Here is a 70,977-nt window from a genome sequence, read left to right as displayed (position 1 = left end):
GATTTGGAATAATTTAGATACTGTAGTTGCTGTTTATTGATGGCCTGTTCTATTTTTGCTATAGCCTTTTCTCCTTCTACAGCTAATTGTCGGGGAGACTTAGGGTTAGAATCTCCCTTTAAAATGTCAAATAGAGGTTTTAAGTCAAGAGTGGTTATTTTTAGATATGACCTGACCCAGTTGATATCACCTAATAGTTTCTGATAATCATTTAATGTGTTTAAATGATCTTTTCTTAATTGTAAAGGCTGATGGGTGATAGTAGAGGTATGTAATATTCTGCCTAAGTAGGAAAAAGAAGGTTCAGTCTGAATCTTTTCTGGGGCTATTTTTAGACCATGTTCTTCTAAAGCAAGGACGGTCTGAGTAAGAATTTCCTGTAAAGTAGCCCGATCTGTATGAGCTATCCATATAATGAAACATCAAAATATCATCCATATAATGAATAAGATATAGATCTGAAAATTTCTTTCTAATAACTTGCAATGCCTTATCTACAAACTTTTGACATAATGTAGGACTATATTTCATCCCTTGTGGGAGAACCTTCCATTGATATCTCTGATAAGGCTGTTTAAAGTTTTCTGATGGTATGCTGAATGCAAATCTTTGACAATCAGCCGGGTGAAGAGGTATAGTGAAAAAACAATCCTGTAAGTCAATAACAACAACACAATACTCATGTGGAATTGTCACAGGGGAGGGCAATCCAGGTTGTAAGGAGCCCATATCTTCCATGGTGTCATTTATGGCTCTTAGATCTTGCAAAAGTCTCCACTTGCCTGATTTCTTTCTTATTACAAATATGGGTGTGTTCCAGGGACTATTTGATGGCTCTATATGTCCCTCTGCTAATTGCTGATCAATTAATTGTCGGGCTGCTGATATTTTCTCAGATGTTAAGGGCCATTGCTCGACCCATACTGGTTGTGATGATTTCCAGACTATGGGATCAGCAGTCCTATGGGCAATGGCCCCAATTATAAATCCTGTCGAGGAGTGTGAGGTATTACTTTCTTTTCCTAATCCCTTTTCTGGATTAAATCCCATGTCTAGCATCTGTGATGTTACTCTATCACTGGGGCTATATAATAGAATTCCCATTTGAGACAAGATATCTCTTCCCCATAATGTAAAGGGGATAGTCGTAATTACATAGGGACAGAATTTTCCTGAATGTTGATCTTCATCAGCCCAAGTTAAAATCTGAGAACTCTTTTTTACATTAGATGCCTTGCCTAGTCCTACTAGGGAAGTGGAGGTGGTGTGCGTGGGCCATGAAGAGGGCCAATCCTTCCCTGCTATGCAGGAAACATCTGCTCCTGTATCCAATATACCTTCAATTGGTTTTCCCTGAATTTGTAAAATTTTTGTAGGTCTAGTAGCATGGATCTCTTGTATGCAAAATGCTGCATCACTAGATCCAAAGCCTCCGGCCCCTCTAGCTTCCTGGGTAACAGCTGTCCCTATTTTATGTATTGGTAACAGGAGTAATTGGGCAATTCTCTGGTTGGGCTGAATCTGTATAGTTGTGGTGGGTGGGGAAAGCAAAATCTGTATTTCTCCTGTGTAGTCTGCATCAACTCTTGGGATGACTAAGATCCCCTGTAACGAGGTGGAGCTCCGCCCTAATATTAATCCTACAGTTCCCTCAGGCAGCGGCCCAGACACTCCTGCAGGAATGGCTGCTACTGGCGAGTCTGGGGTTAGTATTGCGTGGGTGGTTGAATGGAGGTCCAATCCTGCACTGCCTGGGGTTGCTCTGAAGAGGTCACTGACGGATTGAAATTTGCAGCAGAGGGGTTGAGGGTCGATGCCTCTATTATTGCAGGGGCCTGGGGCCGGCCCCTTCTCAAGTTTCCCAATTGAGGTGATGGGATATAACCTCCTTGGGAGCGATTTGTAGAATTTAAAGGCCGACCATTTTTATGGTATTTCGATCTACATTCCTTTGCCCAATGGAATCCTTTCTGACACCGGGGACAAACGGTTTTTGGAGGATTAATATTATTCCCTGATGTATTTCAGGCTGTCGAGGAGCTTGCCATCTGGCTTGAGTATTATTATTTCTATTTGGGCATTCTCTGCTAAAGTGCCCAGATAAGCCACAAGAGTAGCAGTTCATATTTCTTTTATTACCTGTATTATTGCTGGCTTGTCCTATGCCCTGTACATATTGAGGGTATGTCTCCCCTTTGAGAGCTGCAGCTATAGCTACACCCTGTATAAATGCTGGACTTACATCAGCACACTGTTTTATAAAATCATTTATAGTTCCCGTTCTGCGAATCAGCCTTAATAAAGCCTGACAGGTATTATTAGCATTTTCAAAAGCCAGTTTGATTAGGATATCGGCAGCCTCTTCATTATTGATTACTCTCTTGACTGCCTATATGAGGCGAGAAAGAGAATCCTGATATGGTTCCTCGATCTTCTGTTTAATCTCTGTAAGGGAGGTTGTTTTTCCTGCTGTATAAGGTAGGGATTTCCAGGCATTTACTGCACAACTGGTTACTTTAATAAGTGCCTCTTTGGGCATATACATTTGCTCCTGAGCCGTGTTAAAATCACCTTCTCCTAATATCATGTCTAGGGTTACTCCTCCTCTGGAATTTTTGCTAGTGGCTACAGCTTTCTTAGCAAGATCATCATATTCAGTTTTCCATAATAAGTAATTGCCTCCTGAGAGACAGGATTTACAAACCTGTGACCAATCATAAGGAGTCATCCACTTATTGGCTAGGGTTTCTACCAAGGTTAGTGTGTAAGGAGATAGAGGTCCATATTCAGAGCAGGCCAATTTTAATTCTTTAAGTATTTTGTAAGGTATAGCCTCCCAGGTGGGGCTTTCATCCTCATCAAACTCATTCTCATATGCAACTGGGAAGCAGAGTGAGAACTCAAGATCTCCATTAGCTTCAGCTTCTCTTATCGCCCTTTGAAATTTAGACATGGAGCTCCTAGGAGCCGCAGGACCTGGTTTAGGCTTCCTTTCTAATTTAGGGAGCCTGTTTTGAATGGGAGGGCCTCTCTCCTCTCTACTGACTGGAAAGGAACAATGATCATGTTTATGATATTTATTCTCCTTCCGATCAGTAGGCATAGCTAAATTGCTCTTAGATTGAGCTGGAGACAATAATGATGTGTCTTCTCTAGGTGGATCCGAGGGACTATTTAAAGTTTGAGAACGTTCAATAGTTTCTGCCTCTGGTGCCAAGATGCCACGAATTAAATTCCAGGGGGAAAGGCATTTTCCGGGACCTCCTGGTCCTGCGGATGGAAGGTGTGATAATTCATAAATTGCTCTCCTATTTTAGTCCAAGTTGTTAAATTAACAGTTCCATCCTCAGGAACCCATTGACATGCATATTCTATAAAACTTTCTATCTGACTGGGAGTAATCTAACTCCTCTGCTAGCAAGCAGATGCATTAAAAGATTAACACAGAGTCTTTTTTCTTTAGACTCAGTATGACCCATCTTGTCAATCTAAGTTTTGTACTAACTACCCGCTTACCCTACTTATCCTCTATAGGAGGGGTCTGCAGCACCCTACAGTGCAGTCCTATCCATCCCAAGTACGTCCCAAGTACGGGGGGACTTACCTTCGTGCCCCACGTTGGGCGCCAGTTGCTGGGGTCCAATCCCAGCGGGTCCAGGGGTCCCCAAAGGTATGGACGGAGTCGGCGAAGAAGGAATGACACGAAGACAGCCTTCAGTTGATCAGCAGCCTAGTCAGGACCTATAGCCAGGATCTCCAGCCAAAATTCTGGTCGGAGTTCTGGTTAGGAACTGATGAGGATCTGATGTTTATTGTCTTGTTACATCCGTATTTATACCAGCCGATTTTAATCCTGTCAATTTCTATTACAAAGGTTAGGGCGTTTCTTATCTCCATTCCAGGGAGTAAAGATTATGTAGCTTAACTACCCGCCTGGCACTTAATTAAGGGGTTGTATCCCCTCCCTAACCTCAGGGAAAGATCCCCACCTGGGGAAACAACCTTTCTCGGAGAGGTGACCTTGGTTAAAACACATGGCGCTAAAGGGAGCAAACATATTAAGAACAGTATGCTATATATGCCAGGTCCATTGAAACATATGCTGTGCAGATGTTTCTTTCCTGCAGCGACTGTGTCAAGCAGCAAGGATGGACCGGCTTCCAGCAGTTGAGGACTTTCTGTAGTGCTATGTTTGAATTATTTTCTCTTATTTCTCTCGTGCCTCCCATAGACTTTCGTTGTGTGGTTACCTGGACTCTTGACTTAGGACAAATGAACAGCCTCTCCTTACATTGGAGGTTGAAAAACCAGGAGAAACACACACACACACACACACACACACACACCCCAAACCACCCCCAAGGTAAAGCCCTACCTCACACCACACTCCATCACTGCTAGATGTATTCAAGGACAGTTGACAACTTGGATAGCAGAGACAGTGAACAGGGATTCTACAGAGTTATATGTCAATTTTCAAATGAAGCATGTGGTTAAGGTCATTTTTAAGCTTTTTTTTTTTTAGTAAATTCACTAGGTTTAAGGGCATCCGTTTGCCACGGATGGAAAGGACAGACAGATATGTGACAGGCAACGATAAGCACTGAAATAGTCCTTAAAATCCAGAAATTCTACTGATTAAAAAAATACAAATGGGACCGATGTTTGTAACCATTCATTGCCCAGAAATAGAATCAATTGCAATGAATGAAGAGAAATGAGCAAAGAAATAATAAAATAAAATAAAATAAAATAAAATAAAATAACCTCCCCCCCTCAACACTCTTCACGGGTACTGGGTCCAAGGAGTCCGCACAAGAGGCGATGGTGAAGCACACCAGGCATCGCAGCCAGGTTCAGGAGAACCTTTCCTTGAGATGCTTTTGGTGAATGCCACCTGAAGGGCGGGCTGTGCAGGGGACCTAGCCTGGGTCATGAGCTTCCCCACCCTAAACTTGACCTCCAATGTGTGAGGGCGTTTCAGTCCTGGGGCCGGCTGATTGGTGGGTCTCTGGCTCCTCCCACCAAGCTCTTGGGCTATAAAATGCAGCAAGGTGAGCGGCCCAGGGCCTTCTGTTCGCAGAGACTACTTTTGGAGCACTTTAATAGAGTGATCTTTGGTATAATATGCTCTTTCATTATTTATTTTATTTTATTTTAGAAATTGTTGGGGCCTGAAACTCGAAAAGCAAAGGCGCAGTTCCCGGCATTCCTCGTGGGCTGTACTTCCCGTTGACCCCACGCTGAGATGAGGCACTTCCTGGCCTCTGTCACTAAGGCGGGGAAGATGGAGGTAGCGTCGGTGTTGGTCTCGGTCGAGTGGATAAATAACTGGGAGAAATCAGGGAGAGGCGACCTGTTGGACTTATGTTGGCTTCTCAGCGAAAACAAGAGCCACGGCAGTTCGACTTACAGAGATTTCCAGCGAGCTCTCTATGAGTTATCACACCATGTCATTCAAGGAAATCTGAAGCCCAAACAAGCAGCTGATGTTTTCAATGACATCAGCGAATTTCGTGAGGATGCGCCTTCCATTGTTGCTGATGTCTTTTGCATGTTAAATATGGAGACAACCGTTTTAGAAGGGCAAAAGAGACTGTTTTACGCAATTGGTATCAGTGTGTTTGTATTTCTTTTCAGACACGATTCTAAAGGAACGCCTGGATCCAGAAACATTGGAATCATTAGGACTCATCAAGCAATCATGGCAATTCCATCAAAGATCAGTGAAAATCAAGACAAAACTCTTTTATACGCAGCAAAAGTTCAACTTGTTAAGAGAAGAGAATGAAGGCTATGCTAAGCTGACTGTTGAATTGGGGCAAGATTTATCGGGAAATATGACTGGTGATTTAATCTTAGAAAATATCAAATCCTTAATAGGATGCTTTCATCTAGATCCCAATAGAGTTTTGGGTGTCATTTTAGAAGTGTTTGAATGCAGACCAGAATGTGATGACTTCTTTATATCCTTATTAGAATCTTGTGTGAATATGTGTGAGCCGCAAACACTTTGTCATATACTTGGGTTCAAATTCAAGTGTTACCAGGAGCCAAATGGAGAGACTCCTTCTTCTTTATACAGTGTTGCAGCAGTGCTCCTACAAGGTAATCTTATTGATTTAAATGAACTCTATGTACATCTTCTTCCAGCTGATAATTGCATGATGGATGAATATAAACAAGAAATGTTGGAAGCTAAGGCCATTCTTAAAAAACTAAACGGTGGCTGTATTGTCTTCTGAAAAAATGGATAAGCAAGAGAAGGCAAAGGAAGAGGAGGAATAGGAGAAAGTAGAAAAGCCACCTGACAACCAAAAATGTGGTTTGTTAGAAGCCTTATTAAAGATTTCGATTGGCAGCATGCACAGAACATGATGGATCGGATGGCTCCATACTATGTTGCTTCCCACAAGCTGATAGCTCTTGCTATTTGCAAGCTTATTCACATAACTATTGAGACTCTCTACCAAAGAGTTGGCATTCCTAAAGGCGCTGAAGGCTCACCTGTTCATGCTTTGCAAAATAAGAGAGTGCTAAAACAAGCAGAGAGCTTTGAGGATTTGAGGACAGATGCCTTCAATACGTTCTGTTACCTCGGTCCCCACCTTTCTTGGGATCCCATTTTATTTGCAAAAGTGGTGCGCATAGGCCAATCCTTTATGAAGGAGCTTCAGTCTGATGGAAGGAAACAAGAGGATCAAGAGAAAGTGGACGTTATTCTTAGCTGTTTACTTGGCATTACTGACCAGGCCCTACTTCCATCTCTTTATCTAATGGACTGCAATGCTTGTATGACTGAGGAACTATGGGGAATGTTATAAACATTTCCATATCAGCATAGATATCATTTGTATGGCCAGTGGAAGGACGAAACTTACAACAGGTCCCTACTTTTAGTAAAGGTTAAAACTCGAATGATAGACAAAGCTAGAGATATCATGAACCATCTCACCAAGGAAAATGTGAGGCCTTCTGGAAGACAAATTGGGAAATTGAGCCACAGCAATCCAACTATTTTGTTTGATTATATCTTGGCAAAAATACAGACGTGTGATGACTTGATGGCACCTGTAGTAGATTCACTGGAATGCCTCACCTCATTGAATTACGATGTCTTGGCCTATTGTATCATTGAGGCTTCAGCAAATCCAGAAAAGGAAAGGATGAAACACAACGATACAACCAGTTCAAGCTGGCTTCGGTCTCTTGTTAGTTTCTGTGCTGCAGTCTTTCCTAAATATCCAATGGATCTGGCTGGTCTTCTGCAATATGTGGCTAATCAGCTAAAGGCAGGCAGAAGTATTGGCCTGCTTATATTGCAAGAAGTGGTACATAAAATGGCAGGAATAGAAATCACGAGGGAAGAGACGATGACAACGGAGCAACTAGAGGCCATGACTGGTGGAGAGCAACTAAGAGCTGAGGGAGGTTCTTGTGGCCAGACCAGAAACACTAAAAAATCCTCCCAGAGACTAAAGGATGCCCTATTGGACTATGACCTTGCTCTTCCCCTTGTTTTGATGATAGCTCAGCAGTGGGATAGGGTGATCTTTCAGGAAGGTGGAGAGAAAGATGTGGAACTGGTGGGAAAGCTCTATGACCAGTGTCATGATACCCTGGTACAGTTTGGTGGATTTTTAGCACTGAATCTAAGCACAGAAGAGTACACAAAGAGAGTGCCTTTGATTGATGTGCTTTATCACGAATTTCATATACCCCATGATGCAGCATTTTTCTTGTCTAGGCCAACATATGCACGCCATATCTTATCCAAATATGATGAACTTAAAAAATCAGACAAGGGAAGTAAACAGCAACATAAAGTCCACAAGTACATAGCAGCCTGTGAAATGGTGATGGCATCTGTCCGTGAAGCGGTAGTCTCATTGCACTTTTCCAATGTCTGGGATGACATCAGCCCTTGATTCTATGCCACATTCTGGTCACTGACAACGTATGACCTTGCAGTTCCACACACCAGCTATGAACGGGAAGTCAGTAAACTTAAAGTCCAGATGAGAGCACTTGATGACAATCAAGAAATGCCTCCAGAGAAAAAGAAAAAAGAAAAGGAGCACTGTAGTGCTCTTCGGGACAAGTTGCTTGAAAAAGAAAAGAAACAGATGGAACATGTACAGCGAGTTCTACAGAGACTGAAACTGGAAAAGGACAACTGGCTTTTAGCCAAGTCTACACCAAAGGAGACCATCACAAAATTTTTACAGCTGTGTATATTTCCTCGATGTATTTTTTCAGCAGTCGATGCTGTTTACTGTGCTCGTTTTGTTGAATTGGTACATCAAGAGAAAACTCCAAATTTTTCCACACTTCTTTGCTACGATTGAGTTTTCTCTGACATCGTTTTCACAGTGGCAAGCTGTACTGAAAATGAAGCGCGTCAATATGGGAGCTTTCTTTGCTGTATGTTAGAGACTGTGACTAGGTGGCACGGTGATAGAGCCACATATGAAAAAGAATGTGGAAACCACCCAGGATTCCTTACTATACTTCGGGCAACTGGATTTGATCGGGGAAATCAAGCTGATCAACTAGACAATGAAAATTTCCGACATGTGGTACATAAATGGCACTACAAACTAACCAAGGCATCGGTACATTGCCTTGAAATAGGTGAATATATTCAATGAGGAATATCTTGATTGTGCTAACAAAAATACTTCCTTGCTACTCGAAAGTTTTAAATCTGGGTCAGGCTTTGGAAAAAAGAGTGCATAAAATCTGCAAAGAAGAAAAAGGGAAAAGGTGTAGTCTACATGCATTAGCTACCGGCTACTCTGGGCAGTTGAAATGTAGGAAGTCATACATGATACCTGAAAATGAGTTTCATCACAAAGACCCCACTCTGAAGAACGCAGTTCAAAATGGGCCTGTTGGTGGGTCTTCTTCATCTTCCAGAGGAAGTGCATCTAAATCTCATGAAAGCAGTGCTGATGAGAATGATAACTCAATGGAGACAACTTCTTCACCACTAATCAAGAGTAAGGAGAGAGAAACAGGCAGGAAAGGATTGGACACGTCAAGGGAAAGTAGATCCAGGGAAAGAGAGAAAAAAGATGAAAAGGACAGAAAAGGTCGGAAACGGCATCACTCAAACAATGACCTGGAGGTGCTACCAGACCTAAGGAAGAGGCGAAGAAAAGGAGAAAATGGAATGATGGCAGTTTAAAAACACAAAAGTGAAAATCCATGTGATAATCCTTCTCCAAATGAGAAAAACAAGGGGGTGTGGGGCGGGGGGGGGGGGGGGGGGGGAGTCAAAATTCTTCAGGTAATGAAAAAGGCAGCGATTCATTTAACTCTGAAAAGATGGATAAAAATCTCCCCCCAGTGGCAAAAAAGGGTATATACAGACCCCTAAGTTGAAGGTCCCCTGGAGGAGGATGCCAATTCTCCATGCATCACTCTCGGAACAGTATCTCCCATTCTTAAGAGCGTCGGGTGTTGCCCATTTCAGGGGAATCTGCTTGAAGTCAAAAGATGACTGCAACCCACCATCCTCTAGACAAGTCATTTCAAAGTCACCAGTTGTCAGGATATTCTTTTCACCTCTAGTCAGTTCCTTGCAGCATGGTTCCTGGGTATACAATTTTCATTTGAAATGCGACACCTGGAAGCAGCATCTGATGAAAATTTCATCCCCTTTTTTCTCAGAAAAGAGAGGAAACCGCCTCCGCGGACTAGTTCCTTCATGATGTGAATAGACTGCGGTGATGTGCAAACTCCTATACCTTTGGCGATATTGGGATGACTGATTGTATTACGTGAGGATTTTGGCTTCTTGTAAAATATTTAACTTTCCTCCCTACTGGGAGCCGATCCACCCTTGCTGTTTGACGTAGTCGCTGCATGGAAGAAACATCTGCACAGCTTACATTTTTCAAGGCACCTGGCGTGTAGGACATATTTCTGCTCCCCCTCTTAAGCTCTATGTGTTTTAACCAGGACCCTCTTCCCGAGAAATGGTCGTTTCCCCAGCTTAGGGGTTAACAGGACTATGGAAGAAAATCAATGAGTAACCCCCCCTAGTATTACAGAAATACCATGTACTACTTATGAAGAACTTGGACTAAGACCATTGGCAATAAATGTGGGACTTGCTTGACCCACATCCCCAGGGTTTTGCCCACCAGGGAGAGTACCAGAACCTATACCCCTGGAGACCCACTGACACAGGGAAGTCCCAGGGAAGGCAAGCAGCAAGGCTGGGAGGACATGACCTTGACTGGGTAGGATAAGCTCCTTCAGTCACTTCCTTGTAGCTTATCAGTAGAGCAGTAGAAGAGTGACCTTGGAATAGCCCTTATAATGGAACACAAGAGATTAACCTAGACAAGATCAAAATCAACAGCACTAGATAGAGACTAGAGACAGGATTATGGACATGAAACTAGGAACAGTAGAAGGTTTCCTGAAACATACCATGATGTAATGGAACAATAAAAAGAGAACCCAACCATGATGATCAACTGAACGCTGCCTCTGTGTCATTCATTCTTCGCCAACTCCGTCCACACCTCCATGGGAACCCCTGGACCTGTTGGGGCTGGACCCCAGCAACTTCCTGGGAAAGATCATTTGTACATGTGGTAACAGCCATAGCAGCTTGATCCTTTCATATGCCCTTAAATATGTCACCAGATTTTCCCTTGCTCAGTCATCCTCCTGTTGTCACATCTTCTTATTCCAGTTATGGAAATACTGACCATGATAAATCCTACCCATAACCCTCACCCTCACCCTCACCCTCAGCCCTCACTCCTCACCCCTCACCCCTCACCCCTCACCCTAACCATAAACCCTAACCCTAAACCCTAACCCTAACCCTAGCCCTAACCCTAACCTTAGTCCTAGCCCTAGCCCTAGCCCTAACCCCTAACCCCCAGCCCCTAACCCTAGCCCTAGCCCTAGCCCTAGCCCTAACCCTAGCCCAAAACCTTAAACCCTAAGCCTCACCCTAACCCTAACCCATACTTTTTTCCAGAAAGGCATGTCAATTTATACTGTAAACAGTTTATGTGAACATGGTTGTCCTATTGCACCCTCAGCAGCAAAGAGAATAATAATTTATTATCTTGCAAATATAATAGATCAAAAATAAAAAGATGCCCTAGCAGGTTTGGCTCAGTGGATAGAGCGTCGGCCTGCAGACTCAAGGGTCCCAGGTTCGATTCCGGTCAAGGGCATATGCCTAGGTTGCGGGCACATCCCCAGTGGGGAGTGTGCAGGAGGCAGCTGATCGATGTTTCTCTCTCATCGATGTTTCTGACTCTCTATCCCTCTCCCTTCCTCTCTGTAAAAAATCAATAAAATATATTTAAAAAATAAAAAGATACTGCATTTTGTATTCAAGTTGCATTTCTTTATTAGACTAGTTCTAGGCTGAACATAAAAATTACAGGACATTAATATTTTCCTCCGTAAGTGGTTTGTTCAAATCCTTTGCAAATTTCTCCTAATAGATACTGTTCTTCCAATAGCTCATGAAGATCTTTCTGTGTTAAAGGGGGGGGGTGTAAAGTTTCAAAGCCAAGAAGCAAGAATCCTTCCTTGCTTTTTCTCTTTCGCCTGGTCAGTCTCAACCTGTTATTGCCAGCACAGAAAGCACTTGGCAGGAGCATCACCTCTGTATCTCACAACGGGAGGGCCAAGCACTACAGGAATTGTCTCATTACTTCCACAAAGAGATACAATTCCCGGGAGATTCTGCTGACCAGTCAGGTCTTGGAACACTGCCATGAGGAAGAGCTAACTTCTGAAAAAAATAAATCTAAGATTTAGCAATGGGTCCCTTGGAGACTTAGAGTCCACTGCTACAACGTGCCCTTCTGAAGAAGCCTGTACTCAGCAGACAGGTCATAAAGAGATGGATGACAGCCAAGCACCCACAGGGTACTGGGCAGGCAGGCAGGTACTTTTCTTCCTAGATCAGTGGCAACGGAGAAACATGGCTCCATGTCACAGAACATACCACCATGACCTCGTCCTTTTCTTTCTGTCACTTCTTGAACACTGCGGTTCAGACTTATGATCCCAGGTGCCTCTCTCCTGTGGCATCATTTGTTTAGCTAACACTTCTTGCCAAGAAACATGTCCCTTAGGAGAAAACTCAGCAAACAGAACTGCAGAGGCAATTATCATTATTGTAATTAGCATACTTGCCTCGTAACCACCATGTAAATGCCTGGAATCCTTCATTCTCACTCAAGCTGGACTGGGAAGTCTAGGGAATAAGAAAAAACACTAGGTACAGAGACCAGAACCACAAGCAATGGGCCTGGACACAAGGGAAATGTTTGCTACCTTTTTCTCTCCCTTCTTTGTATCATTAGTAAGTACCTGGTGCCTGGGCCCCGTGGCAAGCAGTGAATATAAATGATTTGTGAACCGATTCTTACCACCTGCTTTGCTGACATGGAAGTGCAAATAAATATCCCCACAGAAACCAGGGCAATGGAAGTATATTTGAATATACTGTATCTGCAGAAATAAGAACAAGAACACATTAGGAAGGCACAGGTACCAATTTCCACAGGATGTTTTCAGTAGATGGTGCCTGAGAGTATAAATCACCAGCAGAGCCCATGTAAGTCTTCATGTGCAAGGATCAGGGTGCCCACTGGTTGCTACACACACCCTTCCTTGGTGTTGCTTAACAAAGTTTCTAAAAGTTTGTGGACCAACAGATTGTTTCATTGGGGAGGGGAGACCAGACGTGACATTCCATTGGTGACAGTCACATAGAACAGTTCTGACACTTTTCATTCTATCTTCTTGGCCACTTGGGCTTTATTTGGAATTTTCTTTGTACTAAGTGCACGATTAGTCCTTCGTTCACTCTGTTGCACTAATGAACACCTTCTCTGACAGCACTGCCCCACACAACTATGAGCCTGGAAATGCTCCATCCTGGGCTCTCGAATATGGTCACCAACAGCCACAAGTGGCTACTGGCAATTAAACCCTGACCAGTGAGACTTGGAAACTAGATATTTAATTTTAAGTAATTTAAATGTTAAATGTGAATAGTCACATGTGGCTACTGGTGACCACAAAGGAACTGAAATTCTCAATCGATTGGCTTCATAGGTTAGGATGGATGTAAGGACTCAGTGATGCTAAGAACTAATTCTACAGAGAGAACACTGCTGCACAGGTGGGACCCCCTACCTGGTCAGCTGCTCCAGGAATGCACATCATTGTCACAGAGAGAACTCAAACAAAGAAGGCCAGGAGCACGCCCCCTCTAGCAGGAGAAAAGTAATCCACATGCCTAGCCTATAGGTGGGGCCAAGAATGTGCTTCCTAAACATAAATTATAAAAGCGTATTGTTTACCTTTTCTTCAAAATGATAATCTCTAGAATCATGTTGGCAATTAGAGAACCCTGTAAAAGGAGACAAGAGGAAGTTTTAGTGCACTAGGGAAAGACAACATACTTCAAGATAAAAATGAACATCTCCAAGAGGGAAAAACATCTGGGCAGGAGAAGATTAGGATGAATAATTAGTAAGGTCCAGGTGTTCTTATGATGGCAAAAAGTATAAGCCATAAAAATCTATCTTGCAAAATAATTATGCCTTTTAAAGATGACAATGAAGATAACAATGATCAATTCTCAATAACTACTCATAGCTGAAGCTTATTACAGGCTTATTTTTGTCAACTTTTCCATCTAATTTATAAGAGCTTTTACTACGTTTCTCCTCCCCCCCTGCGTTTTGAGGAAAGAAGTTATGTGGAGATCTCTCTCTTATCTGGAAGGGTGTCTGTCCTTCATCAAGTGCTCATAGAAAGTCTACTATGTGCTCAATACTGTGAGGGTCATCTTAGTCATTATAATTAGCTCTGGGAAGTGCCTTTAGAAATAACACATTTGATCTTACAAAAAACTCAGACCACACCAAAATGTTACAATTCTAATCCTCACCCGTTTTGTATTCTTCTGCAACCCTAACTATATTTCCCTTGAAGTCTTTTCTGCCCTCCAGGGAAAACTGTTCTTATCTATATACTGAACACAGATCTCTCACCATACATGAGGCAAAGAAAAAACCTCTACTGCTTTGGAAGAAGCATGCCTCCAAGAATTTTCCTTTATTTAATTATCTCAAGTCTCTGATTTAAAAAAAAAAATCAGGAAGGAAAAGGGTCTGGCCCTGGCATGTGTTTCTCAATGGTTAGAGTGTGGGCCTGAGCACTGAAGGATTGTGGGTTTGATTCCTGGTCAAGGGCACATACCTGGGTTGCAGGTTCAATCCCCAGCCATGGTCGGGGCACATACAGGGAGGCAAACAACCCGTGTGTCTCTCTCACATCGATGTTTCTCTCGCTCCCTCCGTTCAACTATTTCTAAAAATCAATGAAAAAATATCCTCAGGTGAGGATTAACAACAGAGAGAGAGAGAGAGAGAGAGAGAGAGAGAGAAACGAAATGAAAGAAGGGTCTGTTTCATTTACTAGAAATAAATGTAATTTTATGTGAAAGAAACAAAAAGTGATGAGAAATGTTAAAGAACATTCATAGGAAGTTTGAATATAAAATCAACCAGATGAAGGAAATTAAAAGTTAAAATATGCTTCTCAGGAAAATGTTAACTTTCCTTATATCAATCACCCATAAGACCTGAGATAGATAAAAAGTAAACCATCCACTTTCATATTGCTCTCTTTCGGCCTTCTCAGACGATAGTCAGCCTCTGCTCACTGATCTGAGCAGCAGTACTCTCAGATCTAAATATCATGTGCAGGTGCATGGTGATGTTGAGGTTCAGGGCATAGTTGTTCACCAAGCTGACCGTGAAGAACATAGTCACCATGACGGCATAGTATCTGAAATGCAGAGGCAACGGCTTACCACACAGAATCTGCTAATTCAAGAAAATCAAATAGAGAAGGAAATAAATACCTCCAGTTAAAAGTATTTTGCTTATTTCCTCTTTATTAAAATTGTATCACTATTATAATTTGAGTAGAATAATAAGTACCTATAAAAATACTTCACAAAGCCAAATGAACATGGAAAAAGTTTAACTTACAGAGTATGTTTCAAGAAACACTATTTTAATATGCTTCAAGTATACATAGCAACTAAATACTAGGCTTCAAAAAATGTTACCTAATAGCAATTGGGTTTTTTAAAAAATATATTTTATTGATTTTTTACAGAGAGGAAGGGAGAGAGACAGCTAGAAACATCGATGAGAGAGAAACATCAATCAGCTGCCTCCTTCACATCTCCTACTGGGGATGTGCCCACAACCCAGGTACATGCCCTCGACCGGAATCTAACCTGGGACCTCTCAGTCTGCAGGCCAACGCTCTATCCACTGTTGCCAGCATCATGGAAGAGTGAGAAGACTCCATTGTTTCTCCTCTTAAATTTATCTCAAGACAATTATAACTCAACAAAGATCCCATGCTCAGCTGGGGCGGCGGGCCGTTCCGGAACAGGACGGCCCTCGGCCGAGGCAGGAACCGGCCGGCGCCCTACAGCAGGCCGAGACAGCTTCCCGACGAGTGGCACCACGACCGCTTCCGCAGGGCCTTCGGCAGGGGCGCCGTCCTGATGACCGGGGGGAAGCTGCTGCTGTCCAACCTGGACTTCGGAGTGTCCGATGCGGATATCCAGCAGCTGTTTGCGGAGTTTGGGCCTCTGAAGCAGGCCGCTGTCCATTACGACCGCTCTGGCCGCAGCCTGGGAACAGCCCACGTGCACTTTGAGCGCAAGGCAGACGCCCTGGAAGCCAGGAAGCAGTACAACGGTGTCCCTTTGGATGGCCGTCCCCTCCACATCCAGATCCTCACCTCGAAGATAGTCACGCAGCCCAGGCCGGGTACCGAGTGTCAACAGAGGCTGGGTGACTACAAACCGAGATTCTGGAGGCTTCGGCGGCAACGGCGGCGGCGGCGGCGGCGGCGGCGGCGGCGGCACTCAGGGCCGCTCCGGCGGAGGCAACCTGCGTACAGGCAGGCGCACTGGCCGCCATTCAAAGCGACAGATCTCAGCGGACGAGTTGGACGCCCAGCTGGACGCTTACATCTCGATGAGGGGCCCCAAGCAGTTGGACGCCAAGCAGGACGCTTACAGCGTGATGAGGGGCACCCAGCAGTTGGACGCCCAAAAGGGCGCTTACAACTCGATGAGGGACACCAAAAGGATGGGCGCCCACCTGGGCGCTTACCATGCCATGAGGGACACCAAAAAGTTGCACGCCCAGAAGGACGCTTACAGCTCCATGAGGGACACCGAGGAGTTGGACTCCCAGCTGGACGCTGACAGCGCGATGAAGGACGCCGAGGACTTGGACGCCCTGCTGGACGATGACGATGCGATGATGGACACCAGCTAAAGCACCAGCAAGTCAGTGTGCGCGAGGATGGCCGGGGACCCGGGGCCAATGATGGAGATGTTTCTTCTGTTTGGAAATAGGATTTAAAACTCCTGGAAAGATTTTTCGTTAACTTGTACTTTATTCCATAACTCTGAAAAAGACCTGTTTTGTGCCGAGTCATTTTCGGGATTCATATTACCGGTTGCTGTTTTCACCGTGACCATAATCACCCGAAAAGGTGTGGGATAAAAAAAAAAAACAAACAAACAAACAAAATAACTCGTTCCCTCCGATAAAACAACAACAACAAAATACCCTCCTCAGAAAAAAAAGGTTGATCCCGCCTTTCCAATTTCTGAGGCTTTGGCAAGCCCAGGTGGCCAGGCCTGGACTTGGTCTCTGGGAGGGGGCCTGACCATCCATCCACAGAGTGAGCGGGGTGGGGCGAGGGTTGGGGATGGGGGTAAGGGTCGGGGGGGGGGGGGTCGGGGGGGGGGGGGTGGGCGTGGGCGGGGTGTCGATCAGATGGACAGCCCAGGAAGTCATCTTTGGCTGTGGATTACAGAATTTGGGTGGACTGGGGCAGGGGCCGAAGAGCCCGCCCCGCCCTCTGCTGGCCGAGAAGCGTCAATGCAAGCCCCCCTCCTGCAAACGCCTGTGGGGAAAGCACAGACAGGTGACTGGACTTCCCCATTTCAGGCTAGACCCGAGGGAGCAAGGACGTGCAGGGGGCGTTGTCTTTGAGAAGGCAGGGGCTGAAGGGTGTTCATGGATGGCGACGGACCGTTCAAAGCAAGGAGTGTCCGTGCGTGACTGCGGATGTACACGCAACGACGCGCGCGCGCGCGCTCACACAAACTCCCACACCCACACCCACACCCACACACCTATCCCTCCCATCTCCAACCCTCCCCGCTCCAGCGTCCCCCTGCCACACGCACACACTGAAACACACACACACACACACACACACACACACACACACACACACACGGGAGCACAAGGTCCCGCTAACAAGATATCTGCCGAGTGAGGCACGCCTAGGAGATTTTCCGTGGCTTTGTTTCCTTTTGGCCCGTCCTGGGCCCACGGGAGCCTGTCTAAGTATGTATTGTCCCCTCTTCCACCGAGAAAAAACGGCGATGCCGTCCCGCAAGGCGTGGAGACAGAGCCCTGCAGGCCTCCTTGGGCACCTGCCCTGTCTCCCAGGTCCTCCCCCAAGCCCCGGGAATCGCTTGGGCTGGCCAGTGGCGCCCTCTCCTGGTCCTGCAGCGCCAATGCAAGCCTCCTCCCCTCAACTTGAGGCCCAACCGGTGACGTCGGTCCTGGGGGCGGCTGATTGGTCGAGCGGGCAGCTGATTTGGCTCCTCCCACCAGCTCTGGGGCTATAAAAGAACGCAGGGCCTTCTTTGCAGAGCTTCTCAGCCCCAGGCTTGTGGTCGTGGTCGTCGTCCTCGTTCTCCAAGGGAGCTTTCAGGAGAGAGGTCTCGCCAAGACCCGGTCGGTCCCGGGACATAGAAGCCGCGAGAGCACCTGGCTAGAGCCTGGCTGGGCTGCTGATCCACTGAACGCTGTCTCGGTGTCATTACTTCTTCACCGACTCGTCCACACCCTTGGGAACCCCTGGGCCTGGACCCCAACATCTGGGACCGCCCCGGCGCCGCGCGAGAAGTGAAGGACCCGCGTGCCTCCGCACGGGCTCGATCCGAGGCTGATTCGGGGCCCGCCATGGCCGACAAAATCCACATGTCACTGGACGACATCATTCAGCTGGAGCGGAGCCAGCGGGAAGGCCATGGCCGGGGCCGCGGCCGCGGCGGGGGCGGGGGCGGGGACCGAGGCCGGGACCGAGGCAGGGCCGGCTCCCAGGGAGGACCCGGCCACGGCCACTGCCGCGGCGGGGGCAGGGACCTCGGCCGGGACCGAGGCAGGGCCGGCTCCCAGGGAGGCCTCCGCGGTGGCGGAGCGCAGGCCACCGCTGCCCCCGACAGCTGGGGCGGCGGGCCGTTCCGGAACAGGACGGCCCTCGGCCGAGGCAGGAACCGGCCGGCGCCCTACAGCAGGCCGAGACAGCTTCCCGACGAGTGGCACCACGACCGCTTCCGCAGGGCCTTCGGCAGGGGCGCCGTCCTGATGACCGGGGGGAAGCTGCTGCTGTCCAACCTGGACTTCGGAGTGTCCGATGCGGATATCCAGCAGCTGTTTGCGGAGTTTGGGCCTCTGAAGCAGGCCGCTGTCCATTACGACCGCTCTGGCCGCAGCCTGGGAACAGCCCACGTGCACTTTGAGCGCAAGGCAGACGCCCTGGAAGCCAGGAAGCAGTACAACGGTGTCCCTTTGGATGGCCGTCCCCTCCACATCCAGATCCTCACCTCGAAGATAGTCACGCAGCCCAGGCCGGGTACCGAGTGTCAACAGAGGCTGGGTGACTACAAACCGAGATTCTGGAGGCTTCGGCGGCAACGGCGGCGGCGGCGGCGGCGGCGGCGGCGGCGGCGGCACTCAGGGCCGCTCCGGCGGAGGCAACCTGCGTACAGGCAGGCGCACTGGCCGCCATTCAAAGCGACAGATCTCAGCGGACGAGTTGGACGCCCAGCTGGACGCTTACATCTCGATGAGGGGCCCCAAGCAGTTGGACGCCAAGCAGGACGCTTACAGCGTGATGAGGGGCACCCAGCAGTTGGACGCCCAAAAGGGCGCTTACAACTCGATGAGGGACACCAAAAGGATGGGCGCCCACCTGGGCGCTTACCATGCCATGAGGGACACCAAAAAGTTGCACGCCCAGAAGGACGCTTACAGCTCCATGAGGGACACCGAGGAGTTGGACTCCCAGCTGGACGCTGACAGCGCGATGAAGGACGCCGAGGACTTGGACGCCCTGCTGGACGATGACGATGCGATGATGGACACCAGCTAAAGCACCAGCAAGTCAGTGTGCGCGAGGATGGCCGGGGACCCGGGGCCAATGATGGAGATGTTTCTTCTGTTTGGAAATAGGATTTAAAACTCCTGGAAAGATTTTTCGTTAACTTGTACTTTATTCCATAACTCTGAAAAAGACCTGTTTTGTGCCGAGTCATTTTCGGGATTCATATTACCGGTTGCTGTTTTCACCGTGACCATAATCACCCGAAAAGGTGTGGGATAAAAAAAACAAACAAACAAACAAACAAACAAACAAAATAACTCGTTCCCTCCGATAAAACAACAACAACAAAATACCCTCCTCAGAAAAAAAAGGTTGATCCCGCCTTTCCAATTTCTGAGGCTTTGGCAAGCCCAGGTGGCCAGGCCTGGACTTGGTCTCTGGGAGGGGGCCTGACCATCCATCCACAGAGTGAGCGGGGTGGGGCGAGGGTTGGGGATGGGGGTAAGGGTCGGGGGGGGGGTGGGCGTGGGCGGGGGTGTCGATCAGATGGACAGCCCAGGAAGTCATCTTTGGCTGTGGATTACAGAATTTGGGTGGACTGGGGCAGGGGCCGAAGAGCCCGCCCCGCCCTCTGCTGGCCGAGAAGCGTCAATGCAAGCCCCCCTCCTGCAAACGCCTGTGGGGAAAGCACAGACAGGTGACTGGACTTCCCCATTTCAGGCTAGACCCGAGGGAGCAAGGACGTGCAGGGGGCGTTGTCTTTGAGAAGGCAGGGGCTGAAGGGTGTTCATGGATGGCGACGGACCGTTCAAAGCAAGGAGTGTCCGTGCGTGACTGCGGATGTACACGCAACGACGCGCGCGCGCGCGCTCACACAAACTCCCACACCCACACCCACACCCACACACCTATCCCTCCCATCTCCAACCCTCCCCGCTCCAGCGTCCCCCTGCCACACGCACACACTGAAACACACACACACACACACACACACACACACACACACACACACGGGAGCACAAGGTCCCGCTAACAAGATATCTGCCGAGTGAGGCACGCCTAGGAGATTTTCCGTGGCTTTGTTTCCTTTTGGCCCGTCCTGGGCCCACGGGAGCCTGTCTAAGTATGTATTGTCCCCTCTTCCACCGAGAAAAAACGGCGATGCCGTCCCGCAAGGCGTGGAGACAGAGCCCTGCAGGCCTCCTTGGGCACCTGCCCTGTCTCCCAGGTCCTCCCCCAAGCCCCGGGAATCGCTTGGGCTGGCCAGTGGCGCCCTCTCCTGGTCCTGCAGCGCCAATGCAAGCCTCCTCCCCTCAACTTGAGGCCCAACCGGTGACGTCGGTCCTGGGGGCGGCTGATTGGTCGAGCGGGCAGCTGATTTGGCTCCTCCCACCAGCTCTGGGGCTATAAAAGAACGCAGGGCCTTCTTTGCAGAGCTTCTCAGCCCCAGGCTTGTGGTCGTGGTCGTCGTCCTCGTTCTCCAAGGGAGCTTTCAGGAGAGAGGTCTCGCCAAGACCCGGTCGGTCCCGGGACATAGAAGCCGCGAGAGCACCTGGCTAGAGCCTGGCTGGGCTGCTGATCCACTGAACGCTGTCTCGGTGTCATTACTTCTTCACCGACTCGTCCACACCCTTGGGAACCCCTGGGCCTGGACCCCAACATCTGGGACCGCCCCGGCGCCGCGCGAGAAGTGAAGGACCCGCGTGCCTCCGCACGGGCTCGATCCGAGGCTGATTCGGGGCCCGCCATGGCCGACAAAATCCACATGTCACTGGACGACATCATTCAGCTGGAGCGGAGCCAGCGGGAAGGCCATGGCCGGGGCCGCGGCCGCGGCGGGGGCGGGGGCGGGGACCGAGGCCGGGACCGAGGCAGGGCCGGCTCCCAGGGAGGACCCGGCCACGGCCACTGCCGCGGCGGGGGCAGGGACCTCGGCCGGGACCGAGGCAGGGCCGGCTCCCAGGGAGGCCTCCGCGGTGGCGGAGCGCAGGCCACCGCTGCCCCCGACAGCTGGGGCGGCGGGCCGTTCCGGAACAGGACGGCCCTCGGCCGAGGCAGGAACCGGCCGGCGCCCTACAGCAGGCCGAGACAGCTTCCCGACGAGTGGCACCACGACCGCTTCCGCAGGGCCTTCGGCAGGGGCGCCGTCCTGATGACCGGGGGGAAGCTGCTGCTGTCCAACCTGGACTTCGGAGTGTCCGATGCGGATATCCAGCAGCTGTTTGCGGAGTTTGGGCCTCTGAAGCAGGCCGCTGTCCATTACGACCGCTCTGGCCGCAGCCTGGGAACAGCCCACGTGCACTTTGAGCGCAAGGCAGACGCCCTGGAAGCCAGGAAGCAGTACAACGGTGTCCCTTTGGATGGCCGTCCCCTCCACATCCAGATCCTCACCTCGAAGATAGTCACGCAGCCCAGGCCGGTACCGAGTGTCAACAGAGGCTGGGTGACTACAAACCGAGATTCTGGAGGCTTCGGCGGCAACGGCGGCGGCGGCGGCGGCGGCGGCGGCGGCGGCACTCAGGGCCGCTCCGGCGGAGGCAACCTGCGTACAGGCAGGCGCACTGGCCGCCATTCAAAGCGACAGATCTCAGCGGACGAGTTGGACGCCCAGCTGGACGCTTACATCTCGATGAGGGGCCCCAAGCAGTTGGACGCCAAGCAGGACGCTTACAGCGCGATGAGGGGCACCCAGCAGTTGGACGCCCAAAAGGGCGCTTACAACTCGATGAGGGACACCAAAAGGATGGGCGCCCACCTGGGCGCTTACCATGCCATGAGGGACACCAAAAAGTTGCACGCCCAGAAGGACGCTTACAGCTCCATGAGGGACACCGAGGAGTTGGACTCCCAGCTGGACGCTGACAGCGCGATGAAGGACGCCGAGGACTTGGACGCCCTGCTGGACGATGACGATGCGATGATGGACACCAGCTAAAGCACCAGCAAGTCAGTGTGCGCGAGGATGGCCGGGGACCCGGGGCCAATGATGGAGATGTTTCTTCTGTTTGGAAATAGGATTTAAAACTCCTGGAAAGATTTTTCGTTAACTTGTACTTTATTCCATAACTCTGAAAAAGACCTGTTTTGTGCCGAGTCATTTTCGGGATTCATATTACCGGTTGCTGTTTTCACCGTGACCATAATCACCCGAAAAGGTGTGGGATAAAAAAAAAAACAAACAAACAAACAAACAAACAAAATAACTCGTTCCCTCCGATAAAACAACAACAACAAAATACCCTCCTCAGAAAAAAAAGGTTGATCCCGCCTTTCCAATTTCTGAGGCTTTGGCAAGCCCAGGTGGCCAGGCCTGGACTTGGTCTCTGGGAGGGGGCCTGACCATCCATCCACAGAGTGAGCGGAGTGGGGCGAGGGTTGGGGATGGGGGTAAGGGTCGGGGGGGGCGGGGTTCGGGGGGGGGGTGGGCGTGGGCGGGGTGTCGATCAGATGGACAGCCCAGGAAGTCATCTTTGGCTGTGGATTACAGAATTTGGGTGGACTGGGGCAGGGGCCGAAGAGCCCGCCCCGCCCTCTGCTGGCCGAGAAGCGTCAATGCAAGCCCCCCTCCTGCAAACGCCTGTGGGGAAAGCACAGACAGGTGACTGGACTTCCCCATTTCAGGCTAGACCCGAGGGGGCAAGGACGTGCAGGGGGCGTTGTCTTTGAGAAGGCAGGGGCTGAAGGGTGTTCATGGATGGCGACGGACCGTTCAAAGCAAGGAGTGTCCGTGCGTGACTGCGGATGTACACGCAACGACGCGCGCGGCGCGCGCTCACACAAACTCCCACACCCACACCCACACCCACACACCTATCCCTCCCATCTCCAACCCTCCCCGCTCCAGCGTCCCCCTGCCACACGCACACACTGAAACACACACACACACACACACACACACACACACACACACACACACACACACGGGAGCACAAGGTCCCGCTAACAAGATATCTGCCGAGTGAGGCACGCCTAGGAGATTTTCCGTGGCTTTGTTTCCTTTTGGCCCGTCCTGGGCCCACGGGAGCCTGTCTAAGTATGTATTGTCCCCTCTTCCACCGAGAAAAAACGGCGATGCCGTCCCGCAAGGCGTGGAGACAGAGCCCTGCAGGCCTCCTTGGGCACCTGCCCTGTCTCCCAGGTCCTCCCCCAAGCCCCGGAATCGCTTGGGCGGGCCAGTGGCGCCCTCTCCTGGTCCTGCAGCGCCAATGCAAGCCTCCTCCCCTCAACTTGAGGCCCAACCGGTGACGTCGGTCCTGGGGGCGGCTGATTGGTCGAGCGGGCAGCTGATTTGGCTCCTCCCACCAGCTCTGGGGCTATAAAAGAACGCAGGGCCTTCTTTGCAGAGCTTCTCAGCCCCAGGCTTGTGGTCGTGGTCGTCGTCCTCGTTCTCCAAGGGAGCTTTCAGGAGAGAGGTCTCGCCAAGACCCGGTCGGTCCCGGGACATAGAAGCCGCGAGAGCACCTGGCTAGAGCCTGGCTGGGCTGCTGATCCACTGAACGCTGTCTCGGTGTCATTACTTCTTCACCGACTCGTCCACACCCTTGGGAACCCCTGGGCCTGGACCCCAACATCTGGGACCGCCCCGGCGCCGCGCGAGAAGTGAAGGACCCGCGTGCCTCCGCACGGGCTCGATCCGAGGCTGATTCGGGGCCCGCCATGGCCGACAAAATCCACATGTCACTGGACGACATCATTCAGCTGGAGCGGAGCCAGCGGGAAGGCCATGGCCGGGGCCGCGGCCGCGGCGGGGGGCGGGGGGCGGGGACCGAGGCCGGGACCGAGGCAGGGCCGGCTCCCAGGGAGGACCCGGCCACGGCCACTGCCGCGGCGGGGGCAGGGACCTCGGCCGGGACCGAGGCAGGGCCGGCTCCCAGGGAGGCCTCCGCGGTGGCGGAGCGCAGGCCACCGCTGCCCCCGACAGCTGGGGCGGCGGGCCGTTCCGGAACAGGACGGCCCTCGGCCGAGGCAGGAACCGGCCGGCGCCCTACAGCAGGCCGAGACAGCTTCCCGACGAGTGGCACCACGACCGCTTCCGCAGGGCCTTCGGCAGGGGCGCCGTCCTGATGACCGGGGGGAAGCTGCTGCTGTCCAACCTGGACTTCGGAGTGTCCGATGCGGATATCCAGCAGCTGTTTGCGGAGTTTGGGCCTCTGAAGCAGGCCGCTGTCCATTACGACCGCTCTGGCCGCAGCCTGGGAACAGCCCACGTGCACTTTGAGCGCAAGGCAGACGCCCTGGAAGCCAGGAAGCAGTACAACGGTGTCCCTTTGGATGGCCGTCCCCTCCACATCCAGATCCTCACCTCGAAGATAGTCACGCAGCCCAGGCCGGTACCGAGTGTCAACAGAGGCTGGGTGACTACAAACCGAGATTCTGGAGGCTTCGGCGGCAACGGCGGCGGCGGCGGCGGCGGCGGCGGCGGCGGCGGCGGCGGCACTCAGGGCCGCTCCGGCGGAGGCAACCTGCGTACAGGCAGGCGCACTGGCCGCCATTCAAAGCGACAGATCTCAGCGGACGAGTTGGACGCCCAGCTGGACGCTTACATCTCGATGAGGGGCCCCAAGCAGTTGGACGCCAAGCAGGACGCTTACAGCGTGATGAGGGGCACCCAGCAGTTGGACGCCCAAAAGGGCGCTTACAACTCGATGAGGGACACCAAAAGGATGGGCGCCCACCTGGGCGCTTACCATGCCATGAGGGACACCAAAAAGTTGCACGCCCAGAAGGACGCTTACAGCTCCATGAGGGACACCGAGGAGTTGGACTCCCAGCTGGACGCTGACAGCGCGATGAAGGACGCCGAGGACTTGGACGCCCTGCTGGACGATGACGATGCGATGATGGACACCAGCTAAAGCACCAGCAAGTCAGTGTGCGCGAGGATGGCCGGGGACCCGGGGCCAATGATGGAGATGTTTCTTCTGTTTGGAAATAGGATTTAAAACTCCTGGAAAGATTTTTCGTTAACTTGTACTTTATTCCATAACTCTGAAAAAGACCTGTTTTGTGCCGAGTCATTTTCGGGATTCATATTACCGGTTGCTGTTTTCACCGTGACCATAATCACCCGAAAAGGTGTGGGATAAAAAAAACAAACAAACAAACAAACAAACAAACAAAATAACTCGTTCCCTCCGATAAAACAACAACAACAAAATACCCTCCTCAGAAAAAAAAGGTTGATCCCGCCTTTCCAATTTCTGAGGCTTTGGCAAGCCCAGGTGGCCAGGCCTGGACTTGGTCTCTGGGAGGGAGCCTGACCATCCATCCACAGAGTGAGCGGGGTGGGGCGAGGGTTGGGGATGGGGGTAAGGGTCGGGGGGGGGGGGTCGGGGGGGGGGGGTGGGCGTGGGCGGGGTGTCGATCAGATGGACAGCCCAGGAAGTCATCTTTGGCTGTGGATTACAGAATTTGGGTGGACTGGGGCAGGGGCCGAAGAGCCCGCCCCGCCCTCTGCTGGCCGAGAAGCGTCAATGCAAGCCCCCCTCCTGCAAACGCCTGTGGGGAAAGCACAGACAGGTGACTGGACTTCCCCATTTCAGGCTAGACCCGAGGGGGCAAGGACGTGCAGGGGGCGTTGTCTTTGAGAAGGCAGGGGCTGAAGGGTGTTCATGGATGGCGACGGACCGTTCAAAGCAAGGAGTGTCCGTGCGTGACTGCGGATGTACACGCAACGACGCGCGCGCGCGCGCGCTCACACAAACTCCCACACCCACACCCACACCCACACACCTATCCCTCCCATCTCCAACCCTCCCCGCTCCAGCGTCCCCCTGCCACACGCACACACTGAAACACACACACACACACACACACACACACACACACACACACACACGGGAGCACAAGGTCCCGCTAACAAGATATCTGCCGAGTGAGGCACGCCTAGGAGATTTTCCGTGGCTTTGTTTCCTTTTGGCCCGTCCTGGGCCCACGGGAGCCTGTCTAAGTATGTATTGTCCCCTCTTCCACCGAGAAAAAACGGCGATGCCGTCCCGCAAGGCGTGGAGACAGAGCCCTGCAGGCCTCCTTGGGCACCTGCCCTGTCTCCCAGGTCCTCCCCCAAGCCCCGGGAATCGCTTGGGCGGGCCAGTGGCGCCCTCTCCTGGTCCTGCAGCGCCAATGCAAGCCTCCTCCCCTCAACTTGAGGCCCAACCGGTGACGTCGGTCCTGGGGGCGGCTGATTGGTCGAGCGGGCAGCTGATTTGGCTCCTCCCACCAGCTCTGGGGCTATAAAAGAACGCAGGGCCTTCTTTGCAGAGCTTCTCAGCCCCAGGCTTGTGGTCGTGGTCGTCGTCCTCGTTCTCCAAGGGAGCTTTCAGGAGAGAGGTCTCGCCAAGACCCGGTCGGTCCCGGGACATAGAAGCCGCGAGAGCACCTGGCTAGAGCCTGGCTGGGCTGCTGATCCACTGAACGCTGTCTCGGTGTCATTACTTCTTCACCGACTCGTCCACACCCTTGGGAACCCCTGGGCCTGGACCCCAACATCTGGGACCGCCCCGGCGCCGCGCGAGAAGTGAAGGACCCGCGTGCCTCCGCACGGGCTCGATCCGAGGCTGATTCGGGGCCCGCCATGGCCGACAAAATCCACATGTCACTGGACGACATCATTCAGCTGGAGCGGAGCCAGCGGGAAGGCCATGGCCGGGGCCGCGGCCGCGGCGGGGGCGGGGGCGGGGACCGAGGCCGGGACCGAGGCAGGGCCGGCTCCCAGGGAGGACCCGGCCACGGCCACTGCCGCGGCGGGGGCAGGGACCTCGGCCGGGACCGAGGCAGGGCCGGCTCCCAGGGAGGCCTCCGCGGTGGCGGAGCGCAGGCCACCGCTGCCCCCGACAGCTGGGGCGGCGGGCCGTTCCGGAACAGGACGGCCCTCGGCCGAGGCAGGAACCGGCCGGCGCCCTACAGCAGGCCGAGACAGCTTCCCGACGAGTGGCACCACGACCGCTTCCGCAGGGCCTTCGGCAGGGGCGCCGTCCTGATGACCGGGGGGAAGCTGCTGCTGTCCAACCTGGACTTCGGAGTGTCCGATGCGGATATCCAGCAGCTGTTTGCGGAGTTTGGGCCTCTGAAGCAGGCCGCTGTCCATTACGACCGCTCTGGCCGCAGCCTGGGAACAGCCCACGTGCACTTTGAGCGCAAGGCAGACGCCCTGGAAGCCAGGAAGCAGTACAACGGTGTCCCTTTGGATGGCCGTCCCCTCCACATCCAGATCCTCACCTCGAAGATAGTCACGCAGCCCAGGCCGGTACCGAGTGTCAACAGAGGCTGGGTGACTACAAACCGAGATTCTGGAGGCTTCGGCGGCAACGGCGGCGGCGGCGGCGGCGGCGGCGGCGGCGGCGGCGGCACTCAGGGCCGCTCCGGCGGAGGCAACCTGCGTACAGGCAGGCGCACTGGCCGCCATTCAAAGCGACAGATCTCAGCGGACGAGTTGGACGCCCAGCTGGACGCTTACATCTCGATGAGGGGCCCCAAGCAGTTGGACGCCAAGCAGGACGCTTACAGCGCGATGAGGGGCACCCAGCAGTTGGACGCCCAAAAGGGCGCTTACAACTCGATGAGGGACACCAAAAGGATGGGCGCCCACCTGGGCGCTTACCATGCCATGAGGGACACCAAAAAGTTGCACGCCCAGAAGGACGCTTACAGCTCCATGAGGGACACCGAGGAGTTGGACTCCCAGCTGGACGCTGACAGCGCGATGAAGGACGCCGAGGACTTGGACGCCCTGCTGGACGATGACGATGCGATGATGGACACCAGCTAAAGCACCAGCAAGTCAGTGTGCGCGAGGATGGCCGGGGACCCGGGGCCAATGATGGAGATGTTTCTTCTGTTTGGAAATAGGATTTAAAACTCCTGGAAAGATTTTTCGTTAACTTGTACTTTATTCCATAACTCTGAAAAAGACCTGTTTTGTGCCGAGTCATTTTCGGGATTCATATTACCGGTTGCTGTTTTCACCGTGACCATAATCACCCGAAAAGGTGTGGGATAAAAAAAAAAAAAAAAAACAAACAAACAAACAAAATAACTCGTTCCCTCCGATAAAACAACAACAACAAAATACCCTCCTCAGAAAAAAAAGGTTGATCCCGCCTTTCCAATTTCTGAGGCTTTGGCAAGCCCAGGTGGCCAGGCCTGGACTTGGTCTCTGGGAGGGGGCCTGACCATCCATCCACAGAGTGAGCGGGGTGGGGCGAGGGTTGGGGATGGGGGTAAGGGTCGGGGGGGGCGGGGTTCGGGGGGGGGTGGGCGTGGGCGGGGTGTCGATCAGATGGACAGCCCAGGAAGTCATCTTTGGCTGTGGATTACAGAATTTGGGTGGACTGGGGCAGGGGCCGAAGAGCCCGCCCCGCCCTCTGCTGGCCGAGAAGCGTCAATGCAAGCCCCCCTCCTGCAAACGCCTGTGGGGAAAGCACAGACAGGTGACTGGACTTCCCCATTTCAGGCTAGACCCGAGGGGGCAAGGACGTGCAGGGGGCGTTGTCTTTGAGAAGGCAGGGGCTGAAGGGTGTTCATGGATGGCGACGGACCGTTCAAAGCAAGGAGTGTCCGTGCGTGACTGCGGATGTACACGCAACGACGCGCGCGCGCGCGCTCACACAAACTCCCACACCCACACCCACACCCACACACCTATCCCTCCCATCTCCAACCCTCCCCGCTCCAGCGTCCCCCTGCCACACGCACACACTGAAACACACACACACACACACACACACACACACACACACACACACACACACGGGAGCACAAGGTCCCGCTAACAAGATATCTGCCGAGTGAGGCACGCCTAGGAGATTTTCCGTGGCTTTGTTTCCTTTTGGCCCGTCCTGGGCCCACGGGAGCCTGTCTAAGTATGTATTGTCCCCTCTTCCACCGAGAAAAAACGGCGATGCCGTCCCGCAAGGCGTGGAGACAGAGCCCTGCAGGCCTCCTTGGGCACCTGCCCTGTCTCCCAGGTCCTCCCCCAAGCCCCGGGAATCGCTTGGGCGGGCCAGTGGCGCCCTCTCCTGGTCCTGCAGCGCCAATGCAAGCCTCCTCCCCTCAACTTGAGGCCCAACCGGTGACGTCGGTCCTGGGGGCGGCTGATTGGTCGAGCGGGCAGCTGATTTGGCTCCTCCCACCAGCTCTGGGGCTATAAAAGAACGCAGGGCCTTCTTTGCAGAGCTTCTCAGCCCCAGGCTTGTGGTCGTGGTCGTCGTCCTCGTTCTCCAAGGGAGCTTTCAGGAGAGAGGTCTCGCCAAGACCCGGTCGGTCCCGGGACATAGAAGCCGCGAGAGCACCTGGCTAGAGCCTGGCTGGGCTGCTGATCCACTGAACGCTGTCTCGGTGTCATTACTTCTTCACCGACTCGTCCACACCCTTGGGAACCCCTGGGCCTGGACCCCAACATCTGGGACCGCCCCGGCGCCGCGCGAGAAGTGAAGGACCCGCGTGCCTCCGCACGGGCTCGATCCGAGGCTGATTCGGGGCCCGCCATGGCCGACAAAATCCACATGTCACTGGACGACATCATTCAGCTGGAGTGGAGCCAGCGGGAAGGCCATGGCCGGGGCCGCGGCCGCGGCGGGGGCGGGGGCGGGGACCGAGGCCGGGACCGAGGCAGGGCCGGCTCCCAGGGAGGACCCGGCCACGGCCACTGCCGCGGCGGGGGCAGGGACCTCGGCCGGGACCGAGGCAGGGCCGGCTCCCAGGGAGGCCTCCGCGGTGGCGGAGCGCAGGCCACCGCTGCCCCCGACAGCTGGGGCGGCGGGCCGTTCCGGAACAGGACGGCCCTCGGCCGAGGCAGGAACCGGCCGGCGCCCTACAGCAGGCCGAGACAGCTTCCCGACGAGTGGCACCACGACCGCTTCCGCAGGGCCTTCGGCAGGGGCGCCGTCCTGATGACCGGGGGGAAGCTGCTGCTGTCCAACCTGGACTTCGGAGTGTCCGATGCGGATATCCAGCAGCTGTTTGCGGAGTTTGGGCCTCTGAAGCAGGCCGCTGTCCATTACGACCGCTCTGGCCGCAGCCTGGGAACAGCCCACGTGCACTTTGAGCGCAAGGCAGACGCCCTGGAAGCCAGGAAGCAGTACAACGGCGTCCCTTTGGATGGCCGTCCCCTCCACATCCAGATCCTCACCTCGAAGATAGTCACGCAGCCCAGGCCGGTACCGAGTGTCAACAGAGGCTGGGTGACTACAAACCGAGGATCTGGAGGCTTCGGCGGCAACGGCGGCGGCGGCGGCGGCGGCGGCGGCGGCGGCGGCGGCGGCGGCACTCAGGGCCGCTCCGGCGGAGGCAACCTGCGTACAGGCAGGCGCACTGGCCGCCATTCAAAGCGACAGATCTCAGCGGACGAGTTGGACGCCCAGCTGGACGCTTACATCTCGATGAGGGGCCCCAAGCAGTTGGACGCCAAGCAGGACGCTTACAGCGCGATGAGGGGCACCCAGCAGTTGGACGCCCAAAAGGGCGCTTACAACTCGATGAGGGACACCAAAAGGATGGGCGCCCACCTGGGCGCTTACCATGCCATGAGGGACAGAAACCATCTAGGCAGGGTTGAGCTTCACTTCCCAACAAACCCTGGGGCTTCCTATCGCGAGTGGCATGAGGAGAACCTCGCAGCTCTCTCTTCTCGAGTGGAGGGTCCCTGCAGAGGCGTGACAGCTCCCAGCATGCTTTCAAGTGCGCGGGCCATCCTGGGATATGTAGTCTGGCTGGGACCAGATCGCCCCCTCAAATGAATGGGGTTGGGGCTGATAATGAACTACATCTCCTCTGGCTGGGAGCATTGGTGGCGGCGCTGGTGAAGAACAGTGCTCTGGGAAGGGAGGAAGTTTTGTGCCAAAGCGGAGGTAGTGGTCTAGGCGGGCGCTTCCTCTGCGTGCGCGCTCCCCTTCCCTGCGCTGGCCATGTGCCTGCTCTTTGCGGTGGGCCTGGTGTTCGCTGGCTGCTGCAGTAACGTGATCTTCCTGGAGCTCCTTGTCAGGTGAGTGCCCCCCTCGGTTCCCGGGGCTGCACCGAGAAAGCCGGAGGGGCGTCCGCATGCGTCACCCCCACACGCCGCGGGGTCGGCTCTGCGCGCCTGGAACCCTGAGAGTCCACTCCTTCATCCTGCGCTCCGCCCGCTGTCCCATCAAATAGTTTCACAGCGTCGCTCGCAGAAACACTCGGGGTTGTTGGCATCACCCCCTTTTCACACACCGGGGGATTGAATCCGGGGGGATTTCTCACGTGACTTGCCTCAGGTTGGCAGGAACTTGTGGCAGACTCCAAGGTTCCTCTAGCTCTCTTCTCGGGTAATAATGCCATGGTTGGCTAAAGCAAAGCTTTTCGACTTATAATGCAGTCTGGTTTTGCACACACTGCAAAGAATGTGTCATGTGTATTAAAGTGCCTCCAAAGCATTTGATTGCTACCCTTACAGATCAGATGGCCATGAGGTCTTTGCTCAAACATTACCTCTCAGTGATGTAGGTGAATCAGTTCTCATTTATGTATATAGTCCATCTGATTGACCTAAGTGAGTATTTCCAGCTTTAAGATATTAGTCTTTAAATTGGGAGGCATGTATTTTTGAGACCTAACTTTCTAAATTAAGATTGGGGGAGTGGATAAAAACAGCTGTGGTACATTTATACAGTGGAATGCTACTTGGCTGTAAAAAAGAAGGAAATCTGACCTTTTGCAACAGCATTGATGGACCTGGGGAGTATCATGCTGAGTCAAATGAGCCAGTCAGAGAAAGACAAATACCATATGATCTCAGGTATATGTGGAATATAATCAACACAATCATTTGACAAACAAAATAGAAAGAAGCATAGGTACATAACAGATTGACAGCTATCAGAGGGGAGGAGAGTTGAGGACTGGGTGAAAAAAGGTGAATCGATTAAGAATATATATATATATATAGACACATAGAAAGGAACAACAGTATGGTGATAGCCAGGTGGAAAGGAGGAGTTGGGAGGTAGAAGTGGGCAAAGAAGAGGTAAGTGGGAACAGAAATATACTTGATTTTGGGTGGTGAGCGCTGGATGCAGGTGATGTTTTTATTGAGTTGTACACATGAAACCTGTATGGTTTTATTAACCAGTGTCACCCCAATAAATTCACTTAAAATAGAAAAAAAGAATGGGGGTGCCAAATGGAAGCTTCTAGTGGTGAGCAGGAGGTACTACACACAGATGTCAAATTTTAATGTTGCACACCTGATACTTATGCAATGTTAAAAGGAAGGAAGGAAGGAAGGAAGGAAGGAAGGAAGGAAGGAAGGAAGGAAGGAGGGAAGGAAGGAAGGAAGGAAGGAAGGAAGGAAGGAAGGAAGGAAGGAAGGAAAGAAGGAAGGGAGGAAGTGAGGAAGGAGAAAAGAAAAGAGAAGAAAAGAAAAGAATGGCTTCACCAAAGGGAAACTAGGATGGCATGCAAATAATGTTGAGTAATAATGTACAACATTCAATAGGTGCAAACTGTTACAGAGAAAGCACCAGGTGTCCTGAAAAAGGCTCAGGACTGAAAAATCTCGAAATTATGAACTTCATTCTTGGCTCTGTCATACCCAGATTGGGTGACCTTTTCAAACCATTTCGCTTCTCTGGACCTCCTTCTCCTGCTGTAAAATGCTATTTATGGCGCTATCTACCATCATGTTTCTGAGTCTACACATTATCTCCATTGACCCTCAGGACAATCTGTGTCCAGTATAGGTCAAGAATTATAATGTCTGTTTTACTGAAAATGGAACAGTTCCCAAGAAGTTAGATCGTCTTTTACTTCTTGTAAGTGGCAGAGACAAAACTGGAATCCAGGGTATCTAAACTCCTAGTCCAGCGGTTGTCAACCTGTGGGTTGCAAACAATGAAAATACATCCTGCATATCAGATATTTACATTACGGTTCATAACAGTAGCAAAATTACTTAAGTAGCAACGAAAATAATTTTATGGTTAGGGATCACCACAACATGAGGAACTGTATTAAAGGGTCATGGCATTAGGAAGGTTGAGAACCTCTTAATTTTGAACTTGAGCAGCTTATAGGTTTTGGTCACCCAGTTTCTCATGTGGTGCTCACTAAAAATGTATTTCATTTTCTTGATACCATTGATTAAGTCATTCTGAATCAACCAGTTTATTTAAGGTAAACTCTGTGTGGGGTTAATTTTTGCAGTTACTGAGCTTGAAATTTTGTTATGCAGACAATGTTGATAAAGATCTGTCATTTGTCACTCTTTTCTTTTTAAAAGATAAAGTATTTTAAAAAAAGAATAGCTTATTGACTTTTAGAGAGAGAGGAAGAGAGAGAGGAACATCGATATGAAAGTGCAACATCGATGAGCTGCCTCCTGCACGCCCCCCACCGGGGGTCCAGCCCAAATTCTGGGTATGGGCCTTGACCTCGAATCTGACCGGCAGCTTTGTGGTGCACAGGAGGAGGCCCAACGAACTGAGCCATACTGGCCAGAGCCATTTGTCTTTCTTGAGAGTAGGTGGCGAGGGATATAGCAATGTATCCTGCTGTAAGCTGGTACATTTCAAAGGAAGATTACTTTGGAAATCATTTTTTTTTAATGATTTCTGTTCTTTTCTCTTTTTTTAAAATTTATCTTTATAGTTGAAAGTATTACATATGTCCCCCTTTTTTTCACATTGACCCCTGGCCCAGGCCTTCACTGCACTATTGTCTGTGTCCATGGTTTATGCAGATATGCATAGAAGTTCTTTGGTTAATCTCTTCCTACCCTCCATCCCCTCTAACACCCTGCCTTCCCTCTGAGATTTGTCAATTTGTTCCATGCTTCTATGCCTCTGGATCTGTTTTGTTCATCAGTTTATTTTGTTCATTACATTCCACATATGAGTGAGATCATGTGATACTTGTCTTTCTCTGACTGGCTTATTTGGCTTAGTATAATACTCTCCAGGTCCCTCCATACTATACCAAACGGTAAGAAATCTTTCTTTTTTACTGCTGCATAGTATTCCATGATGTAAATGTACCACAGCTTTTTTTATCCACTCATCTAATTTGGGCTGTTTCCTGATCTTCGCTATTGTAAATTGTACTGCTCTGACCATAGGGATACATACATTCTTTCTGATTGGTGTTTCAGGTTTCTTGGGATATATTCCTAGAAGTGGGATCACTGGGTCAAATGGCAGTTCCATTTTTAATTTTTTGAGGAAACTCCATACTGTTTTCCACAGTAGCTACACCAGTCTGCATTCCCACCAGCAGTGTCCTAGGGTTCCCCTTTCTCCAAATTTTCACCAGCACTTGTCCATTGTTGATTTCTTAATGATAGCTATTCTGACAGGTGTGAGGTGCTACCTCATTGTTGTTTTAATTTGCATCTCTCTGTTGATTAGCGACTGAGCATTTTTTCATGTGTCTCTTAGCCAGCTTTATGTCCTCTTTGGAAAAGTGTGTATTTAGGTCTTTGCCCATTTTTTAATTGGATTATTTGTAAGCAATCTATGAATTTAATGCAATTCCTTTAAAATACCAATGGCATATTTCACTGATCTAGAACAAATATTCCAAAATTTATATGGAACCAAAAAAGACCATGAATAGCTGCAGCAATCTTGAGAAAGAAGGACAAAGTGCTAGGGATCACAATACCAGATATCAAGTTATACTACAAAGCCACTGTGCCTCAAAATAGCCTGTTCCTGGCACAAGAATGGGCATATAGATTAATGGAACAGAACAGAGAACCCAGAAATTGACCCAAGCCATTATGATCAATTAATATTTGACAAATGAGGCAAGAACATATAATGGAGTAAAGACAGTTTCTTCAATAAGTGGTGTTGGAAAAATTGGACAAATACATGCAAAAAAATGAAACTAGGCCAAGTTACACCATACACAAGAATGAAGTCAAAATGGATAAAAGACTTAAATGTAAGTCATGAAACCATAAAAATTCTGCAAGAAACCATAGGCAGCAAAATATTAGATACCTCTTGTAACATGTTTGCTGATAGATCTCCTAAGCGAAACAAAGGAGAAAATAAACAAATGGGACTACATCAATTAAAAAGCTTCTGCACAGCAAAAGAAATCACCAACAAATGAAAAGCGAGCTCACTGCATGGGAGAACATGTTTGCTACACATATATATGGTAAGGGGTTAATTTTCAAAATATTTAAAGGACTCATACAACTTAACTAATGGAAATTGATTTTAAAATATAAAAATGTGATAAAATCAGGCCAGCCAAATAAAGGTCAGAGAAGAATAGTGTCACATTTGTGTTGAATATGCCATTAAATTAAATCTTCTGAAAGGTTGTGTGAACTCAGTTACACTAGCAGCTGAAGATCTTCTTTACTAGTTATGAGCACTCGGCTAAATTACTTGATCTGCCTGGTCTGTTTGCTCAACAGTAAAAGTGGGATGGGGAGGTGATGGCTCCACCTGCCTCAAGTGGATTTGAAGGATATTCACGTGCAAAGCCTGAAGCACATTCAGGCTTCCCCTCCCCTCAAATAACTTTTATTTCAGTGCAGGTCTGCCTTGTTTTATGGGTTTGTTCCTGAGAAGTTGTGGATAAATCTAACTTTATGGAATGTTTTCATGCATTATGGAAGCTTCTATTTAGAATACTTTGAATAATGTGTAAATAAATCGTCACTCATTTATCCCTTTTGTAAATCGAGATTGTTGCATACAGCAGTGGGCTTTCGTAAGGAGAGGGGTACATTTATGACTTTAATGAATGGTACATCTGATGAATAGCAGCTTTTTTCCTGATTTGCTTGGGCAACTCATGACTTCTCATGTTACAATAAAATAAGAGCTGGTTGGACTGGATGGTCTTTAAAGTTCTTTCTAGTTTTAGCCTTCTCACAATTTGTGACTCCGTCTTGGGACATCACAGCTCATAAATCTGTACAGAGCAGGAACTGTGCTTTTTATATGGCTTCCTTGGAACCCTTGGGTGCCGTAATAAATTCAAAGTAGAAACATGGAAATGCTAAAGTGAATTGCAGGGAGAAGCAAACATTTTAAATCATTTTTCCCAAATTGGAAAAACAAATGTAGGTTTTTTCTTTCTGATGTTCATGCCTATATTGAGGATCTAAAATAAAATACAGGCCACAATGCAGTGTAAAGAGAAGATGTGAATGACTGAGGGGATATGCAGCAGCTAACTGAGTAGGCAAGGTATTGTGTGTTTTACATGAGGAAAACACTCTGAAACATTTTCTTTCCCCCATTTTATTCCAATCAAGTGCCTGGTATTGAATCAAATAGAAAAGTTTCCTAAATCTAGACTATGAGATAACAAAAGGCATAAAATATATGCCCAATTCTTTTTGTGGACGAAAGGGGCCACATGCTGCCCTGACAAGCTCAGGAGAGGCCTGCATGACAATTTTTCAGACTCAGAGACCTAAAGTAACCACAGAGAATGGTCTGAAATTAAACCTTAACTAAAAGCAGTTATGGTGAGCAGTTACGTTCTAAGCCGATATCTTCACAGATAAGGTCAACCTTTACCGTAACTGAGCCTATCTGCCTTTTTGCATCTATGATAACATACCCTTGAAATGTCTGGGTAACTTGTGATTTCCCTGTATCTGAAGCCCCTAGGGCACAGCCAGGTGTGCTGGGCCCAGGACAGATACAGCAAATTCTTTCATTTATCATGTTAATTGTTCCTGCACCCACTTAAGTATGTGTCCATTTTACTTTTTATCCTACCACATAGGTTCCCCCGCTTCACTTAATCCCACCTCCTTAAATCTGTCACTAATGAATTTCATGTATAAGTATGCATGTAACCCTGCCATTCTCTGGAGCACTATCTCAATTCGTTGAGGTTCTGCTTCCGGGCATATGTCGACAGTTTGGCTCAAATGAACTCACAAAAATTCTTTACAGGTTTCAATGTTTTTTTACGTTAACATTTCTCTTCAAAGTTGCCTTTTTTAAAAAATAAAAATTTGCCCTGGCCCACATGGCTCGGTTGTTTGGAGCATCATTCCATCATGCACTGAATGGTCATGGGTTTGATTCCTGGTTAGATACATACCTAGGTTGTGGTTTCGATCCCCAGTAAGGGTGCATACGAGAGGCAACCAATCCATGTTCCTCTCTCATGTGTATGTCTCTCTCTAAAATCAATAAAAGCATATCCTCTGGTGAGGATTTAAAAAAAAACTTTATATAAAAAGTTAGAATGAAATAAAATAAATTTGGATTCTTGCAAAAGAGAATTCAAAGTCAAAGAAACTGCTTGCAATTATGACTATAATTCCCAAAAATTAATTTCAACAAAACAAGTGATTTAGGGAAAAGGCTCTTAAGTTTTTACTCTGAAGTTTTAAAATGAATTAAGTTAAAGTAAATAATTCCATTGATATCTACACAACAGTGTGTTCCTAAAAAGCTCTGTAAGATCATTTTTAAAAAATGGAATCATGTAAGTGCAGTAGGGAAGTTTAACAATGCTATGGAAATAGAGCACAGAGATTAGAGTTGTCAGGGGGCTGATTGGATTTGTTGTTGGAGGTGTCCTAAATCCAGATCATGTTTGCTTAAAGCGAGGCATCCCCACATTCATTCAGGTGCTTGAGTGAAGGCCAGACACTGCCCAGAGATTAGGGGCACCTTCCTCTAGTCATCCCTCTGTGGCACTGGGTCCTTACTATCTCATACTCCCTCATCCTGTCATCTAGGGGGCAGGGATCAGGTCTCATTCACATGGGAGCTTCCTGGCAGCTAGCCCCTAACTTTTCCCACAATAAGTACTCCCTAATTGTTCTTTAGTTGAATCCTAGGCTTTTGGTAAAGAGAAATGGGAGGGAAAGCCAGGAAGCTTCTTGAGCCCTCGGGCTAAGTCTTGGGCTTGGCACTTTACGTATATTTTTTTCATTACATCCTCATGACAAGGTTAAAAACATGTCCCTTTTGATTTATAGGTGAGAAGAAAACGGTCAATATAAACACATTTTAAACGGTTACTATATTCAATTGAAGACCTTCTCATATGCAAGATGCAACATTTTGGTCATCGTAGAGTCCCAGTCTGCCTTTTTCCCTGCTTGGCAGGCACTGTGGGAAGTGCTTTTCAGGGACTGGCTTATTTGCTCTGCAGTAAAACTAATGAGATAGTAGGCACTCAGACTGTTCCCACTTGAAAGATAAGAAAACTAGATGTAGATAGGATAATCAATGTCCATGTCACTGGGTAAGTGACAGCTGCGTCTTGCATGTCACTGTGTATTTTTAGCCACTGGAGCGCAGTAATTCTCAACCCTGTGTCAGCACATAAAGATTGCCTGTGCATCTTACACACACCTTCACCCCTCCTGTCCTTTCCCTCAGACCTACCTTAGGGTTCTCAGCTCTGGCTGCACATGAGAATCAAGTGGGAAGCTTACAAAAGTACAGGACTTACCCCAGACCAATCCAGTCCAAACTGGGAGGGGAGGCTCCCAGTGCACATGGTTTTAAGGAGCAGCCTAAGTGTGAAGACTGTGCCAGGAACTATCTACAGCTCAGGTTCCTTCTCCCCTAACTCATAGTGAAGTTAGTGGCTTTAATTAGCTCCTTCAATGAGGTAAATGTCTTACATGATTATTTATGGATTCCTGCAGCCTTTAGCCCTGTCCCTTGAACGTAAGAGGTGCTAAAAGAAATCACCGAATTGAATATAAAGCTGTAGTTTTCATAGACAGTGGAGCCTAAAGAGTAGCAACAGCTCTGCCTTAGATGTCAGCATAGCTCCATACAAGAAAGGCTTGTGCTTGGAGCTATTTATTTTTATGCCTGATGGGTGTATTTTGGAATTTGTATGCTCAGCACTGCTATTCAATACTAAAACCACTAACAGAGGATGGAGTTGTTGTTGTTTTTTTAAATAGCATTGTATTAATATGTAGTAATATAATTACACCCCTCTACTCAGTACCTGTGGGTAAATGCCTTGGGTGAAGGTGAAGATGCAGGATACGAAGGCTGAATTTTGTAATGTGGGGATATGGGTAGTATGGGCAACCAGGAAGCTTCAGGAAAACAAAGGCAGCTAGCTGCTCACTTTGACCTGCCTCCAGTGGTTGAGCAGAGCCTCATGGAGGACAAGCTCAAGAATAACACACACGGTTTGAGTAACTCCTTTCAGCATGCCTCAGGAGGGATTCCAGAAGGAATTTTTCTCTTGTACATTTTTCCCTAAGTCACCATGAAAGATTCCGCATCCCTTCTAGATCACTGAAGAGCTTCGATTGAATTTCATGAACATTCTGTTATGGACCAATGTTCGCGAGAGTAAGACCACCATCTCCAATTAGGATTTATTGAAAAGCTGGCCAGCGGCTGCCACAGGCGTGTTCTCTCACGAAAGCACCGACCCTGGTTCCATGCCAGCCTTTTATTCCCAAAAGCGGTTGGCTAAACACACACAAAGTTACCTGGGGTATATTAATCAACACTGCCCCATTTCTCTAGCTACTAATACCAACTTGCCCCATTTCCCAGACTACCCTCGACCATAGTTGGTTCCATTTCCCCAGTAACTGCCAACATACCTGAGAGGGACATTCATAGGTTAAGAGATTTTACAAGGGGGGCTTAAGTGTAACAATTCACTGAGTGCCTAATCCTGCTGTATCGTAAATCAGCGAGCTAGACAAGACGTCTTAATGAGTCAATTAGTTAGGAGTCATCTTTATTGCGTGCAGGTTCAGAGCAGAATACTGCTGTCAACTTCTGAACCCCCAAACATAGAGGAAGTTCTCTCTATTTATATCTTTTGATCGCTTTGCAGATTTTACAAAGAGCTTTGTGTAGGTTATTTTTGCAGACAGTTTGTAACGTTGGATACATAATGAACAAACACTTGGCATGAGAATATGGGAATCATTGTCAGTATTCACCTATTACGTTAGACGGCTAGCTTGCAAGGTCAGACAGTTAAGTTTTTATCTTTTCCTATTATTCAAACTAAAACAACTCTTTTATAGAATAAGGGACTATCTAAAAATAACAGAGTTGACCTACAGAATAAGAGACTGTCTAAGAATAACAAGTAGTTCAAACAGCAGTTTTCTAAAGGAGGAATTACTATGCTTCAGTATATTTGTGTTAAAGGTTGTGGAGAATAGTAGACTATAGCAGTGTCCTCATTCTTTTCATTATTGCTTCTTACCACTCTCCCCACCCCCATCTAAAACCTCCTTTTAGACATTTTTTTCCTAGTCATCCCCCCAAGACACACTGTATATGGGTTTATGTACTGTACATATATCTGTACTTTATACTTACAAAATACAAAGCTTTCTCCCACCTGAAGAACCAGTTTTTGCCCCTATACAGGAGCGAAGGCAATGTCCCTGGATATGAGTCTTTGACTGACTGTAGTCTTGGAGATTGCTGGTCAGGAGGATACATAAATGTTTCTAGGAGACCTGAGCATGAGATGTATAGGCTGACTAGGATCCTAAATGAAGTCCTCTTGATTACATAAGTGAAGATCTCAAAAAGAACATCTGTCTGACCAACTTCCTATAGTTTACTAGGAAGGTTGTGTCATAGTTCCAGGAAGAGTGTATCAGAGTGGTCCTTCGTGATGGCCTGGAAGAGTGAAATAAGGCTTGACGTTCTTCTCTGTGAGGTATATTGCTAAATGTATGTGATCCATGGGACATGAAAACTGAGAGGACAGTAGGTAATAGAAATCTATCTCCCTGTTACTCTGAACTGTCAATATAACAGGTCATAGTGGCCTTTATCTCAGTCTTTTGTGTCTTTTTCTTTTTGTCCCTCACTATGCAGAAAGCATCCAGGATGTGGGAACATTGTGACATTTGCACCATTTTTATTTATTGCTATGGAAGGCTTCCTCTTTGAAGCCAATTTGTGGAGGAAGCAGCCAGCTATTCCAATAAGGTATGTACATTGAAGTCTCTTTTAGCCTTGTTTACCTTAAAATAACATCGCCTAAGAATTCAGAAACACCAGTCAGAAAGAATATATCCACCCCTATGTTCATAGCAGTGCAATTTGCACTAGCTAAGATTTGTAAACAGCCCCAATGCCCATCATCGAGATGAGCAGATAAAAAGGCTGTGATACCTTTACACACTGGAATGCTACACAGCTGTAAGATAAGAAAGAACTCACCATTTGCAACAGTGGGCATGAACCTGGAGAGTATTATGCTAATCTAAGTAAGCCAGTCAGAGAAAGATAAGTATCACATTATCTCACGCATTTGTGGAATCTAATGAACAAAATAAACCAATCAAGAGGCATAAAAACATGCAACAGTTTGACAAACTTCAGAGGGAAAGGGGGGGTTAGGGGTGGAAGGGGAAGATTCTCTGGGGAACTTATATGCATTTATGTATAACCCAAGAACACAGACAATAGGGTGGTAAAAGCCTGGGAGAGGTGGGTACTGGGTGGAGGGGGTCAATGGGGAAAAAACACATACAGGACATTTGTAATGCTTTCAACGATAAAGAGAAATTTTTTTAAAAATTAAGAGCTTTTCTGGTACTTATATAAAAGGAATATGAGATCCATTTATAAGATTTGTATCAAAGATATTAGTAGAGTTTATATTCATTTTCTGAATTTAATATGCCTATATTTAGAATAAAATTCCTGCAACAACACTTTAAATAACTGTGATGGAGACCACAGTATCTACACTAATAAAAGAGAAACATGGTAATTAGCATACGACTGCTACCTTTCCCATTGGCTAATCAGCATATCCTTATGCAAATTAACTGTCAGGCAAGATGGCGGCCAACAGCCATGCACTGAAGCGAGCAGGGACGTTTGCTTGCTCCAGTGACTGTGGACTCCAACGTTCCCTGCCTAACTTGCCGGCCTCTCAGCTGCAACTCTAAGCAACTATGTACTATGTTGCAAATAAGAAGCTAAACAAAACCCCAGAAACCAGCCAGACTGAAAGCCAGCCAGACATTTAAAACCTATATACATAGGTTTCAGGTGTGGGTCCTTTGTGACAAGATCTGTATATTGCCCATGTGCCCACCACTCAAAGCCAGATCTTCTCCTGTCACCTTATATTAGGCCCCCTTCTCCCCCCACCCCCTTCCCTCTGGCAACCATAACATTGCTGTTTGTGTACATGAATTTCAGTTTGATATTCCACATCTGAGTGGAATCATGTGGTTTTTAGCTTTTTCTGTCTGACTTATTTCACTTAGCACAGTGGTTCTCAACCTTCCTAATGCTGCGACCTTTTAATACAGTTCTTCATGTTGTGGTGACCCCCAACCATAAAATTATTTTTGTTGCTACTTCATAACTGTCATTTTGCTACTGTTATGAATCTTAATGTAAATATCTGATATGAAGCATGTATTTTCATTGTTACAAATTGAACATAATTAAAGCATAGTGATTAATCACAAAAGCAATATGTAATTATATATGTGTTTTCCGATGTTCTTAGGTGACCCCTGTGAAAGGGTCGTTCGACCCCCCAAAGGGGTTGCGACCCAGAGGTTGATAACAGCTGAATTAGTATATGTTCTCAAGGTCCATCCGTGGTGTTGCGAATGGAGCTATTTCATCTTTCTTTTTGCTGAGTAGATACCATTGTGTGGATGGACCACATCTTCTTGATCTAGTCCTCTGTCATGGACATTTGGTTGTTTCCGTGTCTTGGCCACTGTGAACAATGCTGCAGTGGACACAGGGGTGCATGTATCTTTGGGAATACATGATGCTGAGGTTTTCGGGTGTATACCCAGGAGAGGGATTGCTGGGCCGTATGGTAGCTCTATTCTTAATTTTTTGAGGAATCTCCAGGCTGCTTTCCACAGTGGCTGCACTGTCTACATTCCCACCAGCAGTGGATGAGAGTTCCCTTTTCTCCACAGCCTCCCCAACACTTGTTATTGCTTGTCTTGTTGATAATGGCCACTCTAACAGGTGTGAGGTGGCATCTCAATGCCTGTCCTTAATTGCAAGTGACGTTGAACATCCTTATTGTTCGTAGCTCTCCTTGGGAGACGTGTATTTTCAGGTCCTCTGCCCACCTTTTGATTGGGTTGTTTGCTGTTGAGTTTTATGAGTTCTTTATATATTTTGAAAATTAAACCTTTGTCGGAGCTACTGTTTGCAAATGTCATCTCCCATATGGTTTGCTGCCTCTGTGTTTTGCTGTCCGTTTCTGTTGCTGTGCAGAAGCGTTTGAGTTTGACACAGTCCCATTTGCTTATTTGTTACTTTACTTCCCTTGCCTTTGGGATCACATTAATAAAATGTCTTCTATGACCAAGGTCCATAAGTTTGGTGCCTGTATTTTCTTCTATGTAACTTATTGTTTCAGGTCTTATATTTAGGTCTTTGATCTATTTTAAATTGATTTTTGTACATGGGGACAAACTAATCCAGTTTCATTTGTTTGTATGTGGCTTTCTAGTGTTCTCAGCACCATTTATTGAAGAGATTATCTGTACTCCATTGGTTGTTTTTGGCTCTTTTGTTGAAAATCAGCATGTGGTTTTATAGCTGGACTCTGTTCTGTTCCATTGATCTGTGTGTCTGTTTCTCTGCCGATACCATGCTGTTTTGATGATCTTAGCTCTGTGGTATAATTCGAAGTCAGTTCTTTTTTCTCAGGATTGCTTTGGCTATTTGGGGTCTTGTGTGGTTCCATACAAATTTGATGATTTCTCCTTTTTCCTTAAAAAATGACAGTGGGATTTTGATGGGGAATGCATTGAATCTGTATATTGTTTTGGGTAATATAGCCATTTTATGTTAATTCTTCTAATCCACAAATATGGGATATTTTTCCATTTTGTTATATCTTCTTCAATCTCTTTTAATAATGCTTTATAATTTTCAGTACACAGTGGAGCCTTGACTTAGGAGTTTAATTCATTCCGTGACGAAGCTCGTAACTCAAATTACTCGTATGTCAAATCAAAAGTGATCAAGTGAAACAGATGATGCTGGGCTGATGTTGTGGCGTTCACTGTGACGTTCACTGCGACGTTCACTGCGCCAACTAGCGGTGGGGTATCTGAAGCTGGCTCAGAACCCGAATTTTAGGTCACAACTCAAAGCAAAAAATTGGCCGAGAGATGGCTGGTATCTAGAAAAACTCGTTAGTCCGGACACTCGTAAATCAAGGCCCTGCTGTATAGGTATTTCATGTTCTTTGTTAAGTTTATTCCTAGGTATTTTATTCTTTTGGTTGCATTGCAAAATGATTTTTTTTCATTTATTTTTCTGAAGCTTTGTTAGTTGTGCCATGCCAGCACGACCAAGGGTGATCCCGAGTGGTGGGGGTGAAAGGATTAAGGAAAGACAGACAAGAGAATAATAGCTGGGTCTCGGTGGGACGCTGCTTCCTGATGAGGAGACAGTGTCTGTGCCCACAAGCCTTGTCTTTATTTTATAGCAGATGCCACGAGGCAAAGTAGGGGCATGATCACGTTGTTAACAGCATTCTCGTGAGTTTCAACCTCACTCAACTACATGCGCCTGAACTCTATCACAAGGCACGTGGGGCTACTTGTTCGGACCATAGGTTCAAGCTTACAACCACAGCGGTTGGCTATGATTGTGCTGGGAGGGCCCTGCCCTCCAGCTGGGACTTGCACGTGGCAATGAGAAGACCCTGTCCTTTCATTAGTCCAAGCCTTGAACCTGGCCAAAACACCATAACCGTGCCCCACAGTTAGTAATGGGGGGACTTATACTCTATCTAATAGATAGAGAACCTGAATTAATCAGAAAAGTAATCATATTATTTTAAATCTTAGGACACATATGTTTATGTGAATAGGGGTTAAAGCTTTTCTTCAAGTTTCCTTTCCAAGGCCTGTTCGAAGCGATTGAGGAGGTGACTGAGCTGTGAATCCAGCAAGCAGAACTGATAAGCACGGCTAGGCGACCCACCAGGAATCAAAACATCATCTCATCAACATCATCTCATCACCTGATGACTAAGGACAATAGCTGACGTCTGCGGACCCCCGGGCCTGCACATAGCACCCTAGCCCTTCCCCCCATGTAGTCCTGTCCCCTGCACCTGCTGGAAGGCAGGATTTGATGCTTGTAAGCACCCTGTCTTCTTGGTTGGCTGGCCTCCTCAATAAACGTGTAATATGATTCAACCCTGCCTTCGTTATTGGACCCAGCCACAGGCAGCCTGAGCCCAACCGGGGGTTTCCAGTAACATTATTATACAGAAAGGCAATGGATTTTTGCACATTGATTTTGTATCCTGCAACTTGACTGTATTTGCTTATTGTTTCTAATAGATTTTTGGTAGAGTCTTTATGGTTTTCTACATACAGAATCATGTCATTCGCCAAAATGACAGTTTGACTTCTTCCTTCTCTATTTGGATCCTTTTACTTCTTTCTCTTGCCTCATTGCTCTGGCTAGGCCTTCGAGAACTATGTGGAATAAGAGTGGTGAGAGTGCACATTCTTATCTTGTTCCTGTTTGTAGAGGGAAAGCTTTCAGTTTTTCACCATTGAGAGTGGTACTAGCTGAGGATTTATCATATATGGCCATTATTATGCTGAGGTATTTTCTTTCTATTCCTATTGTACTGAGTGTTTTATTCATAAGTGGGTGTTGTATCTTGCCAAATGGTTTTTCTGCATCTATCCATAAGATCATATGATTTTTACCCTTTCTGTTGTTAATTTTGTGTAGTTCATTGACTGATTTGCCCCTGAAACGAACCCTACTTGATCGTAATGTACTGTTTTTTGGATGTACTGCTGTGTTTGATTTGCTGGTACTTTGTTTAGGGTTTTTGCATCTGTATTCATCACAGATAATGGTCCGTAGTTTTCTTTCTTTGCCAGGTTCTGGTATCAGGGTTATGTTGGCCTCATAGGAAGTGTCGCCTCTTCTTCAATTTTCTGGAAGAGTTGAGAAGCACAGGCTTTAAATCTTCCCTGAACGCTTGGTGGAATTCACTGGGGAAGCCATCTGATCCCGGACTTTGGTTTTTTGGGAGGTTTTTATGGTTGTTTCAATTTCCTCGCTGCTGATTGGTTAATTTAAATTTTCTAATTCTTCCTGACTTAGTTGAGCTCTTATCTCCCCCCTACCCTCCTTTCCTTCTGAGGTTTGGTGGTCTGTCCCCTGTCTCTGGATCTATTTTTGTTCGTCAGTTTATGTTGTTCATTATATTCCACAAATGAGTGAGATCATGTGATATTTATCTTTCTGTGACTGGTTTATTTCGCTTAGCATAATGCTCTTCATGTCCCTCCATGCTGTTGCAAATGCTAAAAGTTCCTTCTGTTTTATAGCAGCGTAGTATTCCATTGTGTAGATGTATCACAGTTTTCTAATCCACTCATCTGCTGATGGGCACTTAGGCTGTTTCCAAATCTTAGCTATGGTAAATTGTGCTGCTGTGAACATATGTCCTTTCTGATTGGTGCTTCTGATTTTTTGGGGATATATTTCTAGAAGTGGGATCACTGGGTCAAATGGGAGTTCCATTTTTAATTTTTTGAGGAAACTCCATACTGTTTTCCACAGTGGCTGTTCTAGTCTGCATTCCCAGCAGCAGTGCACAAGGGTTCCTTTTTCTCCACATCCTCACCAGCACTTGTCGTTTGTTGATTTATTGATGATGACCATTCTGACAGGTGTGAGATGGTATCTCATTGATGTTTTGATTTGCATCTCTGATGATTAGTGACTTTGAGCATTTTTCATATGTCTCTCGGCCTTCTGTATGTTCTCTTTCAAAAAGTGTCTATTTAGGTCCTTTGCCCATTTTTTTTATTGGATTGTTTATCTTCCGTTTTTTAAGTTGTATGAGTTCCTGGTAAATTTTGGCGACTAGGCCCTTATCGGATATAACATTGGCAAATATGTTCTCCCATGCAGTGGGCTTTCTTATTGTTTTGTTGATGGTTTCTTTTGCTGTGCAGAAGCTTTTTATTTTGATGTAGTCCCATTTGTTGATTTTCTTCTTAGTTTCCTTTGCCCTAGGAGTTGTATTGGTAAACATATGGCTATGACATATGTCTGAGATTTTGCTGCCTATTCTTCTAAGATTTTTATTGTTTCTCATCTTACATTTAAGTCCTTTAGCCATTTTGAGTTTGTTTTTGTGTATGGTGTAAATTAGTGGTCTAGTTTCATTTTTTTGCATGTATCTGTCCAGTTTTCCCAGCACCATTTATTGAAGAGACTGTCTTGATTGCATTGTATGTTCTTGATTTCATTGTAACATCTGTCACATATTAATTGAGCATAATAGCTTGGGTGTATTTCTGGGTTCTCTGTTCTGTTCCATTGGTCTATATGTCTGTTCTTGTGCCAGTACCAGACAGTTTGGAGAACTGTAGCTTGGTAATATAATTTGATATCTGGTATTGTGATCCCTTCAACTTTCTTCTTCTTTCTCAGGATTGCTGTGGCTATTCGAGGAATTTCTTTTTTATTCCATATGAATTTTTGGAGCATTTGTTCTAGGTCTGTGAAATATGCCATTGTTATTTTAATGGGGATTGCATTGAATCTATAAATTGCTTTGGGTAGTATAGATATTTTAATGATGTTGATTCTACCAGTCCATGAACATGGTATATTCTTCCATTTGTTTATGTCTTCCTCTCTCTCTTTTTTCAGTGTCCTGTAGTTTTCCGAGTACTGGTCTTTCACCTCCTTAGTTAAGTTTATTCCTAGGTATCTTAATTTTTTGGTGCAATGACAAATGGGATTGTGTTTTAATTTCTTTTTTTTTTTAGCTCATTATCGTTGTTTAAAAAATCTATAGATTTCTGCGTGTTAATTTTATATCCTGCTACATTGCTGAACTCATTTATTAAGTCTAGTACTTTTTTGATGGAGTCTTTCTATGGACAATATCATGTCATGTGAGAATAATGACTGTTTTAATTCTTCTTTTCCAATATACATGCCTTTTATTTCTTCTTCTTGTCTGACCACTATGGCTCAGTAGTTCACTCTTAATCTCAATTACATGCTTCATTTCCAGGATTTTTGATTGTTTCTTTTTTTAAAGTTTCAATGTCCAAGTTTTGTTCATTGATTTGTTTCTTAAGTGCGCTGAATTGCCTTTCTGCACTGAATTGCCTCTCAACGAGCTATGCACATTGCCCTCCTCATTTATATCCCATATTCCCAGGTGTCCCACCCTGCTCCCTGGATATTTTCCATTTTCTTTCTGGTCATCTTCGTTACTGCAGTTCTTCATGGTGTTTTTACCTCTGTGGTCTCCCAGTGCTGAACCGACTCAGCTTCCCTAAAAGTGCATCTGTGCCGCCTGGTTTGTTTTGCCCTTAATGGTGACCCCTGACCTCCATGGGGTACCACCCCAAGCACCCCTCTCGGGGACCAGTCACAGAGGAAAACAGGATTCTACCGCAGCAGCTCTTGGTTTACAGATCATATGCTCCTGAGCCGACTCCCAGGCAATGGGAGAGGAGTTTAGGGAGCTCAGGCAGCAGCCGGGCTCTGTGGTTCTGTTTCTTTGTCTGAGACCCACCGCCCAGACCCACAGTATGAGCTGCATGGGAGAACCCCGTGCTCTGCCAGGCGTCTGCCCACTCAGACACTGTCACTCTCTTGCTGCTTGCATCTCACCCTGCTGGGACGTCCCCCACCACCACCAACAAAGGAATTTCCTGCTGCTGTCAGTTTCCTCCCCTCTCCCAGCCGAGCCCCCCACTAGCTCCCCACAGGTCTGTGGGCCACCTGTGCTTTTCTCTGTTCTCGTCTCCCCTGGGAGCCCACCTTTAGACATTTCAGTGTGCAGGTCTCTCAGGCATGCCTCTGTGTTGAGCAGGGATTTCTTTATTGAATTATATATTTTTAACTTGTTGATATTTCAGGGGGAGGGAAAACATGCACCCTTCCACCCCCTTCCACCAAGGTCACTCCAAAAAGATGATATTAAAACAAACACACTCGCCCTAACCGGTTTGGCTCAGTGGATAGAGCATCAGCCTGGGGACTGGAGGGTACCCGGTTTGATTCCAGTCAATGGCATGTGCCTTGGTTGGGGGCATATCCCCAGTGGGGGGTGTGCAGGAGGCAGCTGATCTATGTTTCTCTCTCATTGATGTTTCTAACTCTCTGTCCCTCTCCCTTCTTCTCTATAAAAAAATAAATAAATATATTTAAATACACACACACACACAGACACAAACACACACACACACACACACAAACGCGCTTATTCACCCCACAGCAGATCCCATTCATTTATTTTTTGGTTCACTAAAATTTGTTACATTTACTAAACTGTCATGTTTGATTCCCAATTCTTGTTATGCAGCCTTCATCCTTCATTTCCAGAAATTTCTAGGGAACTGACAGGCCTAAGGCAGGTGCCCTGGCTGAGTTATAAATGATGAGGTCAGAGCTATACATGTTGCCCTCCTTAACTGTCCCAGATTTCTCCTTCGCTGGATAGAGCCCCGTGCATGACAATGCTGACACAGCCATGAGGTCAGCAGCACGCACATACTGAGAACACGGATCCGCAAGCGTCAGGGTGACTCCTTCAGGGAGCACAGGAAACCAGAGGACACCCGACCGCCTGTGGCTACAGAAGGCCATAGCGAGAACCAGCAACAGGCAGGGGGCATGCAGACAGGGCACAGGAGTCAGCTGTTGTTTTTGGTTCACAAAGACCTGACATTGGATTACCCGGGTTCCCTGTGGTCAGATTCCATTAGTCTCTTAACTCCTGAGCTTTGGCGTCAGCCTCCCATTGACAATTCCATAGATGGTCCAGGAAGAATCTGCCCAGAACATAAAGTGTCTGCCTGTGGGAGGTCACCAGGCTGAGGACAAGCAGTGAGAGACATGCCAGCCCCTCGAAGCAGAGATGCTGGGAGAGCCTTCCGGCCGCAGCGTGGTCACAGGTTGGGCGCAGGAGTGACCGCAGAGTGCAGGGAGCAGCTGGAGGGGAAGGCTGTCTTCACGCTTCACTGACGTGGAACATCACCGAGGTCTCCCCAGGTCAGGCTCTAATGTGCAGCCCGTTTGGAGACAGGACCTCGGAGAGTCTTGGGAAGCATTTCTGCCGGACGTGAAGCTGCAGCTCCATCTTGGATGGCTGTGAGAAGACCTTCCAGGTCCCAGTTTCTACGGCTGCTGCTTGGCTACTGTTGTTGCCAGGCCATCGCTCATCTTTGTGCTGCTGCCTCCTCTCTGGCACATGCTCTCGCTCCTGAGCCCAGGAAGCAACCGCTGTCGGAGTCAGCACAGCCTGGAAGCAAGACACAAAATACAAGTGAAAGTGGGAAGCAGGGCTTGCTGCTCCCTCTCCCCTTGTCCACAGTTCAGTTCACTTGAGAGGTCAGAACACACAGAGCAGAGACGCAGGAAAAGGGGAAATGAGATGGGATTTCAAAAAGGAGAGACAATGGTGTGAGAGCCCCAGATCTGAATACACTCTAACTGAGAAGCAAGCGCTGAGGCCACCTGTGTGAGGTTGGGGTGAGAAAACAGTAAAAAGATGAGCTAGAGACTCATTTCACCATCCTCGCTCCATATAAAAATTTTAAAATTTTTTAAAATATATTTTTAATTGATTTGTTACAGAGAGGAAGGGTGAGGGATAGAGAGTTAGAAACATCGATGAGAGAGAAACATAGATCAGCTGCCTCCTGCACACCCTCTACTGGGGATGTACCCGCAACCCAGGCACATGCTCTTGACTGGAATCAAACCTGGGACCCTTCAGTCCACAGGCCAATGCTCTATCCACTGAGCTAAACCAGTTAGGGCAAGAATTTTAAGACAGTAACAGACAGTCCAACTTGGTACCCATTACGGGCACCGGAGGCGGCCTCACATTTGCGTGGACCTTTGGTTTGCGGTCCATGCTGTGCAGTTTCATCCATAAGCTGTAAGCAGGAGCGTCTGCTGTAGGCGACATGGAGACCAGAACCAGGACCTGCATCCCCAGAGGGTGTGTATTTCGTGGGCATTGGTTCCTGGGTCACAGCCCATGACAGAGGCTGGTGAGCGGGGAGTGCTGCAGTGCCCCTGCAGAGGGCAGAGGGCAGGGCCTACCCTGAAGGAGGGCGGTGCTGGATGGCGCTGCATGAGCATGTGCATTGGGGAGAGCCACCTGGGTCATGTGGGAGGTCACAAGGTGAGGGGACCGCAGGACACAGGGAGACACCTGGAAGCTGCCCTTAGCCCTGAAGCTCAGCACAGGCACCCCCCCACCCCCACAGCCAGAGCCCCAGGTGCTATGACAGTGCCTGCCCCGTGGGAGCGGAGGCAGCTCATGCTCTCACATTGTTGTTAAAGCTTCACTCTAGTGCAGTGGTTCTCAACCTTCTGGCCCTTTAAATACAGTTCCTCATGTTGTGACCCAACCATAAAATTATTTTCGTTGCTACTTCATAACTGTAATGTTGCTACTGTTATGAATTGTGATGTAAATATCTGATATGCAGGATGGTCTTTGGCGACCCTTGTGAAAGGGTCGTTCGACCGCCAAAGGGGTCGCGACCCACAGGTTGAGAACCGTTGCTCTAGTGTGTCTGAGTGTCTGCTTATATCACTTAATAATTAAATAATTAGATTGACACGCAGAGTTCCCCATGCGTGTCGGTGGGAATTAGGAAGTCAGCAGCGTGCCTGATAGCTCAACAACTGACCTCTCCAGTGCGGGAATTCGCCAGCAGGTTGCCCGCAGATGAAACGGTCACATGTTGCCGTTCTTCTCTCTGTTGGTGGCCTGCCATACGCTACTGCATATTTAACCTTGCCGGGTTTTAAAGTCATGGGAAACAATTTTTGTAAAACTCTTAAAAATGGTGAGAGAGAGAGAGAGAGAGAGAGAGAGAGATAGTAAGATAGAGGTGAGAAAAATAGAGCTAAATATAAAATAGCGATCCATCCTATTGGTTGTGTTTCTTGGGTGACCCTAAGTCATCCGTAGCTCTTGATCCCAATCTCTGCTCAGCTGTCTGCCTTTTCTGGCCCTTTCCAGGGTCCTGCTCTGTGGGACGATCTCTGACTCCTTGTGGGGCAGAGGAAAGCCTGGGCTCCGGGTCCCACAGAGATCTTCAGGGTCACAGTCACAAGGAAGAAAAAGGTCAGGAACACAAGCGTCACTGCAGACCTGCCGTCCTCCCTCCCCTTTCCCCCTCCCCCCTCCCCCACTAGCTCAGTCTCAGTGCCGGCTCCCACAGGGCATGGCACATGGTCCCAGCACAGGCTGAGGAGGCCCTGGAACACGCTGTGACTGGGGGGAAGGTGTATGGATTGACTTTCTATCCAGGTCAGACAAGCATTTGGAAGCCCTGGAGACACAGGCAGGAGCCTGAGATCCCATGGGGCCCTGTTTGTTCACTGGCAGGTCTCACAACTACTTGGGAGGTCAGATGACACCCACCTGCCTGTTCCCCAGGGGCACATGCAGGTCACAGCCCAGGCCAGGCCTGCACCCACCTGCCTGTCAGCCTCGGGGCGGCCTCCCACCCTCTCTCCTTGGAGACTCCATCAGCTCCTCCTGCTTCGCCGGGACGAGGTTCCTGCGCTAAACCTCCCTCCTGCCCCTTCGCAGGCTCAGGCAGTTCTCCTGACACACAGAAGGGTTATTCCAGGCTGTTGCTCCGTTCGTGTCTTTCCTCACAGGTCCCCTCGCTTTGCTGAAATCTCCCCTCCTCCCTCCGGGAAGCATGTTTCCCTGAAGACCTGGGAGGGCGCTCATTTCATTTGGGAAACAGACACCTCAGAGGCACTGGGAGTTGGGACTGTAAACTAGGACATCTACTCAGGTTCATTCTCTGTAACGTTTTATACTTTTCACTGTCAACTCCCTCAGGTTTATCCTTAGCATTTCCTGTTGACATGGTGGCACATGGCCCTGCTGTTGTGACAATGCTGACAGCGCACTGGTAATGCAGTCACTCCGCCTGGGTTTGCATCACAGCATCCCGATTGGACACCTCAGGTCACAGCACCTCTCAGCACATCCTGGACTCAGGCTTGACGGATCCACCTGATGTCACCAGCAGGCAGTCCCTGAAAGGGCGAGGGCTATGCCCTCCCCTTCATCTTGCCTGTATCCTCCATCTTGAGGCCACGTGCGGCCTTCTTTCCGGAAGCCCAGGCCTCTGCTGACCACGCCCAGGATTTTAAACTAACCAATGACAATCAAGGGAAGTGCGCACCGTAGATATGACCACATCCTGTGTAACAAGACCCAGCTTACGCCTGGCCAATCGGCAGGGCCCACAATCCCCTCGCTCCACCCCCCTATTAAAACCCATTTTATCCCACTTGGGAGACTCTGCTTCTGGTCGCTGGGCTGGCAAGGAGCGGAGTTGGGTTGGCTAGCTCCCAATAAAAGGACCTTCTGCTTTTGCATCGAACTGGCTGGCTCCTAGTCTGGTGTTTGGGGATCTTGGAATCTGGGCATAACATTTGGGGGCTCGTCCACGATCCTCAAACCCCATTCAGGGACCCCCAGCTCGGAGGACTTGGCTGACCATGGTATGTGTCGTTTATGTTTGTATCTGTTTGTTTCTGTTTTGTGTGAGCTCACTTCTGAAATCTGTATTCGCCCACATTGATCGTGGACGCACATGAGGATCAAGGGCGGGAGGAGTCGGGGGACACCTCGACCCTCCATCTGTAGGGGTGTAATTTTGCTTCCGCAGAGTCGGAAGGTCTGTAGAAACCCCAATCTGAGATGGCGGGTCGCACCCGCTGGTTGGTGCGCAGCCACTGGGTGGCGAGCAGCCATCGTTTTCGGTTTTAGCTTCCATGGAGTTGGAAGATTGTTTTGGTTTTGCTTCCATGGAGTTGGATGGCTGTATTTTCGGGCCCATTTAGTTTTCTGTGTTTGCATGTTTCTTTCTGTGAACTTACTGGACGGACGTTATGGAATGGACTCAGACTGCTCCTTTGGTTATTGTGATTGATCAGTTCAAGGAGATTGCAGGAGGCTTTAGAGCTCCCTCAGGAATTGGGAAGTTGTTAGAAATTGAATGGATTGTTTAAACTCTGAATGAATGTCTGGTGAAAGTATGTGAGTGTGGAGGGATGGGGCCTGCCTTCTCCCCTCCTTTGTGTGGCTACAGGATTTCAGTCAGGTGGGCATCTGAGTAAGGACCTGTGAAAACAGGTCACCCCCTCCCCAGGTAAATGCGTCTGAAATTTTTGTGCACGTGTGAGAAGAAAAGCTGGCTTAGAACTAATGTGCGCACCATCCGATTTTGGATAGATTTTAAGCTGGAAGCTCCTTGCAAATGTGCAGAAAAAGATGCTAGATAAATTCTAGCAGCAGGATTGGCATTTCCGTGATAACAGTTTTTCCATGGGAAAAAAAAAAGATGGTCCTTTGTTAATTAAGAAAGCTTTTCTTGATGGAGGAAGGAGATCTTCTCCTCCTGCCTGCAACAAAATCTTAAAGAATGTGGTCAATTTACATCTGAAAAGACCAGGTAGGCCAGAATCTGTTTGCAGGGCTCAAATGTGGTTTTCCAGAGCCCATTGGAAGTAAAAAGTAGTTTACTCTAATTTTCCTCATGAAGAATCTAAAGAACAGAATTAAATATATTGGGAATGCTGAATATTTAACTTTCCAGCTAAAAGTTTAAGGTCTTTTTTCTTGCCGTTGGGAAATTTGAAGCTACACCCTTTTTTTGGTGGAGGGCGGGGTAGACAAGCCTTTCCCCTAGCATGCAGGTGGTCTGGTTCCCGCCAGCAGCCATCTTTAGGACCTACAAGTTCGATTCTCAGTTTCCCCAGGCAGAGAAAAAAGCATGGTTTAAAGTTAACTATTGGATTCTGAAGTTTATTCTTAAAAATATAAAAGTATAGTTAGTCAAAGAACTGCTAATATTTGACTTGTGGGCTCTGAAGGTTTAAAGTGCAAATTGAATCAGAAGAAATTAATATCTAATGTATAACTTGTTGTTGTCAAAATATGTTACCCATTGGTCTGATTAAAAAAGGGGATTAATTTTAAGATCTCAACTGAATTTTTAATACAAAAACCAGTTTAAATTTAATTAATATTCTTTCAGATAATTATAAAGGGTATAAACAGTTAATGAAATTTCTGTTTGTCTACAATATAATGTTGGCCATCTATCTTTTAGGGATTTTGGTTTGCTCTTCCCTTGTTTATTGTGAGAATAAAGAAATCATCTTTTCTGTCAGAGAACAGTTTAGACAGCCACAATGTTGAGCTGCGTGACTTGGCCGCCGCCATGTTGGCTGCATGGCCTGCCGCTCCCCTGGAGGCAGCCATCTTGAAACAGCAAAGGCCCCTCCCTCTGATTTAGTCAGGGGTGGAGCTTTAAGGCGGAGTTTTGGTGCAGAAATGTGGATGGGGCAGGAAGTGTGTTTGCTTCGCGGATTTATTTTTAAGCTAATCTCTTAAATCTAGAAAACCCTGCTTTCCTTAAACTAAAGATAATTAAAGTTATGGCAAAGTCTTTAAAAGGAACAGATAGCAGTAATCCAATTTCTAAAGTCAGACCAGGAGATTGGGTCCACGTTTGAAGGGTCCCTACACTGTGGTGCTAACAACCCCCACTGCTCTCAAGGTAGACGGCATCGAGACCTGGATCCATCACACTCACGTCTGGTCAGCAGACCCATCCACGGTCCAAAAAGACTTCATCACCAAATGGAGCGTCGATCGAGATCAACGCAACCCCCTCAAGCTCAAGCTACGGCATGCTCCACCTGCCTGATGCTGGTAACATGACTCGAGATCACTCCTGTTGCCAGGAGCCCCCACAATAGACTTAGATGATGCCTGCATCTTCATGGGCATGGCTCCAAAGAGACAGGGACAATTTATAGCAAGATCAGGAATAGACTTTAGTATCACATGTTTAGTAGTGGAAGATTTGGCTGCCTGAAGTGGCCATAATGCCAATATTATGTTTCATTGTATTGATATGTTATATCGACCTTTGATTCTCTTGCAGGTTTGAATGTATGTTGGCTGTCCTGGAAGGGAGCTGTGTGGGGTGACCCCCAAAAGTAAAGGGTGCCTAGCTGCCAAGAGGGCAGGTGCCCAAATGGGCAGGAACAGTGCCCATCAGGTTTTGGTCTCTGTTGAAAGACAGCTAACAGTTGGCAGCCTGTAATACTGTCTTGCAGGCCTTTGTCACCATGCCCATGTCAGGGGTAGTAAGCTGGAAAAGGCCTGTTTAGAATAGAAAATCTATGTCTTTCTTCTTATGTAATTCCTCCGAAATTTAGCAATGCCAAATAAGTCATGGCAATACATTTCTTTGCATAGATTCAATAAGACCGGTTCCTAATAGTGGTTTTATTAACGGAAAACTTTGAGTGGAGTATCATGTTTTAAAGAGCCCTGTCTGGGCTCTAAAAACTTGAAGCCAGTAAAAATGCCACGAAGAAAGCCTGGTATCCTGCTTCAAAGCCCTGAAGATGGCTGGCACCGGAGCATCAGGCCCATGCCCTACCATCACTGGCAGTTAGTAAGAGTAGAAGGGGAGCAGTAGGGATGCCTCTGCGTTCCTGCGGAACCCCCACACACTCTGGGCCACAACAAGTAGGAGGGCTACTGAGATGGGCCTTAAAGCCTGGAGCGTGGGCTCAGGTGGAGTTGCTACAGGTGAGGGATTCACCTAACTCAGCAGATACTGCAGGCGGGCCTGATGGCAGCTGGGTGGCGTGGCTTCCTGGCCCTACGGGGCACATTAAGATTCAACCATGAGATTCCAGCAAAGGTAGTCAGTTGCCATTCTTATTGTGTTTATGCAAACATCAGGACAGTAGATAAATTAATTTCGATTTGGCTTTTTAATGGCCATGGAGGAATTTTAAGAAGAAAAATCCTATTTCAATAGAAGTTGTTAAAGCTAATAGTTTCTTTCCCCTCCACCAGACCATTTGTTAAGATATGCCCAGTATGGGTCTCTAGCAACGGTGGAATAGAAATGCAGCCCGACTCATGATTGAGCTGGAAGTTCCAAGACAAAGGGGGGAATGAAAGGGCGAGGGCTATGCCCTCCCCTCCATCTTGCCTGTATCCTCCATCTTGGGGCCACATGCGTCCTTCTTTCTGGAAGCCCAGGCTTCTGCTGGCCACGCCCAGGATTTTAAACTAACCAATGACAATCAAGGGAAGTGCGCGCTGTAGATATGACCACATCCTGTGTAACAAGACCCGGCTTACACCTGGCCTATCGGCAGGGCCCACAATCCCCTCGCTCCACCCCCCTATTAAAACCCGTTTTTTCCCACGTGGGGGACTCTGCTTCTGGTCGCTGGGCTGGCCGGGAGCGGAGTTGGGTTGGCTAGCCCCCAATAAAAGGACCTTCTGCTTTTGCATCGAACTGGCTGGCTCCTAGTCTGGTGTTTGGGGATCTTGGAATCTGGGCATAACAGTCCCCACGGGAACATTTCCTCTCTGAGTGAGGGAGTCCTGCTCGTGCACAACATGAACGTAGCGAGAATCGGAGCGCGAAATGCATCTGATTCTTGAAATGGAGTCAAGGATGTGACATCTCAGAACATGGAGCCCCAGGAACAGCAGGTGCGATGAGGACCTGCAGGCAGGAGGCCCTGCTGAGCTGATGGACTTGCCCGAAGGAGCAGCAGGTGCCTGTTCAGCTAGGGGAGCGGGTGGGCTGGCATCTCTGGGGCAGAAAAGCCTACGGCACTCCATATTCCCCAACCGGCTCCCATCCAAGCCCTAACCAGGCCCGACCCTGCTGAGTTGCCAGGTCAGCGGAGATGGGGCGCATTCAGGGTGGAAGATACAGGAGGCAGCATCCGGGACCCCTAAGAGCCCTGCCTGGCCTCCAGGCCCCTCAGCCCTTTGCCCCACTCTGAGCTGGTGCTCCCCCTGCACCCTACCCCCTCCCTGAGACCAGATCTCTCACTGAGCCATTTAACTGTCCCCCTCCCCCCCCCCACACACACACATTCTGAGTTTGCAAAGCGGCAGGAGGGCACCTCCTAGTGAGTGGGATTCCCTGGGTAGCACGAGAGGGGGTGCCCTCCCCAACGGGAAAGGAAGGTGTACCCTAGGGAGGGTAGGAGGGAAGGGGCAGCCCGGGGCCTTTTGTGGGGGGCTGTGGGGTTCTGTTAGCAGGAGGGGGTACCTCCCTCCGCAGCAGAGAAAGTGTTCAGTTCCCCTTGTTTCTGGGCGCTGGGTCCCCAGAGAAGCGCTGGGGCTTCCACCTGGCCAGATGGGTAAGAGACACCCTCTAACCGAGGGGTGCCCTCCGAAAGTCAGGTGACACGTTTTCCTGACTGGGGGCACTGGTCTGGGGGTGATGGGGAAAAAGGCATTTTTTGGGAGGTGGGGGCTAGCAATCTGAATCTGTGCCAGTAACCTCATGCACACTCCTGAGAGCCTATAATTAAGTCACTGCCCCCTCTTAATTATCTGGTCCTGCAAGCCGCTCTGCTGATGTGGGTGTCTGGTCCGTCCTTGGTTCTTCCCAAGCCAGGCGTCTTCTGGTTATCTGAGCTGTACTGTGCTCAAGGCTGCAAGCTTTCTGCAGGATCTCCGCTAAGCACAGTAAGTCTTTCTCTGCCCCGTTTTATTCTCTTTAACGCTTCCAGTGTAGAGAGAGAAATCTCACTGTGCAGGCGGTTCAGGATCTGGATCTTAGAGGCCCCGGAACCAGCAGCGCTGCTTAAATAAAGGCTCTTTCCTGAACCTCACAGTGTCCAACGGTCACTTCCGCGCCAGTTTCATAAATGCCACATTCCACAGCAGGGGACCCACGAGGGCAGGCAGGGACACTCACCAGGGCAGGGAGTGGGGTGGGGGGTGGGGTTGGAGGAAGTATCAGGATGGCAGGAGGGGCTGGCGGTGCCTGCAACGGTCAGCACAGTCCCTGAGGGACAGCCCAGGGCCGGGGTGGGCGGCTGGGAAATTCCTCCGGAACAAGACCCTGGGACACCCGGGTGTTATGGGTTAGCTCAGAGAGATAGACCACGGACTCAGAATTTAAATTTTAAATGCCTTTATTAAGCTGGCCAGCTGACTGCCAGCCGTGCTCTTCCCATAAGAGCCTCACAGCTTGCAGTGCCGACCGAGAATACAGCAAGACCTTTTATCTGCAACACTACAAAGTATTTTTTTTTAAAGAAAAACAAACTGCAAAGCGGTTCATTAGCCGTTCCTGGTACTGGCAGGGTAAAAAGTTTACATACAATTTACGAGCAGGGTCACACCTGGCTGGGTTCAATCATGACACATTGCTTTTCTAGCAAGATAATTAGCAATTTTGTTCTCCCATGGTCCCTGCCCCTCAGCCTACTTAGTAATTCTTTTTGTCAGGCCCCTGCCCCTAGCACACCGGGGTGCGGCCCCAGGCGTGGGGGCTGGTGGGGTGGGGGTGGGGGCGGGGAGGCCATCTCTGGGGCAGAAAGCTGACAGCACCAGTACTCCCCTGAGCCAAACCGGCCAGGGCCTCCCACTCATGACTAACCAGGCCTGAGGCCGCTTAGCCTCCCAGCTCAGAGGCCATGGTGAGCGCTCAGGGTGGTATCCCTGAATGTGGTGGGGGCGGCACCTGGGAGCCCCAAGAGACGCAGCCCGCCTCCAGGCCTCTCTGCCCTGGGCCCCCACCTGAGCTCACGCCCCACGCCCCACACCCTCTCCCCACTCGCACTCTCCAATGGGCAACCCCAGGCTCCTGCCATGCACCCCACATTCCAGCGGAGCTGCCATCGCCCTGGGCCACGGCCCTGGCGACCACACAGGGGCCTCACTGCCCACTCACAACTGTGATGAGGTGGGAGTTTCGGACTGGACACGTGGTGTTCCCCTGGGCAGACTGGTTCCCGGGCTCTCTCCGTGGGAATCAAAGAATGAATCCATGGAAGGAATGTGGTAGAGCAAAGGTGGAGATTTATTGAAGAACAAGTGCAGACTCCCATGTGGGGAGGGGGAAAGGGTCTCACTGAGCTCCTTTCCTGGTGCCTTGATGTCCCTCCTGATCGGTCACTATTCCCTTGGACTGGTTACTATAGCAACTCCTGGGCCCAACTGGTCCAACCTCACAGGGGACACTGAGTTCCTCCCTCCTTATTGTTTTCCTATTCCCTCTGGGCTTCCTTCTCCTCCTTCTGGATGCGGGGCTTCCTTCCCTTTATTTTGTAAATATAGACCTTCTGCTGTTCCCAGCTCCTCATTCTATGGAAATGCACCTGTTGCAGCTTTTCAGCTCCCCATTCTATGGAAATATACCTTCTGCTGCTCTGCAGCCCCGTGCTTCCTCCATGGTCCCCTTAATTTCTAAACTTTCCTAAACCTGTCCTATTTCACCCCTAAAAATTTGTTTCAGTGACACCTTCAGACCTGCCACTGCCCACACTCCAGTGTCACACTCCACGTCCCCCGCTGCTCACACACTGCTGCGACACCCAGGCTGCCCTGGCCACACTGCTCGATCACAACTGCGGAGCTAGCAAAGGCCACAATCCAAAGTGCCACCTGAGAGGTCCTACTGGAAACGATCCTGTATGACATTCTAGACTCCCCAATAACAAACTCCGCAGAGCCACCCCAGATCCCGCAGGTCACACCGCATGCCAGTGAGGAGGAAACTGGTCTTGTAAGGCATGTCAGGAAGAATGAACTTCCCTGGGCGGGGGGGGGGGGGGAGGAGCCATTATCACTGGCACCAGGACAGATCATCAACACCAGGGGTCTTCCTGCAGGGCCATGAAGGGGGGTAGGGGGCATATCTGCAGAACAAAGACGCTGAAGATTATAAAAAGTGAAACCTTCCATGTGCTACTTCACTCTGATCTGGAAATTATTTCCCGGAGTCCCCGGGTGTAATTAAAACAGTGCCTTTCCACTTCTTCAAAGTGTCGCTTGGTTTTTCTGGGGTCTTCTGCAGCACCAGCTGCTGCCTTCCAGGCCACATATGCAGGGTTCCCACTGCGCACGCACATCTGTGCGACGAGCAGCCTTTCTTTCTTGTTTTAAAGATATGTCTTTTCTTTATTTTTTTAATTGATTTCAGAGAGGGAGGGAGAGATAGAAGCATCAATGATGTGAGAGAGTCATTGATCAGCTGCCTCCTGCACACCCCCCACTGGGGACCGAGCCCTCAACCCGGGCATGTGCCCTTGACCGGAATCAAACCTGGGACCCTTCAGTCCACAGGCTGATGCTCTATCCACTGAGCCAAACCATCCATGGCAATGAGCAGACTTTCAATCCCTCTATTCCAGTGGGTCACCTCAGAAACCCCAGCCCAGTCCACTCGGCCCCCTCGGCCACAGTCTGCTCTCACACTGCTGTGGCCCAAGATGACGCTTCCTGCGCACACCCTCATAGGCCACACCAGGCTCTCAATGTCCTCAGCCGCCCAAGACCTTCACGTCTCCCCCTGCCGATATGGTATTCTGAACCCCACATCCCAATACCCACGTGGCAGCGCGACACCCCACGCCCCCGAATGCCCACATCCACTGTAGCTGCCTGAACAACCTGCTGCCCAGGATCAAACTAGGTACCCAGGGACTGAAAGGCCAGCACTGTGGTGGGACCCTCCAGAGCTGGGACACTCACTCCACTGCTCGCTGCCCCAGGGATTTCATTGTCCCACCTCCACCAGGATACCCGGCTTTCCACTCCCACAGTCCTCTTGGCCTCTCCCCGCAGCTGCCACTACACATCTCAGTGGGACAGGAAAGTCTCCCGGCACGTACACAGCGCTGACACACGAGCCTCTGCTGGCCTCACTCCATGTGGAAAGTACGGGCCCGCATGAGTGACAACTGTTTGTGAACCCCTTCGTTTCCGCTGCCCCTTCTTACTATGATTCCTCCCACTCTCACAGCCACAAGGCACCCTGAGATCCCAGGTGCTTCATACTCCACAGTGACAGCTCAGCTTCCACAGGCCTCATCCCAGTGAAAATTCCAGTTTCTTCACCTGCCACCCACTCCTGTGACACCTTCACAGTCTCCACTGACAACACACGACGACTGACACTGCACGTCTCCCACTGCCCACCCTCCAGTGTGCCACCCAGGACCTCCAGCAGCAGCAGCAGCAGCATGCTGGGACACCTCGGCTGCTGCAGGCCACACTCCACAAGGACACCAGCCCTGCCACCAGCCTCACGCTACTGTGAGACCTGCAGCTGCTCACTGTCCAGGAGCCCCGCTGATCCCCAGGGCGCACGCCGCCACACCCCTGAGACACTTCCAGGGCTCCCCCTGCTGACCTCTGCTGTCACATCAAGGTCCCCACTGTGCGGGGCACTTTCTGTGCTGTCCATCTGCACCTGGGCCATCACCGTTGTTGCTTTTCAGAGACCGTGGAAGGGGGAGGACGGGAGGGGGAGGGAGGCCGTGAGAGACAAACATCGATGCGAGAGGCACATCCATATCTTCCTCATTATTCAAGCAGGCCAAAGCATGCTAGAAAGCAAAGTTATATTTTTAGAATAAGAAGCCGTCTAAAGAGTAGCAGAGAATTCCACACAGTAGTTTTACAAAATAGTGGTTGCCTTCTCAACCGAAGGGGAAAAGCTTGATATACGTCTCCCCCTCGGGACCTCAGCTGGTAATTCCAGGTGAATGTTCTCTACTTAGTGGTGTTTCGGTCTGGCCTTGGGACAAGGTGCACGACAGGTCTGCGCACTAGGCCGCCAGTTTCCCGAGGGGGGAGAGCTCGGCCTCAGCTTCCCCTGCTCTTTCTCCATCTGCTGTCACTTAGAGGAAGTATCCAGGCCTTTCCTCACACTGGATTCCTCAGGGTTCCTCTACTGATTGTGGGAGCTTGGTCCCCTGCTCATCACTCTTACTGCTTCCCACACCCACGGCTCATCTACCACACCGTCATTTGTGTCCTGGGCATTTCCGCCATTCTTATCGCAGAGTGGGACCGGTGACACACTTTTCAGAAAACATTATCAGCCAGCCTTGTCTTTCTGAGCCTGGACCTGCTGACAGCAGGAAGCACAGTCACCATCTTCGAGGGAGCTAGCTTGTCATGACATTGCAACCAGGCTTCAGGTACCTTGAGCTTTAATTTTATTTCTTGACAGAGTAATGTAAGAGTATAGTTGGGAAAGGAGAACGGTGTTTAATATTTCATTCTAAGCTTTAAAAAGAAATCTGCTACCATTGTTATTGATTCTGGAGCAAATACTGTAATTAAAATAAAAGGAAGTATAGAGCCCTGACCGGTTTGGCTCAACAGATAGAGCGTCAGCCTGTGGACTCAAGGGTCCCAGGTTCGATTCCGGTCAAGGGCATGTGCCTTGGTTGCGGGCACATCCCCAGTGGGGAGTGTGCAGGGGGCAGCTGATCGATGTTTCTCTGTCATCGATGTTTCTAACTCTATATCCCTCTCCCTTCCTCTCTGTAAAAAAATCAATAAAATATGTATAAAAAAAGGAAGTATAGAGACTATTAGCGCTAAAACAAGAAAGCCTGTGACTATTCAATGTGCAGCATGACATCATTAAAGACTGATGCTGGCCTTGCAGCCTAGCCTTGCCTTGGATCCTCTGAGTCAAGGCTCAGATCCTTGGAGAACTGAGTCTTGTCCAAAGAGTGGAGCCTCGCCCTGAAGAGCTCAGCCTCTCCTTGTGAGAGTATGAGTGAAGTTCAAAGGATTGGCAGACAAGGCCCTGGGACCCTTTCTCAGAGAGTCAGAGTGAGGCACAGGGCTGCCTGGGAACACAGCATGGCCTCTCTCTCAGGGTGTCAGAGCAAGGCCCAAGCCCGAGGCTGCCTTAGCCCTGGGCCTCTCTCTTGGAGAGTTTGAGTGAAGCCAGATGTAATCCTAGAAGCCAAGCTCCATAGAGATCCTGGCTCCTCAGAGAACTGGGGGAGGAGCCATTTCCAGTCTCTGATTGAGGTCCATCTGGGCATCATGGTGGCTTCCATCCCCTCTTTAGACCCAAGCAGCACTAGCTAAGACAAGCAAATATTCATGGCTTGGGGCTGTAATTGCCCTGAAGATAGACTCTAATTGGTCACAAAGAGTTATCTCAGGTGCAAAGAATGCTTAACCATGGGCTGCCAAGTTACCATGCTACCTGAGCTGTACATAATGACCTGCATGTGATGTCCACCTCGGGGTCACAAAGAGGTCATGCACAGGAAGACAACATCTACTTAAAGTAGCCGGTACAAGAGTGAACCTGGGAGGATCAAAGCAGTTCCACAGAGGTGGTCCAAATTCCCACCAGCCCCACTGCCAGCAATGACTCCCTCTCTCAGCCTAGCCCTGTGGCCTCATGGAAGGCTCCCTGTGACCTTTTGGCAGAGGAAGGAACGTGGAGGCCTGGGTACCAATGATTTTGCAGGAATTGGATGACCCACCAGAAAGTGCGCTGCTGCAGCGTCGCCGACCCTCTCTGGACATTAGTGAAGGATTGTGGGTAATAAAACCTTCACAATGGGCGGATTTGGGGCTACTCATCTCCACATTCACTTTGCTGCAATGACAAATGACCAGATGTGTAAGGAGATACTGATTGATGGTACGGGACGTTATCTTGCAGTAATAGTCAGGGACATGAAAGAATCATGATTGGAAGATCCTTCACAATGGCACTGGGCATAAGTTTGTCAGACAGTCTCACTCAATTTGCAAAAATATACAAGGATATTTTTGTCTCATATGCTGATCCTCACAGCGAATTCTGGGTGCGGATTTCATTAATCAAGAAGATAAAGTGGCACATTCTATTTTGTCCTCATCTATGGAATATAAAACTTACGCACAAAAGAAACAAATGAACAAAATCTCCTCTATGCAGACAAAATCATGGTGGTTACAAGAAAAGGAAAAGGAAAGGGTAAGGACAGCCTTGAAGAAGACAGAGGAGACCACACTTTCCTGGTGGGCACATAATGCAGTGTGCTATATTGGACTATAAACGTGCACAACTGAAATTTATATAATGTTATAAAACATGTTACTCCCCCCCTCCCAAATTGTAAAAATGAAATAATATTTAAAGCAACTCTCTTAGTCCCACATGTGCTCACGAGAAGAAGAGGCACCTCTTTTGGGTTTTGAATAATATACATATATTCTGGTTGCTGACACTGTTCAACAAGGGTCAGGTGAGTCAGCTGTTGAGACTGGGCAGTAGAAGGTGTGCTGTAGGGGCATCAGCCATCAGCCCATTATGGACGAATCATGTCTAAGAAAAGAAAGAGAATCAATGGCTAATGGTTACAAAACCGAGTTCTGAATCCAAACTCCTGCCAAGCAAGGCAATCTCTAAGTCCTGGGCTACAGCATCGGTAGGTGGGGAGCAAGGAGCACTGTGGCAATCCAATGGGTTTGCTGCATCTAGTGCCCATGTCTGTGTGACAACACGGACATTCTGAAAAAATTCTGCGTGGTCCCCTGCAGGAGACATGGACTTGCTCTTTATCATCACCGAAGCTGGCCTACTTAGTTTATATCCAAGACTCCAGATCCGATGGAAGGGATCAAGGACATGAATAGATTATTCTTTTTCAATGGTTCAGCCAAAGGTGAGAAAATTGGAAAGATTCCTAGTGAAGCTGTATGGACGGAACCTAGAATAATTCCTGATTTGTCACAGACTTGGAAAATGTGCCAAAAAAAGGAAACACACTAGGTGTGATGGTGGCAGCGAGCTCTCTGGCAGACGTTGCCAGCTTGAACCTAAATGCGAAGGACAACATGTGACCCTGAGGAAGTGTGCTGCTCCTTGGGAGAACTACATGAGTGCGGTAACTCACACAAGCAGAAAAGCATGGAACATGTGTGTAAATAATTCATGTTGGAGAAGAATGTTCAAAGAAACATAGATTGGGATGAGAGGGAACGTATTAACTTGGGCCAGCCAGACAGAGACTCTGCATTCAGATCTGCAGAGTGGGTAACTAGAAAAGGCTCTAAAAGTTTACTGGGACGATTGACTGTCAAATGCATCCAGTGACGGCCTGATAAATGTGACATGCAAGTGCCCACTGTCTCTTGTTTTAATAAAGAAGAAGCAGTTCAAAAGTTCACAAGGCAGAAGTGTTAGAGTAGATTGGTCATGTGAGGCCTTGCCCACACTCTGTGCATGCCCATCTGGCGAACCTCCCACCAGGACACTGAGGAATACAGGGGAGAGTGGGAACAGCACATCTCAAGAGCCAGGTGAGGTCTCTTCTTTGAAGGCCAGATGCTGGAGGCTGAAGCCTCTCCATGGGAAAACCTACAAAGAACAGAGTCAGTGGGTACCCAGGAAGCAGCGGGCCCTGTGTCTTTCAAAACTTTCAAACGCACAGTAGATCTGATCACAGTAAAACACTGCAAGTCAAAGCAGCTTCAAGGAGGAAGACTGGCACCCACTGGTGCTGGCTAGTGAGTCATGTTCCCAGAACTGTGGGCAGCAAGCACAGTGCTTTCTTCCCTGATCCACTTGGGCAGAAGTCCTGGTGAAGTAGAAAGTGTTGTCACTGGAATCACAAAACATGCAGTCAGCCCATTAAGCAGTCCCTGACATGAGCAAGTTTAAACTTAAAAAAAATTAAGGCCAGAACCTCTTGTGAAAAGACCCCCAATAGACAAGAAAATATGTATATTATTCACTTTAATTCAGGCATTTCCCCAATGGAATGATGGCATTTTTTGTTTTGTTTTGTTTTGTTTTGTAAAGCAGGATAAGTGACTATTTGCAAGAAAGAAACAACCAGATAACTCAGGGACGACATGGTTCTAAACTGAAATTGTTCTCAGAAAAAAAAAAATGTCTCTGGCCCTGCACTAAGACTAGGAGCTTTTGAGGCTCACAAGACTAATGAGTTTTAGCTCAGGCCCATTTTGAAGTAGATCCAAATTTGTTCAGACCCATCCAGTAGTTGGCCTGATTCTAGAATACATAACTGAAATAGACAAAGCAGCAGAATGAGCCCTCATACCCATAGCTGATGAGTGAGAGCTACTGTAGTGGAGAAGGTTAACCAGAAGCTATTGGAACTGCCTGGAGCTAGGTGAGTGGTCAATGGAAAGATGTGCCACAGACCTGGATGAACAGAAAAGGTTTGTGCCACCAGGAAAGTTTTGAAAGACACAGGAAATGCCGACAGCAGCACATCCTCATTAACCTTTTGATTTCGCTTGGGCAAAAGGAGGGGAAAAAAAGGTCTAGGAGAAGGAACAAGAAGAGTGGGAAAGGGAGGAGCAAGTGGAGGAGGAAGAATAGAAGGAGCATGAGGAGGACCAGGAGGAAGTGGAGGAGGAGAGAGAGAAGGAGTAGAAAAACAAATAGAAGAAACAACCTAGAAAATGGCTGTTCAGTCACCCAGACTATAGCTACAGGGGCCCTTCTGCTGCTGCTGGACCCGTGGGTTTACTTTCCTTGAGTGACTTCAAAGTCCACCTCACCTGGTACCCATACGCACCTACAGTACCTCCCCTTGTGTTTCACGGTTCAATCTAAGCTGCCTTCCCTCCGCTGGCAAGGCCGGCATATTCCCTCCTTATCTCACTTCTGGGGTGAGTCAGCTCCACAGCTTCATGCCCTTTGCAGGGGTCTTGACTGCCTTTTCCATCCACAGGATGTACTTCTGTCGGTCCGTTACATAGATGATGCGAGGCTCACTGGACCTAGTGAGTGGGACCCTACTCTAGTCTTGATACACTTTTAGAGTCAAAAGTTGAGAATAAATCTGACTAGAATTCAGAATTCCTCTCAGTGAAATGGTTTTGTGTCTAGTGCATTCAGCAGGAGAAGTTACTGTTTTGAGGTAAAAAATAATGGCTGCCATCCAGCCGTCCCCCCTCCCCCCTCCAGACAAAGGTGGATGCACAGCGCCCAGTGGCCTCTGGATGTCAGAGGCAGTAGATCCCTCAGGTCCAGGCCGCTGTGCAAGCTGCTCTGTGACCTGGTCCATACCCCGCAGCAGACGTGACGGTCCTCTGAGCATCCCTGGCAGATAGCGATTCTGGCTGGGGCCTTAGGAAGGCCTGTGGGTGGAAAACAGTATAAATGCTCGAACTTTCACACCAAGGTCTTGATATCATCAGCAAACAACTATTGTCCTTTTGGGGAGCAACTTTTGGCCTTCTTTGAGGCAAATTTGGCAAATAATGCTTTTTCCACATGGTTGGCGCATCACTCAACATGCAAAATCTTTCCATCCAGTAAACCAGCCTTTAAGAGTTCCCGCTTTTGTCACTTTAGTGTCCAGAATGAGAAAGGTGAGGAACATGACAGCACAGGGCAGTGGAGTCCCTCCATGATGTTCCCACCTCCTGAGCCCCAGAGAAACAGCAGAGACTGAGTCAGAAGCTGGCAAACCGGAGCCTCCTGTTGCATTGTGCTGCGCAGCGCTTGGGAGAAGGAACCCCGACGCCAAGGTCCATGCGTATCTTGACCCTTCAGGGGCCTCTGAAGATCAAGGGAAACGTTCCCTCACTCAGTTCCATAAGCATCACACGATGGTTTCCAAACGCCCTTCAGCCCAAAGTCACCCTGGCATAAGGGGCAAACAGGCACGGGGGTTGCCTGTCACCCCTCAAAATGCACTGAGGTTTGTCTCAAAGGGTTTCTTTGGTTTCGCAGAGGAAACGCCTAACCATGGGCCTCCAAGTTACCAGGCCACCCAGCTGTCCATTACGACCTGGGTGTGATGGAACCCATGGAGCCCTAAGGCTGGTGACACACAGAATGATTACAACATCCATCTAACGAGTTCATACGTGATCTGACCTGGGAGGACTCAGGAAGCTCAAAGAAGTCATGTAAGTGCTGGCCCGATTGTCCTCCATCCCGCTTGCAGCCTGGACTCACAGGAAACTCCCGATGACCTGTTGGCAGCGGAAGAAACCTGTGGCCTGGCTTAGCCATAAGCTAGCATTATCTCGATGACCCAGCAGAGAGCGAGCAGCTGCAGCCCACAGAGCCCTGCAGACATTCCTGAAGGGCAGGGCCACGTACCCCGTCCCAGGGCCAGAGCTCCCTGCAGGTCACCTTCACTCACTCTGCTGAGCGACACCTGAGCTGAGATGCAAGTTCACCCTGACTCATGGCTCTGGCCGAAATGCCCTGCTATAGAGCTGGCAGAAGAGAAGCAGGACAGGGAAATATTCACATTGGCATATGCAGAGGCCTGAGGACAGTTTTCACCAATGGACACAATCTAAGAGATTTTTGCTTATTACATTTTTGCTTTGCATCAAAGTGGAAGATTTAATTAATCAAAAGGTTCTGGCGAGGAGAGAAGATGGTGGTGGAATGGGCAGACCTTCACTGCACCCCCCGCCCCCCACCCCTCCCCAGCCAGGCCGACAATAGAACTCAAGTGTGGGCTCTGCCCCGGTTACCCACTGCACCCGCTGAGCAGGACTTGTCTCAAGGACGGCCCGCCCGGGGCTGGTAGGGGGTGAGGCCGCAGGGGGCTGACCCAGCTCCCAGGGGCCGCAGCCCAGCCGGGCCTGTGGGTTCCGGAGGGTCGGCTGGAGCCAGTCTCCTGGAGCTGGTTGGAGAGAAAGCCTGTTCCTTGTATTTTCCCCCCAAACACCGGAGGGGTTTTTGTTTGTTTGCTTTGTTTTTGTAGCTTTCAGCCCAGGCTCTGAGGCAGGGAGGGTAGTGAGGACTGGCTTTTGTTTGTTTGCTTTGTTTTTGTAGCTTTCAGCCCAGGCTCTGAGGCAGGGAGGGTAGTGAGGACTGGCGGCGCCTGCGGAGAGGCTGGTGGGCAGCGTTGCTGGGCGACCTGGAGAAGCAGCAGCTGGGAGTCCTGCGCAGCAGCTCACATCCCCCACATGGAAACGAAAGGCCTTTTCCCCTGAGGAGCCAGCCCCCCAGATGCCGCAGCTCAGGAAACAGGGAGCCCCCCCCCCCTCCCCAGGAGCCCTTCCGGCCGCACCTGCGGCGGGTATTTTCGGAGGCAACAACTGCGGAGGCCAAGCCTAGTGGGTTGGACAGTTTCAAGAAGGGTCAGTGACTGGATGGGATGGGGCCGTCCGCCCCCCCGCATCCGGGAACCAGACTGCCCCCCGCCCCCCGCCCCCCGCCCCCCGCCGCCACCGGGAGCTGATGGAAACCCCCGGCTTCCGGCTGACCCCTGGCACTGCCTGCGAGGCCTCCGCCCACCAAGCGCAGAGCGTATAGGCGCCCAGCCGGTCCCTGAAGCTGCGCAGCACCGCCCCCTCCCGGGGACCCGGGGTCTGGACGCCGCTTCGGCCTCAAGCCCCGTCAGAAACCGGCTATCTCCCCGCCGTATCGCTTCGTTACTGTTTTCATCTCTATTTGACTTTTCCCTTTTCTTTTTTTTTTTTTTTTTTTTCGCTAAAAGTATTACAAAGTGTATTACATAAGTGTCCTTTTTTCCCCCCCGCCCTTGACAGACCCCTGCCCTCCCTTACCCCCCAGTGTCTTATGTCCATTAGTTATGGTTATATGGATGCATACCAGTCCTTCGGTTGATCTCTTAATCCCCTTTTCCTACTCCGCTTTTTTCTTTGCCTTTTCTCCTGCTGACTCGTCTTTACGACTTTTCTTATTCGGGATCTATCTGCTCTTTCTTCTATTTTCCTCATCAATTGTTTTTTCTTCTTCCTTTATTTTAAACCTTTTCCCTTCCCATATTCCTCCAATTCTTTGTTTTTATTCTCTTTATTTCATCTCTGCCCTTCATATTGCTTTTTATCCCACCCATTTTTTTTTTTTTTGGTTTTGTTTGTGTGTTTTTTTGTTTTGTTTTTCTTTCTTCTTGAGTTTTTCCTTCTTTCCTTTCCTCTATCTTTCTTGCTTTCTTTCATCGTCCCTAAATCACTCTTCTCTGGCTCTATCGAAGCAGAACTGTC

General features: G+C 49.1%; 2 protein-coding genes and 4 pseudogenes across 2 annotated transcripts; all 6 read left to right on the top strand.

The window, feature by feature from the left end:
* The first annotated feature begins 5,287 nt into the window (after window positions 1–5,287).
* Window positions 5,288–10,004, top strand: LOC139000910 (THO complex subunit 2-like; annotated as a pseudogene).
* An 8,079-nt stretch (window positions 10,005–18,083) lies between these two features.
* Window positions 18,084–20,921, top strand: LOC139000908 (THO complex subunit 4-like). The gene is made up of 4 exons (XM_070402860.1): window positions 18,084–18,207; window positions 18,283–18,765; window positions 18,797–18,957; window positions 20,916–20,921. Exons 1-4 carry the CDS (start codon window positions 18,084–18,086, stop codon window positions 20,919–20,921), a joined length of 774 nt encoding a protein of 257 aa, XP_070258961.1.
* A 53-nt stretch (window positions 20,922–20,974) lies between these two features.
* Window positions 20,975–23,830, top strand: LOC139000907 (THO complex subunit 4 pseudogene; annotated as a pseudogene).
* A 53-nt stretch (window positions 23,831–23,883) lies between these two features.
* LOC139000906 (THO complex subunit 4-like) lies at window positions 23,884–26,747 on the top strand. The gene is made up of 4 exons (XM_070402859.1): window positions 23,884–23,937; window positions 24,159–24,636; window positions 24,700–24,764; window positions 26,742–26,747. The coding sequence occupies exons 1-4, from the start codon at window positions 23,884–23,886 to the stop codon at window positions 26,745–26,747; spliced, it is 603 nt and encodes a 200-aa protein (XP_070258960.1).
* A 53-nt stretch (window positions 26,748–26,800) lies between these two features.
* LOC139000905 (THO complex subunit 4 pseudogene) lies at window positions 26,801–29,658 on the top strand (annotated as a pseudogene).
* A 53-nt stretch (window positions 29,659–29,711) lies between these two features.
* On the top strand, window positions 29,712–62,314 carry LOC139000904 (THO complex subunit 4 pseudogene; annotated as a pseudogene).
* Window positions 62,315–70,977: the final 8,663 nt, after the last annotated feature.

Source organism: Myotis yumanensis, unplaced genomic scaffold, assembly GCF_028538775.1.
Source record: "Myotis yumanensis isolate MYYU_CA2020_CCGP unplaced genomic scaffold, mMyoYum1.0.hap1 SCAF_41, whole genome shotgun sequence".
Taxonomy (NCBI): domain Eukaryota; kingdom Metazoa; phylum Chordata; class Mammalia; order Chiroptera; family Vespertilionidae; genus Myotis; species Myotis yumanensis.
This window is presented reverse-complemented; position numbering and strand designations above follow the sequence as displayed.

Coding starts and splice junctions, on each gene's coding strand:
- LOC139000908 (XM_070402860.1), top strand. CDS start 18,084: ATGGCCGACAAAATCCACATGTCACTGGACGACATCATTCAGCTGGAG. Junction 18,208..18,282: donor GGACCGAGGCCGGGACCGAG/GCAGGGCCGGCT, acceptor GCCGGGACCGAG/GCAGGGCCGGCTCCCAGGGA. Junction 18,766..18,796: donor GCCCAGGCCGGGTACCGAGT/GTCAACAGAGGC, acceptor CTACAAACCGAG/ATTCTGGAGGCTTCGGCGGC.
- LOC139000906 (XM_070402859.1), top strand. CDS start 23,884: ATGGCCGACAAAATCCACATGTCACTGGACGACATCATTCAGCTGGAG. Junction 23,938..24,158: donor TCATTCAGCTGGAGCGGAGC/CAGCGGGAAGGC, acceptor AGCTGGGGCGGC/GGGCCGTTCCGGAACAGGAC. Junction 24,637..24,699: donor CAACGGCGGCGGCGGCGGCG/GCGGCGGCGGCG, acceptor ACCTGCGTACAG/GCAGGCGCACTGGCCGCCAT.